This window comes from Anomaloglossus baeobatrachus, chromosome 2, assembly GCF_048569485.1.
Source record: "Anomaloglossus baeobatrachus isolate aAnoBae1 chromosome 2, aAnoBae1.hap1, whole genome shotgun sequence".
NCBI lineage: Eukaryota > Metazoa > Chordata > Amphibia > Anura > Aromobatidae > Anomaloglossus > Anomaloglossus baeobatrachus.
The window spans coordinates 286,365,548-286,418,703 of NC_134354.1; the positions used below are offsets into that span (position 1 = coordinate 286,365,548).

Sequence of the window (53,156 nt, forward strand, 5' to 3'; positions counted from 1 at the left end):
ATTTCTCCCTGCAGGAGCTCACTATGTTGCAGGCTCCAGTGCCTCCTGTCGGTGTTATTTCTCCCTGCAGGTGCTCACTATGTTGCAGGCTCCAGTGCGCACTGTCGGTGTTATTTCTCCCTGCAGGTGCTCACTATGTTGCAGGCTCCAGTGCCTCCTGTCGGTGTTATTTCTCCCTGCAGGTGCTTACTATGTTGCAGGCTCCAGTGCCTCCTGTCGGTGTTATTTCTCCCTGTAGGTGCTCACTATGTTGCAGGCTCCAGTGCCCCCTGTCGGTGTTATTTCTCCCTGCAGGTGCTCACTATGTTGCAGGCTCCAGTGCCTCCTGTCGGTGTTATTTCTCCCTGCAGGTGCTCACTATGTTGCAGGCTCCAGTGCCTCCTGTCGGTGTTATTTCTCCCTGTAGGTGCTCACTATGTTGCAGGCTCCAGTGCCTCCTGTCGGTGTTATTTCTCCCTGCAGGAGCTCACTATGTTACAGGCTCCAGTGCCTCCTGTCGGTGTTATTTCTCCCTGCAGGTGCTCACTATGTTGCAGGCTCCAGTGCCTCCTGTCGGTGTTATTCTTCTCCCTGTAGGTGCTCACTATGTTGCAGGCTCCAGTGCCTCCTGTCGGTGTTATTTCTCCCTGCAGGAGCTCACTATGTTACAGGCTCCAGTGCCTCCTGTCGGTGTTATTTCTCCCTGCAGGTGCTCACTATGTTGCAGGCTCCAGTGCCTCCTGTCGGTGTTATTTCTCCCTGTAGGTGCTCACTATGTTGCAGGCTCCAGTGCCCCCTGTCGGTGTTATTTCTCCCTGCAGGTGCTCACTATGTTGCAGGCTCCAGTGCCTCCTGTCGGTGTTATTTCTTCCTGCAGGAGCTCACTATGTTGCAGGCTCCAGTGCCTGCTGTCAGTGTTATTTCTCCCTGCAGGTGCTCACTATGTTACAGGCTCCAGTGCCTCCTGTCGGTGTTATTTCTCCCTGCAGGTGCTCACTATGTTGCAGGCTCCAGTGCCCCCTGTCGGTGTTATTTCTCCTGCAGGTGCTCACTATGTTGCAGGCTCCAGTGCCTCCTGTCGGTGTTATTTCTCCCTGCAGGAGCTCACTATGTTGCAGGCTCCAGTGCCCCCTGTCGGTGTTATTTCTTCCTGCAGGAGCTCACTATGTTGCAGGCTCCAGTGCCTCCTGTCGGTGTTATTTCTCCCTGCAGGTGCTCACTATGTTACAGGCTCCAGTGCCCCCTGTCGGTGTTATTTCTCCCTGCAGGAGCTCACTATGTTGCAGGCTCCAGTGCCCCCTGTCGGTGTTATTTCTCCCTGTAGGTGCTCACTATGTTACAGGCTCCAGTGCCCCCTGTCGGTGTTATTTCTCCCTGCAGGAGCTCACTATGTTGCAGGCTCCAGTGCCCCCTGTCGGTGTTATTTCTTCCTGTAGGTGCTCACTATGTTGCAGGCTCCAGTGCCTCCTGTCGGTGTTATTTCTCCCTGCAGGTGCTCACTATGTTACAGGCTCCAGTGCCCCCTGTCGGTGTTATTTCTCCCTGCAGGAGCTCACTATGTTGCAGGCTCCAGTGCCCCCTGTCGGTGTTATTTCTCCCTGTAGGTGCTCACTATGTTGCAGGCTCCAGTGCCTCCTGTCGGTGTTATTTCTCCCTGCAGGAGCTCACTATGTTGCAGGCTCCAGTGTCCCCTGTCGGTGTTATTTCTTCCTGCAGGAGCTCACTATGTTGCAGGCTCCAGTGCCCCCTGTCGGTGTTATTTCTCCCTACAGGTGCTCACTATGTTGCAGGCTCCAGTGCCTCCTGTCGGTGTTATTTCTCCCTGCAGGTGCTCACTATGTTGCAGGCTCCAGTGTCCCCTGTCGGTGTTATTTCTTCCTGCAGGAGCTCACTATGTTGCAGGCTCCAGTGCCCCCTGTCGGTGTTATTTCTCCCTACAGGTGCTCACTATGTTGCAGGCTCCAGTGCCTCCTGTCGGTGTTATTTCTCCCTGCAGGTGCTCACTATGTTACAGGCTCCAGTGCCCCTGTCGGTGTTATTTCTCCCTGCAGGAGCTCACTATCGGTTGCAGGCTCCAGTGCCTCCTGTCGGTGTTATTTCTCCCTGCAGGTGCTCACTATGTTGCAGGCTCCAGTGCCTCCTGTCGGTGTTATTTCTCCCTGCAGGAGCTCACTATGTTGCAGGCTCCAGTGTCCCCTGTCGGTGTTATTTCTTCCTGCAGGAGCTCACTATGTTGCAGGCTCCAGTGCCCCCTGTCGGTGTTATTTCTCCCTGCAGGAGCTCACTATGTTGCAGGCTCCAGTGCCCCCTGTCGGTGTTATTTCTTCCTGCAGGAGCTCACTATGTTGCAGGCTCCAGTGCCCCCTGTCGGTGTTATTTCTCCCTACAGGTGCTCACTATGTTGCAGGCTCCAGTGCCTCCTGTCGGTGTTATTTCTCCCTGCAGGTGCTCACTATGTTGCAGGCTCCAGTGTCCCCTGTCGGTGTTATTTCTTCCTGCAGGAGCTCACTATGTTGCAGGCTCCAGTGCCCCCTGTCGGTGTTATTTCTCCCTACAGGTGCTCACTATGTTGCAGGCTCCAGTGCCTCCTGTCGGTGTTATTTCTCCCTGCAGGTGCTCACTATGTTTGCAGGCTCCAGTGCCTCCTGTCGGTGTTATTTCTCCCTGTAGGTGCTCACTATGTTGCAGGCTCCAGTGCCCCCCTGTCGGTGTTATTTCTCCCTGCAGGTGCTCACTATGTTGCAGGCTCCAGTGCCTCCTGTCGGTGTTATTTCTCCCTGCAGGAGCTCACTATGTTGCAGGCTCCAGTTCCTCCTGTCGGTGTTATTTCTCCCTGCAGGAGCTCACTATGTTGCAGGCTCCAGTGCCCCCTGTCGGTGTTATTTCTTCCTGCAGGAGCTCACTATGTTGCAGGCTCCAGTGCCTCCTGTCGGTGTTATTTCTCCCTGCAGGTGCTCACTATGTTACAGGCTCCAGTGCCTCCTGTCGGTGTTATTTCTCCCTGCAGGTGCTCACTATGTTGCAGGCTCCAGTGCCTCCTGTCGGTGTTATTTCTCCCTGTAGGTGCTCACTATGTTGCAGGCTCCAGTGCCTCCTGTCGGTGTTATTTCTCCCTGCAGGAGCTCACTATGTTACAGGCTCCAGTGCCTCCTGTCGGTGTTATTTCTCCCTGCAGGTGCTCACTATGTTGCAGGCTCCAGTGCCCCCTGTCGGTGTTATTTCTCCCTGCAGGTGCTCACTATGTTGCAGGCTCCAGTGCCTCCTGTCGGTGTTATTTCTCCCTGTAGGTGCTCACTATGTTGCAGGCTCCAGTGCCCCCCTGTCGGTGTTATTTCTCCCTGCAGGTGCTCACTATGTTGCAGGCTCCAGTGCCTCCTGTCGGTGTTATTTCTCCCTGCAGGTGCTCACTATGTTGCAGGCTCCAGTGCCCCCTGTCGGTGTATTTCTCCCTGCAGGTGCTCACTATGTTGCAGGCTCCAGTGCCTCCTGTCGGTGTTATTTCTCCCTGCAGGTGCTCACTATGTTGCAGGCTCCAGTGCCCCCTGTCGGTGTTATTTCTCCCTGCAGGTGCTCACTATGTTGCAGGCTCCAGTGCCTCCTGTCGGTGTTATTTCTCCCTGCAGGTGCTCACTATGTTGCAGGCTCCAGTGCCTCCTGTCGGTGTTATTTCTCCCTGTAGGTGCTCACTATGTTGCAGGCTCCAGTGCCCCTGTCGGTGTTATTTCTCCCTGCAGGTGCTCACTATGTTGCAGGCTCCAGTGCCTCCTGTCGGTGTTATTTCTCCCTGCAGGTGCTCACTATGTTGCAGGCTCCAGTGCCTCCTGTCGGTGTTATTTCTCCCTGTAGGTGCTCACTATGTTGCAGGCTCCAGTGCCTCCTGCCGGTGTTATTTCTCCCTGCAGGAGCTCACTATGTTGCAGGCTCCAGTGCCTCCTGTCGGTGTTATTTCTCCCTGCAGGTGCTCACTATGTTGCAGGCTCCAGTGCGCACTGTTGGTGTTATTTCTCCCTGCAGGTGCTCACTATGTTGCAGGCTCCAGTGCCTCCTGTCGGTGTTATTTCTCCCTGCAGGTGCTCACTATGTTGCAGGCTCCAGTGCCTCCTGTCGGTGTTATTTCTCCCTGTAGGTGCTCACTATGTTGCAGGCTCCAGTGCCTCCTGTCGGTGTTATTTCTCCCTGCAGGAGCTCACTATGTTACAGGCTCCAGTGCCTCCTGTCGGTGTTATTTCTCCCTGCAGGTGCTCACTATGTTGCAGGCTCCAGTGCCCCCTGTCGGTGTTATTTCTCCCTGCAGGTGCTCACTATGTTGCAGGCTCCAGTGCCTCCTGTCGGTGTTATTTCTCCCTGTAGGTGCTCACTATGTTGCAGGCTCCAGTGCCCCCTGTCGGTGTTATTTCTCCTGCAGGTGCTCACTATGTTGCAGGCTCCAGTGCCTCCTGTCGGTGTTATTTCTCCCTGCAGGTGCTCACTATGTTGCAGGCTCCAGTGCCCCCTGTCGGTGTTATTTCTCCCTGCAGGTGCTCACTATGTTGCAGGCTCCAGTGCCTCCTGTCGGTGTTATTTCTCCCTGCAGGTGCTCACTATGTTGCAGGCTCCAGTGGCCCTGTCGGTGTTATTTCTCCCTGCAGGTGCTCACTATGTTGCAGGCTCCAGTGCCTCCTGTCGGTGTTATTTCTCCCTGCAGGTGCTCACTATGTTGCAGGCTCCAGTGCCTCCTGTCGGTGTTATTTCTCCCTGTAGGTGCTCACTATGTTGCAGGCTCCAGTGCCCCCTGTCGGTGTTATTTCTCCCTGCAGGTGCTCACTATGTTGCAGGCTCCAGTGCCTCCTGTCGGTGTTATTTCTCCCTGCAGGTGCTCACTATGTTGCAGGCTCCAGTGCCTCCTGTCGGTGTTATTTCTCCCTGTAGGTGCTCACTATGTTGCAGGCTCCAGTGCCTCCTGCCGGTGTTATTTCTCCCTGCAGGAGCTCACTATGTTGCAGGCTCCAGTGCCTCCTGTCGGTGTTATTTCTCCCTGCAGGTGCTCACTATGTTGCAGGCTCCAGTGCGCACTGTTGGTGTTATTTCTCCCTGCAGGTGCTCACTATGTTGCAGGCTCCAGTGCCTCCTGTCGGTGTTATTTCTCCCTGCAGGTGCTCACTATGTTGCAGGCTCCAGTGCCTCCTGTCGGTGTTATTTCTCCCTGTAGGTGCTCACTATGTTGCAGGCTCCAGTGCCCCCTGTCGGTGTTATTTCTCCCTGCAGGTGCTCACTATGTTGCAGGCTCCAGTGCCTCCTGTCGGTGTTATTTCTCCCTGCAGGTGCTCACTATGTTGCAGGCTCCAGTGCCTCCTGTCGGTGTTATTTCTCCCTGCAGGTGCTCACTATGTTGCAGGCTCCAGTGCCTCCTGTCGGTGTTATTTCTCCCTGCAGGTGCTCACTATGTTGCAGGCTCCAGTGCCTCCTGTCGGTGTTATTTCTCCCTGTAGGTGCTCACTATGTTGCAGGCTCCAGTGCCTCCTGTCGGTGTTATTTCTCCCTGCAGGAGCTCACTATGTTACAGGCTCCAGTGCCTCCTGTCGGTGTTATTTCTCCCTGCAGGTGCTCACTATGTTGCAGGCTCCAGTGCCTCCTGTCGGTGTTATTTCTCCCTGCAGGTGCTCACTATGTTGCAGGCTCCAGTGCCTCCTGTCGGTGTTATTTCTCCCTGTAGGTGCTCACTATGTTGCAGGCTCCAGTGCCTCCTGTCGGTGTTATTTCTCCCTGCAGGAGCTCACTATGTTACAGGCTCCAGTGCCTCCTGTCGGTGTTATTTCTCCCTGCAGGTGCTCACTATGTTGCAGGCTCCAGTGCCTCCTGTCGGTGTTATTTCTCCCTGTAGGTGCTCACTATGTTGCAGGCTCCAGTGCCTCCTGTCGGTGTTATTTCTCCCTGCAGGAGCTCACTATGTTACAGGCTCCAGTGCCTCCTGTCGGTGTTATTTCTCCCTGCAGGTGCTCACTATGTTGCAGGCTCCAGTGCCCCCTGTCGGTGTTATTTCTCCCTGCAGGTGCTCACTATGTTGCAGGCTCCAGTGCCTCCTGTCGGTGTTATTTCTCCCTGTAGGTGCTCACTATGTTGCAGGCTCCAGTGCCCCCTGTCGGTGTTATTTCTCCCTGCAGGTGCTCACTATGTTGCAGGCTCCAGTGCCTCCTGTCGGTGTTATTTCTCCCTGCAGGTGCTCACTATGTTGCAGGCTCCAGTGCCCCCTGTCGGTGTTATTTCTCCCTGCAGGTGCTCACTATGTTGCAGGCTCCAGTGCCTCCTGTCGGTGTTATTTCTCCCTGCAGGTGCTCACTATGTTGCAGGCTCCAGTGCCCCCTGTCGGTGTTATTTCTCCCTGCAGGTGCTCACTATGTTGCAGGCTCCAGTGCCTCCTGTCGGTGTTATTTCTCCCTGCAGGTGCTCACTATGTTGCAGGCTCCAGTGCCTCCTGTCGGTGTTATTTCTCCCTGTAGGTGCTCACTATGTTGCAGGCTCCAGTGCCCCCTGTCGGTGTTATTTCTCCCTGCAGGTGCTCACTATGTTGCAGGCTCCAGTGCCTCCTGTCGGTGTTATTTCTCCCTGCAGGTGCTCACTATGTTGCAGGCTCCAGTGCCTCCTGTCGGTGTTATTTCTCCCTGTAGGTGCTCACTATGTTGCAGGCTCCAGTGCCTCCTGCCGGTGTTATTTCTCCCTGCAGGAGCTCACTATGTTGCAGGCTCCAGTGCCTCCTGTCGGTGTTATTTCTCCCTGCAGGTGCTCACTATGTTGCAGGCTCCAGTGCGCACTGTTGGTGTTATTTCTCCCTGCAGGTGCTCACTATGTTGCAGGCTCCAGTGCCTCCTGTCGGTGTTATTTCTCCCTGCAGGTGCTCACTATGTTGCAGGCTCCAGTGCCTCCTGTCGGTGTTATTTCTCCCTGTAGGTGCTCACTATGTTGCAGGCTCCAGTGCCTCCTGTCGGTGTTATTTCTCCCTGTAGGTGCTCACTATGTTGCAGGCTCCAGTGCCTCCTGTCGGTGTTATTTCTCCCTGCAGGTGCTCACTATGTTGCAGGCTCCAGTGCCTCCTGTCGGTGTTATTTCTCCCTGCAGGTGCTCACTATGTTGCAGGCTCCAGTGCCTCCTGTCGGTGTTATTTCTCCCTGCAGGTGCTCACTATGTTACAGGCTCCAGTGCCTCCTGTCGGTGTTATTTCTCCCTGCAGGTGCTCACTATGTTGCAGGCTCCAGTGCCCCCTGTCGGTGTTATTTCTCCCTGCAGGTGCTCACTATGTTGCAGGCTCCAGTGCCTCCTGTCGGTGTTATTTCTCCCTGCAGGAGCTCACTATGTTGCAGGCTCCAGTGCCCCCTGTCGGTGTTATTTCTTCCTGCAGGAGCTCACTATGTTGCAGGCTCCAGTGCCTCCTGTCGGTGTTATTTCTCCCTGCAGGTGCTCACTATGTTACAGGCTCCAGTGCCCCCTGTCGGTGTTATTTCTCCCTGCAGGAGCTCACTATGTTGCAGGCTCCAGTGCCCCCTGTCGGTGTTATTTCTCCCTGTAGGTGCTCACTATGTTACAGGCTCCAGTGCCCCCTGTCGGTGTTATTTCTCCCTGCAGGAGCTCACTATGTTGCAGGCTCCAGTGCCCCCTGTCGGTGTTATTTCTTCCTGTAGGTGCTCACTATGTTGCAGGCTCCAGTGCCTCCTGTCGGTGTTATTTCTCCCTGCAGGTGCTCACTATGTTACAGGCTCCAGTGCCCCCTGTCGGTGTTATTTCTCCCTGCAGGAGCTCACTATGTTGCAGGCTCCAGTGCCCCCTGTCGGTGTTATTTCTCCCTGCAGGTGCTCACTATGTTGCAGGCTCCAGTGCCTCCTGTCGGTGTTATTTCTCCCTGCAGGAGCTCACTATGTTGCAGGCTCCAGTGTCCCCTGTCGGTGTTATTTCTTCCTGCAGGAGCTCACTATGTTGCAGGCTCCAGTGCCCCCTGTCGGTGTTATTTCTCCCTACAGGTGCTCACTATGTTGCAGGCTCCAGTGCCTCCTGTCGGTGTTATTTCTCCCTGCAGGTGCTCACTATGTTGCAGGCTCCAGTGCCTCCTGTCGGTGTTATTTCTCCCTGCAGGAGCTCACTATGTTGCAGGCTCCAGTGCCCCCTGTCGGTGTTATTTCTCCCTGCAGGAGCTCACTATGTTGCAGGCTCCAGTTCCTCCTGTCGGTGTTATTTCTCCCTGCAGGAGCTCACTATGTTGCAGGCTCCAGTTCCTCCTGTCGGTGTTATTTCTCCCTGCAGGAGCTCACTATGTTGCAGGCTCCAGTGCCCCCTGTCGGTGTTATTTCTTCCTGCAGGAGCTCACTATGTTGCAGGCTCCAGTGCCCCCTGTCGGTGTTATTTCTTCCTGCAGGAGCTCACTATGTTGCAGGCTCCAGTGCCCCCTGTCGGTGTTATTTCTCCCTGCAGGAGCTCACTATGTTGCAGGCTCCAGTGCCCCCTGTCGGTGTTATTTCTCCCTGCAGGTGCTCACTATGTTGCAGGCTCCAGTGCCTCCTGTCGGTGTTATTTCTCCCTGCAGGTGCTCACTATGTTGCAGGCTCCAGTGCCTCCTGTCGGTGTTATTTCTCCCTGTAGGTGCTCACTATGTTGCAGGCTCCAGTGCCCCCTGTCGGTGTTATTTCTCCCTGCAGGTGCTCACTATGTTGCAGGCTCCAGTGCCTCCTGTCGGTGTTATTTCTCCCTGCAGGTGCTCACTATGTTGCAGGCTCCAGTGCCTCCTGTCGGTGTTATTTCTCCCTGTAGGTGCTCACTATGTTGCAGGCTCCAGTGCCTCCTGTCGGTGTTATTTCTCCCTGCAGGAGCTCACTATGTTGCAGGCTCCAGTGCCTCCTGTCGGTGTTATTTCTCCCTGCAGGTGCTCACTATGTTGCAGGCTCCAGTGCGCACTGTCGGTGTTATTTCTCCCTGCAGGTGCTCACTATGTTGCAGGCTCCAGTGCCTCCTGTCGGTGTTATTTCTCCCTGCAGGTGCTCACTATGTTGCAGGCTCCAGTGCCTCCTGTCGGTGTTATTTCTCCCTGTAGGTGCTCACTATGTTGCAGGCTCCAGTGCCCCCTGTCGGTGTTATTTCTCCCTGCAGGTGCTCACTATGTTGCAGGCTCCAGTGCCTCCTGTCGGTGTTATTTCTCCCTGCAGGTACTCACTATGTTGCAGGCTCCAGTGCCTCCTGTCGGTGTTATTTCTCCCTGTAGGTGCTCACTATGTTGCAGGCTCCAGTGCCTCCTGTCGGTGTTATTTCTCCCTGCAGGAGCTCACTATGTTACAGGCTCCAGTGCCTCCTGTCGGTGTTATTTCTCCCTGCAGGTGCTCACTATGTTGCAGGCTCCAGTGCCTCCTGTCGGTGTTATTTCTCCCTGTAGGTGCTCACTATGTTGCAGGCTCCAGTGCCTCCTGTCGGTGTTATTTCTCCCTGCAGGAGCTCACTATGTTACAGGCTCCAGTGCCCCCTATCGGTGTTATTTCTCCCTGCAGGTGCTCACTATGTTGCAGGCTCCAGTGCCCCCTGTCGGTGTTATTTCTCCCTGCAGGTGCTCACTATGTTGCAGGCTCCAGTGCCCCCTGTCGGTGTTATTTCTCCCTGCAGGAGCTCACTATGTTGCAGGCTCCAGTGCCCCCTGTCGGTGTTATTTCTCCCTGCAGGAGCTCACTATGTTGCAGGCTCCAGTGCCCCCTGTCGGTGTTATTTCTCCCTGCAGGTGCTCACTATGTTGGAGGCTCCAGTGCCTCCTGTCGGTGTTATTTCTCCCTGCAGGAGCTCACTATGTTGCAGGCTCCAGTTCCTCCTGTCGGTGTTATTTCTCCCTGCAGGAGCTCACTATGTTGCAGGCTCCAGTGCCCCCTGTCGGTGTTATTTCTTCCTGCAGGAGCTCACTATGTTGCAGGCTCCAGTGCCTCCTGTCGGTGTTATTTCTTCCTGCAGGAGCTCACTATGTTGCAGGCTCCAGTGCCCCCTGTCGGTGTTATTTCTTCCTGCAGGAGCTCACTATGTTGCAGGCTCCAGTGCCCCCTGTCGGTGTTATTTCTCCCTGCAGGAGCTCACTATGTTGCAGGCTCCAGTGTCTCCTGTCGGTGTTATTTCTCCCTGCAGGTGCTCACTATGTTGCAGGCTCCAGTGCGCACTGTCGGTGTTATTTCTCCCTGCAGGTGCTCACTATGTTGCAGGCTCCAGTGCCTCCTGTCGGTGTTATTTCTCCCTGCAGGTGCTCACTATGTTGCAGGCTCCAGTGCCTCCTGTCGGTGTTATTTCTCCCTGTAGGTGCTCACTATGTTGCAGGCTCCAGTGCCCCCTGTCGGTGTTATTTCTCCCTGCAGGTGCTCACTATGTTGCAGGCTCCAGTGCCTCCTGTCGGTGTTATTTCTCCCTGCAGGTCCTCACTATGTTGCAGGCTCCAGTGCCTCCTGTCGGTGTTATTTCTCCCTGTAGGTGCTCACTATGTTGCAGGCTCCAGTGCCTCCTGTCGGTGTTATTTCTCCCTGCAGGAGCTCACTATGTTGCAGGCTCCAGTGCCTCCTGTCGGTGTTATTTCTCCCTGCAGGTGCTCACTATGTTGCAGGCTCCAGTGCGCACTGTCGGTGTTATTTCTCCCTGCAGGTGCTCACTATGTTGCAGGCTCCAGTGCCTCCTGTCGGTGTTATTTCTCCCTGCAGGTGCTTACTATGTTGCAGGCTCCAGTGCCTCCTGTCGGTGTTATTTCTCCCTGTAGGTGCTCACTATGTTGCAGGCTCCAGTGCCCCCTGTCGGTGTTATTTCTCCCTGCAGGTGCTCACTATGTTGCAGGCTCCAGTGCCTCCTGTCGGTGTTATTTCTCCCTGCAGGTGCTCACTATGTTGCAGGCTCCAGTGCCTCCTGTCGGTGTTATTTCTCCCTGTAGGTGCTCACTATGTTGCAGGCTCCAGTGCCTCCTGTCGGTGTTATTTCTCCCTGCAGGAGCTCACTATGTTACAGGCTCCAGTGCCTCCTGTCGGTGTTATTTCTCCCTGCAGGTGCTCACTATGTTGCAGGCTCCAGTGCCTCCTGTCGGTGTTATTTCTCCCTGTAGGTGCTCACTATGTTGCAGGCTCCAGTGCCTCCTGTCGGTGTTATTTCTCCCTGCAGGAGCTCACTATGTTACAGGCTCCAGTGCCTCCTGTCGGTGTTATTTCTCCCTGCAGGTGCTCACTATGTTGCAGGCTCCAGTGCCTCCTGTCGGTGTTATTTCTCCCTGTAGGTGCTCACTATGTTGCAGGCTCCAGTGCCCCCTGTCGGTGTTATTTCTCCCTGCAGGTGCTCACTATGTTGCAGGCTCCAGTGCCTCCTGTCGGTGTTATTTCTTCCTGCAGGAGCTCACTATGTTGCAGGCTCCAGTGCCTGCTGTCAGTGTTATTTCTCCCTGCAGGTGCTCACTATGTTACAGGCTCCAGTGCCTCCTGTCGGTGTTATTTCTCCCTGCAGGTGCTCACTATGTTGCAGGCTCCAGTGCCCCCTGTCGGTGTTATTTCTCCCTGCAGGTGCTCACTATGTTGCAGGCTCCAGTGCCTCCTGTCGGTGTTATTTCTTCCTGCAGGAGCTCACAATGTTGCAGGCTCCAGTGCCCCCTGTCGGTGTTATTTCTTCCTGCAGGAGCTCACTATGTTGCAGGCTCCAGTGCCCCCTGTCGGTGTTATTTCTCCCTGCAGGAGCTCACTATGTTGCAGGCTCCAGTGTCTCCTGTCGGTGTTATTTCTCCCTGCAGGTGCTCACTATGTTGCAGGCTCCAGTGCGCACTGTCGGTGTTATTTCTCCCTGCAGGTGCTCACTATGTTGCAGGCTCCAGTGCCTCCTGTCGGTGTTATTTCTCCCTGCAGGTGCTCACTATGTTGCAGGCTCCAGTGCCTCCTGTCGGTGTTATTTCTCCCTGTAGGTGCTCACTATGTTGCAGGCTCCAGTGCCCCCTGTCGGTGTTATTTCTCCCTGCAGGTGCTCACTATGTTGCAGGCTCCAGTGCCTCCTGTCGGTGTTATTTCTCCCTGCAGGTGCTCACTATGTTGCAGGCTCCAGTGCCTCCTGTCGGTGTTATTTCTCCCTGTAGGTGCTCACTATGTTGCAGGCTCCAGTGCCTCCTGTCGGTGTTATTTCTCCCTGCAGGAGCTCACTATGTTGCAGGCTCCAGTGCCTCCTGTCGGTGTTATTTCTCCCTGCAGGTGCTCACTATGTTGCAGGCTCCAGTGCGCACTGTCGGTGTTATTTCTCCCTGCAGGTGCTCACTATGTTGCAGGCTCCAGTGCCTCCTGTCGGTGTTATTTCTCCCTGCAGGTGCTCACTATGTTGCAGGCTCCAGTGCCTCCTGTCGGTGTTATTTCTCCCTGTAGGTGCTCACTATGTTGCAGGCTCCAGTGCCCCCTGTCGGTGTTATTTCTCCCTGCAGGTGCTCACTATGTTGCAGGCTCCAGTGCCTCCTGTCGGTGTTATTTCTCCCTGCAGGTGCTCACTATGTTGCAGGCTCCAGTGCCTCCTGTCGGTGTTATTTCTCCCTGTAGGTGCTCACTATGTTGCAGGCTCCAGTGCCTCCTGTCGGTGTTATTTCTCCCTGCAGGAGCTCACTATGTTACAGGCTCCAGTGCCTCCTGTCGGTGTTATTTCTCCCTGCAGGTGCTCACTATGTTGCAGGCTCCAGTGCCTCCTGTCGGTGTTATTTCTCCCTGTAGGTGCTCACTATGTTGCAGGCTCCAGTGCCTCCTGTCGGTGTTATTTCTCCCTGCAGGAGCTCACTATGTTACAGGCTCCAGTGCCCCCTATCGGTGTTATTTCTCCCTGCAGGTGCTCACTATGTTGCAGGCTCCAGTGCCCCCTGTCGGTGTTATTTCTCCCTGCAGGAGCTCACTATGTTGCAGGCTCCAGTGCCCCCTGTCGGTGTTATTTCTCCCTGCAGGAGCTCACTATGTTGCAGGCTCCAGTGCCCCCTGTCGGTGTTATTTCTCCCTGCAGGTGCTCACTATGTTGGAGGCTCCAGTGCCTCCTGTCGGTGTTATTTCTCCCTGCAGGAGCTCACTATGTTGCAGGCTCCAGTTCCTCCTGTCGGTGTTATTTCTCCCTGCAGGAGCTCACTATGTTGCAGGCTCCAGTGCCCCCTGTCGGTGTTATTTCTTCCTGCAGGAGCTCACTATGTTGCAGGCTCCAGTGCCTCCTGTCGGTGTTATTTCTTCCTGCAGGAGCTCACTATGTTGCAGGCTCCAGTGCCCCCTGTCGGTGTTATTTCTTCCTGCAGGAGCTCACTATGTTGCAGGCTCCAGTGCCCCCTGTCGGTGTTATTTCTCCCTGCAGGAGCTCACTATGTTGCAGGCTCCAGTGTCTCCTGTCGGTGTTATTTCTCCCTGCAGGTGCTCACTATGTTGCAGGCTCCAGTGCGCACTGTCGGTGTTATTTCTCCCTGCAGGTGCTCACTATGTTGCAGGCTCCAGTGCCTCCTGTCGGTGTTATTTCTCCCTGCAGGTGCTCACTATGTTGCAGGCTCCAGTGCCTCCTGTCGGTGTTATTTCTCCCTGTAGGTGCTCACTATGTTGCAGGCTCCAGTGCCCCCTGTCGGTGTTATTTCTCCCTGCAGGTGCTCACTATGTTGCAGGCTCCAGTGCCTCCTGTCGGTGTTATTTCTCCCTGCAGGTGCTCACTATGTTGCAGGCTCCAGTGCCTCCTGTCGGTGTTATTTCTCCCTGTAGGTGCTCACTATGTTGCAGGCTCCAGTGCCTCCTGTCGGTGTTATTTCTCCCTGCAGGAGCTCACTATGTTGCAGGCTCCAGTGCCTCCTGTCGGTGTTATTTCTCCCTGCAGGTGCTCACTATGTTGCAGGCTCCAGTGCGCACTGTCGGTGTTATTTCTCCCTGCAGGTGCTCACTATGTTGCAGGCTCCAGTGCCTCCTGTCGGTGTTATTTCTCCCTGCAGGTGCTTACTATGTTGCAGGCTCCAGTGCCTCCTGTCGGTGTTATTTCTCCCTGTAGGTGCTCACTATGTTGCAGGCTCCAGTGCCCCCTGTCGGTGTTATTTCTCCCTGCAGGTGCTCACTATGTTGCAGGCTCCAGTGCCTCCTGTCGGTGTTATTTCTCCCTGCAGGTGCTCACTATGTTGCAGGCTCCAGTGCCTCCTGTCGGTGTTATTTCTCCCTGTAGGTGCTCACTATGTTGCAGGCTCCAGTGCCTCCTGTCGGTGTTATTTCTCCCTGCAGGAGCTCACTATGTTACAGGCTCCAGTGCCTCCTGTCGGTGTTATTTCTCCCTGCAGGTGCTCACTATGTTGCAGGCTCCAGTGCCTCCTGTCGGTGTTATTTCTCCCTGTAGGTGCTCACTATGTTGCAGGCTCCAGTGCCTCCTGTCGGTGTTATTTCTCCCTGCAGGAGCTCACTATGTTACAGGCTCCAGTGCCTCCTGTCGGTGTTATTTCTCCCTGCAGGTGCTCACTATGTTGCAGGCTCCAGTGCCTCCTGTCGGTGTTATTTCTCCCTGTAGGTGCTCACTATGTTGCAGGCTCCAGTGCCCCCTGTCGGTGTTATTTCTCCCTGCAGGTGCTCACTATGTTGCAGGCTCCAGTGCCTCCTGTCGGTGTTATTTCTTCCTGCAGGAGCTCACTATGTTGCAGGCTCCAGTGCCTGCTGTCAGTGTTATTTCTCCCTGCAGGTGCTCACTATGTTACAGGCTCCAGTGCCTCCTGTCGGTGTTATTTCTCCCTGCAGGTGCTCACTATGTTGCAGGCTCCAGTGCCCCCTGTCGGTGTTATTTCTCCCTGCAGGTGCTCACTATGTTGCAGGCTCCAGTGCCTCCTGTCGGTGTTATTTCTCCCTGCAGGAGCTCACTATGTTGCAGGCTCCAGTGCCCCCTGTCGGTGTTATTTCTTCCTGCAGGAGCTCACTATGTTGCAGGCTCCAGTGCCTCCTGTCGGTGTTATTTCTCCCTGCAGGTGCTCACTATGTTACAGGCTCCTGTGCCCCCTGTCGGTGTTATTTCTCCCTGCAGGAGCTCACTATGTTGCAGGCTCCAGTGCCCCCTGTCGGTGTTATTTCTCCCTGTAGGTGCTCACTATGTTACAGGCTCCAGTGCCCCCTGTCGGTGTTATTTCTCCCTGCAGGAGCTCACTATGTTGCAGGCTCCAGTGCCCCCTGTCGGTGTTATTTCTTCCTGTAGGTGCTCACTATGTTGCAGGCTCCAGTGCCTCCTGTCGGTGTTATTTCTCCCTGCAGGTGCTCACTATGTTACAGGCTCCAGTGCCCCCTGTCGGTGTTATTTCTCCCTGCAGGAGCTCACTATGTTGCAGGCTCCAGTGCCCCCTGTCGGTGTTATTTCTCCCTGTAGGTGCTCACTATGTTGCAGGCTCCAGTGCCTCCTGTCGGTGTTATTTCTCCCTGCAGGAGCTCACTATGTTGCAGGCTCCAGTGTCCCCTGTCGGTGTTATTTCTTCCTGCAGGAGCTCACTATGTTGCAGGCTCCAGTGCCCCCTGTCGGTGTTATTTCTCCCTACAGGTGCTCACTATGTTGCAGGCTCCAGTGCCTCCTGTCGGTGTTATTTCTCCCTGCAGGTGCTCACTATGTTGCAGGCTCCAGTGTCCCCTGTCGGTGTTATTTCTTCCTGCAGGAGCTCACTATGTTGCAGGCTCCAGTGCCCCCTGTCGGTGTTATTTCTCCCTGCAGGAGCTCACTATGTTGCAGGCTCCAGTGCCCCCTGTCGGTGTTATTTCTTCCTGCAGGAGCTCACTATGTTGCAGGCTCCAGTGCCCCCTGTCGGTGTTATTTCTCCCTACAGGTGCTCACTATGTTGCAGGCTCCAGTGCCTCCTGTCGGTGTTATTTCTCCCTGCAGGTGCTCACTATGTTGCAGGCTCCAGTGTCCCCTGTCGGTGTTATTTCTTCCTGCAGGAGCTCACTATGTTGCAGGCTCCAGTGCCCCCTGTCGGTGTTATTTCTCCCTACAGGTGCTCACTATGTTGCAGGCTCCAGTGCCTCCTGTCGGTGTTATTTCTCCCTGCAGGTGCTCACTATGTTGCAGGCTCCAGTGCCTCCTGTCGGTGTTATTTCTCCCTGTAGGTGCTCACTATGTTGCAGGCTCCAGTGCCCCCTGTCGGTGTTATTTCTCCCTGCAGGTGCTCACTATGTTGCAGGCTCCAGTGCCTCCTGTCGGTGTTATTTCTCCCTGCAGGTGCTCACTATGTTGCAGGCTCCAGTGCCTCCTGTCGGTGTTATTTCTCCCTGTAGGTGCTCACTATGTTGCAGGCTCCAGTGCCTCCTGTCGGTGTTATTTCTCCCTGCAGGAGCTCACTATGTTGCAGGCTCCAGTGCCTCCTGTCGGTGTTATTTCTCCCTGCAGGTGCTCACTATGTTGCAGGCTCCAGTGCGCACTGTCGGTGTTATTTCTCCCTGCAGGTGCTCACTATGTTGCAGGCTCCAGTGCCTCCTGTCGGTGTTATTTCTCCCTGCAGGTGCTCACTATGTTGCAGGCTCCAGTGCCTCCTGTCGGTGTTATTTCTCCCTGTAGGTGCTCACTATGTTGCAGGCTCCAGTGCCCCCTGTCGGTGTTATTTCTCCCTGCAGGTGCTCACTATGTTGCAGGCTCCAGTGCCTCCTGTCGGTGTTATTTCTCCCTGCAGGTGCTCACTATGTTGCAGGCTCCAGTGCCTCCTGTCGGTGTTATTTCTCCCTGTAGGTGCTCACTATGTTGCAGGCTCCAGTGCCTCCTGTCGGTGTTATTTCTCCCTGCAGGAGCTCACTATGTTACAGGCTCCAGTGCCTCCTGTCGGTGTTATTTCTCCCTGCAGGTGCTCACTATGTTGCAGGCTCCAGTGCCTCCTGTCGGTGTTATTTCTCCCTGTAGGTGCTCACTATGTTGCAGGCTCCAGTGCCTCCTGTCGGTGTTATTTCTCCCTGCAGGAGCTCACTATGTTACAGGCTCCAGTGCCCCCTATCGGTGTTATTTCTCCCTGCAGGTGCTCACTATGTTGCAGGCTCCAGTGCCCCCTGTCGGTGTTATTTCTCCCTGCAGGTGCTCACTATGTTGCAGGCTCCAGTGCCCCCTGTCGGTGTTATTTCTCCCTGCAGGAGCTCACTATGTTGCAGGCTCCAGTGCCCCCTGTCGGTGTTATTTCTCCCTGCAGGAGCTCACTATGTTGCAGGCTCCAGTGCCCCCTGTCGGTGTTATTTCTCCCTGCAGGTGCTCACTATGTTGGAGGCTCCAGTGCCTCCTGTCGGTGTTATTTCTCCCTGCAGGAGCTCACTATGTTGCAGGCTCCAGTTCCTCCTGTCGGTGTTATTTCTCCCTGCAGGAGCTCACTATGTTGCAGGCTCCAGTGCCCCCTGTCGGTGTTATTTCTTCCTGCAGGAGCTCACTATGTTGCAGGCTCCAGTGCCTCCTGTCGGTGTTATTTCTTCCTGCAGGAGCTCACTATGTTGCAGGCTCCAGTGCCCCCTGTCGGTGTTATTTCTTCCTGCAGGAGCTCACTATGTTGCAGGCTCCAGTGCCCCCTGTCGGTGTTATTTCTCCCTGCAGGAGCTCACTATGTTGCAGGCTCCAGTGTCTCCTGTCGGTGTTATTTCTCCCTGCAGGTGCTCACTATGTTGCAGGCTCCAGTGCGCACTGTCGGTGTTATTTCTCCCTGCAGGTGCTCACTATGTTGCAGGCTCCAGTGCCTCCTGTCGGTGTTATTTCTCCCTGCAGGTGCTCACTATGTTGCAGGCTCCAGTGCCTCCTGTCGGTGTTATTTCTCCCTGTAGGTGCTCACTATGTTGCAGGCTCCAGTGCCCCCTGTCGGTGTTATTTCTCCCTGCAGGTGCTCACTATGTTGCAGGCTCCAGTGCCTCCTGTCGGTGTTATTTCTCCCTGCAGGTGCTCACTATGTTGCAGGCTCCAGTGCCTCCTGTCGGTGTTATTTCTCCCTGTAGGTGCTCACTATGTTGCAGGCTCCAGTGCCTCCTGTCGGTGTTATTTCTCCCTGCAGGAGCTCACTATGTTGCAGGCTCCAGTGCCTCCTGTCGGTGTTATTTCTCCCTGCAGGTGCTCACTATGTTGCAGGCTCCAGTGCGCACTGTCGGTGTTATTTCTCCCTGCAGGTGCTCACTATGTTGCAGGCTCCAGTGCCTCCTGTCGGTGTTATTTCTCCCTGCAGGTGCTTACTATGTTGCAGGCTCCAGTGCCTCCTGTCGGTGTTATTTCTCCCTGTAGGTGCTCACTATGTTGCAGGCTCCAGTGCCCCCTGTCGGTGTTATTTCTCCCTGCAGGTGCTCACTATGTTGCAGGCTCCAGTGCCTCCTGTCGGTGTTATTTCTCCCTGCAGGTGCTCACTATGTTGCAGGCTCCAGTGCCTCCTGTCGGTGTTATTTCTCCCTGTAGGTGCTCACTATGTTGCAGGCTCCAGTGCCTCCTGTCGGTGTTATTTCTCCCTGCAGGAGCTCACTATGTTACAGGCTCCAGTGCCTCCTGTCGGTGTTATTTCTCCCTGCAGGTGCTCACTATGTTGCAGGCTCCAGTGCCTCCTGTCGGTGTTATTTCTCCCTGTAGGTGCTCACTATGTTGCAGGCTCCAGTGCCTCCTGTCGGTGTTATTTCTCCCTGCAGGAGCTCACTATGTTGCAGGCTCCAGTGCCTCCTGTCGGTGTTATTTCTCCCTGCAGGTGCTCACTATGTTGCAGGCTCCAGTGCCTCCTGTCGGTGTTATTTCTCCCTGTAGGTGCTCACTATGTTGCAGGCTCCAGTGCCCCCTGTCGGTGTTATTTCTCCCTGCAGGTGCTCACTATGTTGCAGGCTCCAGTGCCTCCTGTCGGTGTTATTTCTTCCTGCAGGAGCTCACTATGTTGCAGGCTCCAGTGCCTGCTGTCAGTGTTATTTCTCCCTGCAGGTGCTCACTATGTTACAGGCTCCAGTGCCTCCTGTCGGTGTTATTTCTCCCTGCAGGTGCTCACTATGTTGCAGGCTCCAGTGCCCCCTGTCGGTGTTATTTCTCCCTGCAGGTGCTCACTATGTTGCAGGCTCCAGTGCCTCCTGTCGGTGTTATTTCTCCCTGCAGGAGCTCACTATGTTGCAGGCTCCAGTGCCCCCTGTCGGTGTTATTTCTTCCTGCAGGAGCTCACTATGTTGCAGGCTCCAGTGCCTCCTGTCGGTGTTATTTCTCCCTGCAGGTGCTCACTATGTTACAGGCTCCAGTGCCCCCTGTCGGTGTTATTTCTCCCTGCAGGAGCTCACTATGTTGCAGGCTCCAGTGCCCCCTGTCGGTGTTATTTCTCCCTGTAGGTGCTCACTATGTTACAGGCTCCAGTGCCCCCTGTCGGTGTTATTTCTCCCTGCAGGAGCTCACTATGTTGCAGGCTCCAGTGCCCCCTGTCGGTGTTATTTCTTCCTGTAGGTGCTCACTATGTTGCAGGCTCCAGTGCCTCCTGTCGGTGTTATTTCTCCCTGCAGGTGCTCACTATGTTACAGGCTCCAGTGCCCCCTGTCGGTGTTATTTCTCCCTGCAGGAGCTCACTATGTTGCAGGCTCCAGTGCCCCCTGTCGGTGTTATTTCTCCCTGTAGGTGCTCACTATGTTGCAGGCTCCAGTGCCTCCTGTCGGTGTTATTTCTCCCTGCAGGAGCTCACTATGTTGCAGGCTCCAGTGTCCCCTGTCGGTGTTATTTCTTCCTGCAGGAGCTCACTATGTTGCAGGCTCCAGTGCCCCCTGTCGGTGTTATTTCTCCCTACAGGTGCTCACTATGTTGCAGGCTCCAGTGCCTCCTGTCGGTGTTATTTCTCCCTGCAGGTGCTCACTATGTTGCAGGCTCCAGTGTCCCCTGTCGGTGTTATTTCTTCCTGCAGGAGCTCACTATGTTGCAGGCTCCAGTGCCCCCTGTCGGTGTTATTTCTCCCTACAGGTGCTCACTATGTTGCAGGCTCCAGTGCCTCCTGTCGGTGTTATTTCTCCCTGCAGGTGCTCACTATGTTACAGGCTCCAGTGCCCCCTGTCGGTGTTATTTCTCCCTGCAGGAGCTCACTATGTTGCAGGCTCCAGTGCCTCCTGTCGGTGTTATTTCTCCCTGCAGGTGCTCACTATGTTGCAGGCTCCAGTGCCTCCTGTCGGTGTTATTTCTCCCTGCAGGAGCTCACTATGTTGCAGGCTCCAGTGTCCCCTGTCGGTGTTATTTCTCCCTGCAGGTGCTCACTATGTTGCAGGCTCCAGTGTCCCCTGTCGGTGTTATTTCTTCCTGCAGGAGCTCACTATGTTGCAGGCTCCAGTGCCCCCTGTCGGTGTTATTTCTCCCTACAGGTGCTCACTATGTTGCAGGCTCCAGTTCCTCCTGTCGGTGTTATTTCTCCCTACAGGTGCTCACTATGTTACAGGCTCCAGTGCCTCCTGTCGGTGTTATTTCTCCCTGCAGGTGCTCACTATGTTACAGGCTCCAGTGCCCCCTGTCGGTGTTATTTCTCCCTGCAGGAGCTCACTATGTTGCAGGCTCCAGTGCCTCCTGTCGGTGTTATTTCTCCCTGCAGGTGCTCACTATGTTGCAGGCTCCAGTGCCTCCTGTCGGTGTTATTTCTCCCTGCAGGAGCTCACTATGTTGCAGGCTCCAGTGCCTCCTGTCGGTGTTATTTCTCCCTGCAGGTGCTCACTATGTTGCAGGCTCCAGTGTCCCCTGTCGGTGTTATTTCTTCCTGCAGGAGCTCACTATGTTGCAGGCTCCAGTGCCTCCTGTCGGTGTTATTTCTTCCTGCAGGAGCTCACTATGTTGCAGGCTCCAGTGCCCCCTGTCGGTGTTATTTCTTCCTGCAGGAGCTCACTATGTTGCAGGCTCCAGTGCCCCCTGTCGGTGTTATTTCTCCCTGCAGGTGCTCACTATGTTGCAGGCTCCAGTGTCCCCTGTCGGTGTTATTTCTCCCTGCAGGTGCTCACTATGTTGCAGGCTCCAGTGTCCCCTGTCGGTGTTATTTCTTCCTGCAGGAGCTCACTATGTTGCAGGCTCCAGTGCCCCCTGTCGGTGTTATTTCTCCCTGCAGGTGCTCACTATGTTGCAGGCTCCAGTGTCCCCTGTCGGTGTTATTTCTTCCTGCAGGAGCTCACTATGTTGCAGGCTCCAGTGCCCCCTGTCGGTGTAATAGCTCACTATGTTGCAGTCTGTGGTCCTAACAGAATAATGAATGTAATAGGAATACTGCAGGCTGAAAAACGTATCCATTTTATGGCCCAGTGCAGGAGGTGCCCGCCGTGTCACGTGCGCCCCGGAGGTCCTGTGCTGGGCTTCCGGGACGTCAGTGTGGGCGGGGCTCCCGGACTGTCGGTGTCATTATGGCGTTAGCAGCGCTGGGCACAGTGGGCAGACCTCGCTCCGTGCTGCTGCGTCTATGGGAGCATGGAGCGGCCATCCTGCAGCCCGGAGTCAGCGTGCCCCGTGCAGGTGAGAGTGCGCCCTCCAGCGGCCGCCATCAGCAGCGCTGCCCGTACTGCCATTACTACACGTCCTGGATGAGTGCGCCGGGCTGGGGACTATCCGTACACGCAGGGGTGTCACTGGCCGTGTGTGCGGCGCTCAGTCACCGGTCACACTCCGTCCTGAGCGTCATTTCTGGGCTGAGGAGCTGCGTTATTACATTTGTCTCCAGGGTTTGTGTATGTGACTCCAGGCCCCTGCAGCTTGTGTGCGCAGTGCTACAATCCAGTGCAAAATGTATTTACTATTATATATTTCAAATTGTAATAACCAGAAGGGGTCCTAATTCCCTGGTGTGACTACATATAAAGGAGGGCACCGAAGGGAAAAGGGTTAAATGGTGTTATGTCCCTGATCCAACAGCAGACACAGTTATGCACGCCAGCCTGGCCCTGGGCAGAAGAGCTGACATCAGTGTGGGCAGACCGCTTATACTCTTAGATGTGAATAACTAGTGTTCTTAAAGGGTTAAATGACTTTGGGCCCCTGATCTCCCACCAATATGGCTGCCCATGTACATTTCTGTGCGCCTGGGTGTGATCCAGGTAACTCCTTAAGGCTACTTTACACACTGCGATATCGGTCCCGATATCGCTAGTGTGCGTACCCGCCCCCATCTGTTGCGCGACACAGGCATATCGCTGCCCGTGGCGCACAACATCGCCCAGAGCCGTCACACATACCTACCTGTCCGGCGACGTCGCTGTGACCGGCGAACCGCCTCCTTTCTAAGGGGGCGGTCCGTGCGGCGTCACAGCGACGTCACTGAACCCCCGCCCAATCGCAGCGGAGGGGCGGAGATGAGCGGGACGTAACATCCCGCCCACCTCCTTCCTTCCGCATAGCGGCCGGGAGGCAGGTAGGGAGACGTTCCTCGCTCCTGCGGCGTCACACGGAGCGATGTGTGCTGCCGCAGGAACGACGAACAACCTCGTTACTGCTGAAATAACGATAATTGGGAATGGACCCCCGTGTCGCCGATTAGCGATTTTTCACTGTTTTGCAACGATGCAAAATCGCTAATCGATGTCACACGCAACGGCATCACTAATGCGGCCGGATGTGCGTCACGAATTCCGTGACCCCAACGACTCCGCATTAGCGATGTCGTAGCGTGTAAAGCCCGCTTTACAGTGGTGTGAGGTCAGCAACCCAAAGTCGTTTAACCCTGCCCTACCCTCACCTACTGTATCCTCAGCTATCCCTTGTAGACTGTGAGCCCTCGCGGGCAGGGACCTCTCTCCTCCTGTACCAGTCTGAGTCTTGTATTGTTAATGATTATTGTACTTGTCCCTATTATGTATACCCCTTTCACATGTAAAGCGCCATGGAATTGATGGCGCTATAATAATTAATAATAATAACCCTTTAACAACACGCGCTATTCAAATCTAAAAAAAAGAATGTCTGCCTACGCTGATGTACATGGTGATGCCAGGGCCTGTCTGGGTCAGGCTGGCGAGACGAGAATGTTATGCAGGGCATCACTGTGTGAGATCAGTGGCCCAAAGTCCTTTAACCTTTTTCATAAAACCCTTCGGTGTCCATATTTTATGTCCATTACATATTTTTGGTACCTGCCTTTTAAATAAGTTGTCTGCTACTTTTACATAAGTCTATCCTTAGGATAGGCCATTAATGACACCCCGCCCCCCACCTATCAGCTGTTACCGGTGGCAGCAGTGGTTCCAGAACTGCTCCTTCCACTGATGGCGGCTGCAGCCGGGTAACGCACATACACCATCTATTCATCTGAATAGGAGGCCGATGTGCAGAATACGGGCAGCTTCAAAAGTGAGCATTTCTGGCTACCTGTCGCTGGCACCGTGAACAGCTGATCGGTGGGTGTGCTGGTGTCCGACCGCGGCTAGTCAGACATTGATATCCTAGCCTAAGGAAAGGCCATCAGTGTTAAAATAGTGGCCAACCTCTTTTAAGTGTATGGCTATGTTCACACAGTGCATCTTAAGATGCAGCGTTTTTGGCACCAAAAAACGCACCCGCAGCAATAAGCATAAAAAGCATGCGTTTTGCCCAATGCGTTATTTAAGTCAAATCCCTTGACTGGAGGGCTCAAAAAAGGCTGGAAAAACGCAAAAAGAACTGACATGCTGCATCTTCAAAAACGCAGCCAAAAAAATGCACTGTGCGGACAGCAAAATAGAAATCTCATAGACTTTGCTGGGAGAAGGAAATACATGTGCAGCACCCTGGGGTATGCTACCCAGTGATCTGCAGGATCCTAAGGCTTTCTGGAACACCCTCTGCTGACAACCCACACCTCACACACAGGTAGGGGCACATTCCCTGAGAACTGGGTGCAGCATGTAGAGGGTTAACAGTGGGAAGATGTGAGAACCGATCCCTTAGCTGTTAGCCTGGGGAAGGGGCGTGGCTAGTGGGAAGCGACAGGGGTTGCTAGGCAGAGTTGGCAGAGAGGAAAAACGACAGTTGCATTTGACAGTTGAAAGGAGTCTGTGAGTGAGAGGGGTGTAAGGATTGTGAGGAGACCCCAAAGGGTGACTAGGAGGTAGTAGCCTGACGGTAGACAGAAGATCCCAGGTACTACGCACGACGGGGTACTGGACCCCAGAGTAGACGACAGCTCCAGGCGGTCTGCTGATCCAGCCGTGTGTGGTGACTTCCAGGGTACCACACCACCCACAGGTTCAGAGACACAGCCTCCTATATAGGACTCGGGAGAGAGCACAGAGAACTAGCCGACCCCACAAGGGACCGTGAGGTCTGTCATACTGTGCCTGGAAAGAAAAGGAGCGGAGCGCCACAGGTCACCGACAGCTTCAGGCAAGAGGACCATTAGCTCTGCATGTGCACGGAGGACTCAACTGGGTCTCAAGTCAGCACCGGGACAAAGGAAAGTCGGTTGACCAGCTGTACCAAACTGCACTTGCAACATCCAGTGAGTAAATACCGGTTAATCTGCAAGAACTGTGTCATGTCTATTACTAGCGCAGTACACCTACGTGGGACTTTAGCCCCTACTGGCGGAGGGCTCAAACACACTTGCTGCTATACCATCTGTCCCTAAAACCACAGCAGCGGCGGGACATCTTATTACCACAACCCGCCAGTGGTTAGAGCCATAACTTTATTTTTCCGTCAATATTGCCATATGATAACTTGTTTTTTTTTTACAGGACAAGTTGTATTTTTAGAACGGCACAATTCATTTTATCATACAGTGCTGGCCAAAAGTATTGGCACCCCTGCAATTCTGTCAGATAATACTCAGTTTCTTCCTGAAAATGATTGCAATCACAAATTCTTTAGTATTATTATCTTCATTTAATTTGTCTTCAATGAAAAAAAAAAAATTGTCATAAAGCCAAATTGGATATAATTCCACACCAAACATAAAAAGGGGTGGACAAAAATATTGGCACTGTTTGAAAAATCATGTGATGCTTCTCTAATTTGTGTAATTAACAGCACCTGTAACTTACCTGCGGCACCTAACAGGTGTTGGCAAGAACTAAATCACACTTGCAGCCAGTTGACATGGATTAAAGTTGACTCAACCTCTGTCCTATGTCCTTGTGTGTACCACATTGAGCATGGAGAAAAGAAAGAAGACCAAAGAACTGTCTGAGGACTTGAGAATCCAAATTGTGAGGAAGCATGAGCAATCTCAAGGCTACAAGTCCATCTCCAAAGACCTGAGAGTTCCTGTGTCTACGGTGCGCAGTGTCATCAAGAAGTTTAAAGCCCATGGCGCTGTGGCTAACCTCCCTAGATGTGGAAGGAAAAGAAAAATTGACAAGAGATTTCAACGCAAGATTGTGCAGATGGTGGATAAAGAACCTCGACTAACATCCAAACAAGTTTAAGCTGCCCTGCAGTCCGAGGGTACAACAGTGTCAACCCGTACTATCCGTCGGCGTCTGAATGAAAAGGGACTGTATGGTAGGATACCCAGGAAGACCCCACTTCTTACCCCGAGACATAAAAAAGCCAGGCTGGAGTTTACCAAAACTTACCTGAGAAAGCCTAAAACGTTTTGCAAGAATGTTCTCTGGTCAGATGAGACAAAAGTACAGCTTTTTGGGAAAAGCCATCAACATAGAGTTTACAGGAAAAAAAAGAGGCATTCAAAGAAAAGAACATGGTCCCTACAGTCAAACATGGCGGAGGTTCCCTGATGTTTTGGGGTTGCTTTCCTGCCTCTGGGACTGGACCGCTTGACCGTGTGCATGGCATTATGAAGTCTGAAGACTACCAACAAATTTAGCAGCATAATGTAAGGCCCAGTGTGAGAAAGCTGGGTCTTCCTCAGAGGTCATGGGTCTTCCAGCAGGATAATGACCCAAAACACACTTCAAAAAGCACTAGAAAATGGTTTGATAGGAAGCACTGGAGACTACTGAAGTGGCCAGCAATGAGTCCAGACCTGAATCCCATAGAACACCTGTGGAGAGATCTCAAAATGGCAGTTTGGAGAAGGCACCCTTCAAATCTCAGGGACCTGGAGCAGTTTGCCAAAGAAGAATGGTCTAAAATTCCAGCAGAGCATTGTAAGAAACTCATTGATGGTTACCGGAAGCGGTTGTTCGCAGTTATTTTGGCTAAAGGTTGTGCAACCAAGGCTAAGGGTGCCAAAACTTTTGTCTGGCCCATTTTTGGAGTTTTTTGTGAAATGATAAATGATTTGATTTTTGTTTCATTCTCTTGTGTTTTTTTCATTGCAAGCAAAATAAATGAAGATGATAATACCAAAGAATTTGTGATTGCAATCAATTTCAAGAAGAAACTGAGTATTATCTGACAGAATTGCAGGGGTGCCAATACTTTTGGCCAGCACTGTACTGGAAAATGGGAAAAAAATCCAACTGCAGTGAAATTGCAAAAAAAAGCTGATGGGAGCAGGGGTATCTCGCTCCCCACCAGTGTGCATTAAACCCTACTGTCAGAGATTGACAGTGGGATTCAATTGTTTAGCCATGAGCAGCTTTCTGATACACCCACAGCTATTAGAGGCACATGTCAGCTAATCAGATCACCCGACATGTGCAGGGAAAGATGCGATCTCCGCATGTGAGCCCACATTAAGGCAAGGCAGATAACTTTGAAAGTAAATGTGCATCATAGGTCGTGACAAATCAGACCTATGATATGACAAATCTGCTTCTTTCTCTGCCAGAATTGATGTCATTATCAAAATTCTCACTTCTGAGGCCAAATCTGTATTCAGTGAAGACTTTCCATTAGGCCTCTTTCACACGTCCATGAAAATCACGCACGTTTTTCACGTACGTGTCAAAGGTGCGTATTGCCCTCCATGTGCCGTCTTTATGGCACACGTGTGTTCTCTGTTTGCTATCAGTGATAAGACGGAGAGCTGGAACTTTCTGCTCACCTGTCCCTGGCGTTGCTGATCTACGGTCTCCGGTCCTGCTGACTCCCCGCTGCTGCTTCCGGCCTGCAGTGGAGTGAATATGCAATGAGCATAATGAGCGGGGGTCGGAAGCAAGTGACAGCGCGGCAGAGACAGCAGCGCTGCAGGTGGTGAGTACAGAAATTCCTTTTAATTCAGACACGTGTATTTTCTTCGGTGCGTATCACACGGATCACATCCATGCAGTTTATGTGCAGGCCGTGTGACACCCGTGATGCTGGAGAAAAACGGACATGTCTACGTGTGGAGCACACGTATGCGCCACACGGTCCATGGCAAAACACGGACATGAGCGCAGACCCATTGATTTTAATAGGTCTACGTGTGCCCATGTTTCCGGCACATGAGGAAACGGACCAAACACGTACCGGAGACACGGACATGTGAAGGACGCCTTAGGCTAAGTTCACACTTCCGTTGTTTTGCATCAGTCACATGCGTTGCTTGACGCATGTGACTGATGCGTTGTACAACGGATGACAACGGTGACAAAGAAAAGAATTTCTTTGTCGGACTCCGTTGTGTGCGGGGGGGCGGAGTTCGGCAGGCGGAGCTGAGGACGTCAGTGCCGCGGTCTGCATGGCTGGGAACGTGTGTGTGTGTGTGTGTGTGTCTACATGCGTGTGTACATGCGGAGTACGGGAGGGGGCAGAGCGCGAGGGGGCGGGGCTGTGGAGCTGAGGACGTCAGTGCCGCGGGGACTGCAGGGCTGGGAACAAGTGAGTGTGTGTGTGTGTGTGTGTGTGTGTGTGTGTGTGTGTGTACACATGCGGAGTGCGGGAGGGGGCGGAGCCGAGCGGTGAAGTGTCGGCCTCCTTGCACACTGTATCCAGGGTAAATATCGGGTAACTAAAAGTAAAGCACTTTTTGCTTGGTTACCCGATATTTATCTTTGCTCCCTGCACCCGTAACCACTGTAAATATCGGGTAACTAACCAAAGCGCATTGCTTGGTTACCCGATGTTTATCCTGGTTACGGGGGCGGGGAGCCAGAGAGCGCATGCGCAGAGAAATCCTACGGATCGCGCTGCTCAAAAAACGTTAGAGGCTGCGTTGCTCCCGCCCGGCGGTCAGTTAAAAAACGACTGACCGCGACGCAGCGGATGCAACGCAGCATAATCAGTCACAATCCGTCACTAATAGAAGCCTATGGGGAAAAACAGGATTCCTGCAAAATATTTTGCAGGATACCGTAATTCCTCAAGGCGACGGATTGTGACTGATGCAAAACAACGGAAGTGTGAACGTAGCCTTACTGAGAGTAGATGAGTTGTAACGACTGAAATTCTATGTAGATAGAAGAGGGATGAGGGGGAGGAGCTCTGCCTGTAGCTCCCCCCTCCTCTCGTCAGAATCTCCTCAGTAAGAACTGCCATCCCCTACCTCAGTAATGGGAAAGTCTTCACTGAATACAAATACCTGAATACCTTTTTGCCCTATTGGAAAAAAAATATATATATACACATATTTGGTATTGCCACATTGAGAAATGCCCGATCTATCAAAATATAAAAGCTATTAATCTGATCGTTATAGAGCGTTGCAAGAAAAAAACAAAATCAAAACTGCAGAATTACAATTTTTTTTTTTTTTTTGTCGCTGTAACGTTACATTAAAATGCAATAACTGGCAATCAAAACATTGCATCTACCCATAAATGGTAGAATTAAAAACGCCAGCTCAGGACACACAAAAATAAGCCATCACTGAGCCCCAGATCCCGAAAAATGAGAATGTTACAGGTCTCAGAAAATGGCGACAAATTTTTGTATTTTTTTTTTACAAATCTTTGAATTTTATTTGTTTTCACCACCTGGATGTAAAACTATGAAAAGTAAACCTATACATGCATATTTATCAGATCATACACATATCTACAAACTCGTACTGACCTGAGGCATCATATGGGCACATCCATTTTACCATATAGTGAACATGGTTAACAAAACAACAATCGTGCAATTGCACTTTTTTTTTTTTTTTTTGCGATGTCACTGTACTTGGAAATTGCTTTCCAGTACAATGTCGGGCAGAATGAATGGTTCCGTTAAAAAGTACAACTCCTCTCACAAAAATCAAACCCTCATGTGGCTGTTTTAACTGAAAAATAAAAAAGTTATGGCTCTTGGAAGGAGGGGAGGAAAAAAACGAAAAATAGTGAAGGGGTTAAGGTATCAAATGGGTTGGATATGACGCTTGATAGTATTTGATGCTGCTTCTGTGGATCAGCAAAGTCCAGAAGTTTCCTTAGGTCTCATTCACAAGAAGTTGCCACCTTGCTTGCTTTTAGAAGTGATGATTCAGTGATTCCTATTCTTCCATAGGTTGTAGTATCACAATAATTTGGATGTATAAACCTCATAGATCACCCACTTCTCATCTTACGTTTGTCACATGGGCGTACCCAGCGACGAGCAGGGGGGGCAGCTCCTCCGCTAGAAGCAGGGGCACGCACCTATTATGACCGGTCTCTGTCAGGTAGCGGGTGGTGAGAAGAGGACAGGGCAGCATATTGCATCGGCACCCGCCACCCACTAGTACCGCAGGGCAGGCTGAACGCTGCTCCCGCAGCCGCTCCTAGTAGGAGCTGTAAAATCTCGTCCTCTGGGCCTGCCGGCCACTCTGCACTGCAAATCAGCACAGCGGGGACTGGAGTGATGACATTGACATCATCACTCTGCGCCCCGTTGTGTCGAGTCTTGCAGTGCAGAGCGCCCGGCACAGTCACAAGTGGGGAGACTGCTGGGAGGCTGAGCTGCTGCCACAAGTAACAAAAAATGTAAATATTAAATCAGACAGTCTGGGGGTCTGGGGAGCTGTTGTATATGATGGGGGGGCTGAATATGGGAGCCCTATGGGGGGGCCTCATATGAGATAAAGCCCCCCCCATAGGGCTCCTATTGTGAGCCCTATGGAGGGGCTGTATATGATATGGGAGTCCTATGAGGGGCTGTATATGAGAGACAGCTACTGTTGAACGATCTTTTAGTACCCTTCGAAGGGTAAAGGTACCGTCACACTAAGCGACGCTCCAGCGATCCCACCAGCAACCTGATTTGGCAGGGATCGCTGGAGCGTCACTACACTGGTTGCTGGTGAGCTGTCACACAGGCAGATCTCACCAGTGACCAGCCCCCAGCCAGCAGCGACGCATGGAAGCGATGCTGCGCTTGGTAAATATCGGGTAACCAACCCGATATTTACCTTGGTTACCAGCGCACACCGCTTAGCGCTGGCTCTCTGCACACCTAGCCAGAGTACACATCGGGTTAATTACCCGATGTGTAGTCTGGCTATGTGTGCAGGGAGCCGGCACTGACAGCGTGAGAGCGGCGAATGCTGGTAACGAAGGTAAATATCGGGTAACCAAGGAAAGGGCTTCTTGGTTACCCAATATTTACATTGGTTACCAGCGTCCGCAGAAGCCGGCTCCTGCTGCCTGCACATTCAGTTGTTGCTCTCTCGCTGTCACACACAGCGATGTGTGCTTCACAGCGGGAGAAAAACAACTAAAAAATGGTCCAGGACATTCAGCAACAACCAACGACCTCACAGCAGGGGCCGGGTTGTTGGTGGATGTCACACACAGCAACATCGCTAGCAACGTCACAAAAGTTGTTCCTCAGCAGCGATGTTGCTAGCGATGTTGCTTAGTGAGACGTGGCCTTAAAGACCTGGCTTAGAAGTACAATGGGAGAGGACAGACTGACTGGGTTGTGCTTGACGAGCGTCCATCGGAAATTCTTCAAGGAAAATCGGGACTGGATTGAAACAAAAGTTTTGAACAAGTTTTCTTCAAACCTAAGAAAAATTATATTAGTATAAGACATGTAATCAGAATAAAAATCTAAATTTATTTGCAAGCAAATTGTAATATCTAATAAAGCACTGCTATAATTACATTTAATTCTCTTAACATTTTCGTTTCATTCACCTTTTCCGTCTAATATTTTACAACCTGAACGACCATGGCTTGCCCCCCCCCAGTTCTGATCCTGGGTACGCCCATGGTTTGTCATTACTTAAAATACTGCTGTTTTTTTATCTGCCTAGCAATCTGTGACAAAGCGTTAGGCTATGTGCCCACGGGGACATTGTCCTGCGGATATATCCGCCAGACATTCGGCAGGTGCTACCAGAAATCCGCAACAGAACTTTCTCTGTTTCAATGCTGCGGATGCACAGCGGAATGTCGTGCGGATATGCTGCGGGCATTCTGCATTGAGGATACAGTACCATGGCTTCGGCACTGCATCCTCAATGCAGAACAAGTGCTGCCGTGATCGGGGAAGTTTATACTTACCTCCATCATGCAGCATCTCGCTTTCTGGCGGCCGGGTCACTGTCAGCGTCTGGTCTGGTGCACTGTGCTGGAGGTGGGCGGGCCTGAACTAGCTCCGGCTGTCACATGACCGGAGCTCGTGCAGGCCCCGCCCACCTCTTCCTTCCTGTACCTGGCTGGATCCACCGCGCTGCTGCCGCTGCCGCTACACCGGACGGAGAAGTGACTCAGGTCTCTATCAAGGCAGGTAAGTATATGGGACCCTGCGGAGAAATCCGCAACAATAATTGACATGCTGCAGATTTTTCCACACGATTTCCGCTGCGGAAAAATCCTCAGCGTGGGCACAGCATTTCCCAAATGCCATAGAAATGGCTGGGGAGTAGCTGTGCTGCAGATTTCTGGAAAATCCGCGGCAAAATCCGCGCATTTTCCGCAGCGTGGGCACATAGCCTTATTGTGCCTGTGGCCACACTGTGTCCCAGTTCTTATATTCCTGACTCACACAGCAAAGTAAATGTAGCGTTATATAATAATGTAAACATTCCCATGTGATAAAAGGGATACGTTCTGAAAGCTTGGCAGAATCACTCCTATCATGGTCATCAGCCAGAAATAGTAAAGCATTGAGTGGACGAATCCACCGCCTGGTAAAGTATAAAATGATCATTCATTATAAAAATCATTGTACTTGTTGTAGTTGTAAAAAAAAAAAAATACATTCTAAACCAGTCATAAAAAATAATCCAAAGTGAAGATGACTTTTCCAGTCAATGTAACATTAGTGCTTGGCCAATCTTTATGGCTCCAACCAATCCTCAGAATGATGGAGCAGACATGTGCAGTAGATATAAAGTCTACACACACCTTTTTAAAATGCCAGGCTTTAGTACTGATAACAAATAGTAAAAATAATTTCAATGATTTTTTTCCACCCCTTAATGTGACCCAAAATCTGTACGATTCAATTGTAAAACAAACTGATTTTTTTTTTTTTTTTTGTGTGCAAAAAAGAAAAATGACTAAAGTGGTTGCATAAATATGTACACATAAAGGGATCCTGTCACCAGGTTTTTCCCCTTTTGAGCTGCATCCACCATCAGTGAGCCCTTATATACAGCATTATAGAATGCTGTATATAACAGCCAGGGCTGCTCTGTATAACTTTACAGAACACCTTTATATTACTCATCTATGGAGCGGTCCGGTCCATTGGCAGTCGCTGCTCTTGGTACGGCACCTCCTCCATCTCGTCCGCTCGCTGTCCTCCTGCCCAGCCCAGTGTGATTGACACGTCCTGTGTCATTCACAAAGAAGCGACCATTGCACTCCTGCACACTTTGATCTGCCCTGCTGAGGGCAGAGCAAAGTACTGTATTGAGTAGGCATGAGGAAAGATCAAAGATCGCCTGTGCATGCGCGCTACAGTACTTTGATGTGTCCTCAACTGGACAGATCATAGTGCGAATGTGCAGGAGCGCAATGGATACCTCTCTGGTATATATTACTTTTTTTTTTTTTTTTCCCATATTTTAAATACTTTTTACTTTATTTAGTAGTCCCCTTGAGGGATTTCAACCTGCAATAGTCTGATCACTTGTTCTATATACAGCAATGCCACAGACTCCTGGCTGTCATGACCACTCATCAGTGTCCCGTGGTCGCAGCAGTGCCGTTGAGGGCTTAGAACTGCGTACCCCCCATGTCGACATACGTTAAATACCACTGTCAGAGATTGACAGTGGCATTTAACGGGTTAACCGCTGTGGGCAAAGCACCAATCTATCCCAGCCGTTTGAGGCACATCGGCTGACTAAACCAGCCAACATGTGCAGGGACAGATGAGGGCTCGGCATGCGAGCCCCTATCAAAGGCAGGGAGACAAAGGATGTCTGACATGGTAAGTAATTCGTCATTAAGGGGTTAATCAGAATCACGTCAAATGATGGGAGCTGTGTACTGACTACTATTTGACACGAGGTTACATGTGATTTGGCTAATGCTGAACACATCCACATCCACAAATATAAGGGGGTGTTCAAAGATATGCAACCACATTGTTTTATTTTTATTTTGTTACTTTAAAATTATTTGTTTTGTTTCTCAGTGGATTTGTACAGATTAATGGTGGATTATGATCTGAAATTATTCCTCTTGGTATGAGGTTTTGGGTTTTTTCCCCCCACATGACAAAAACCTGTTATCTTAATAGGGGTGTGTATACTTTTTATATCCACTATATCTCCATTATTTGTGAGCATAATAATCTTTTTCATTCGCACCATGGAACATTATGGCTTATTGCTGATGTATGAATGTGAATGAGAATGTGTCTTAGATTGGTGGACAGTGTGTGGATTGGAGCATTGCTGTACGGTAAGACCGTGCGTGAGCTGCAGCCCCTAACTACAGCTGCCCCTGTATTCTGACGATCATGGTGGTCTCGACTTCCTGACCAGTGGTGGTCCAAATGCCATTACACATGTATTCGATTGATATGCCATCAGTTCTGACAGAAATAAGTCTTCTTGTACACATTTTTCAGCACCATTATCTCTTAATTCCTTTCGGTTTCTCTCCAGCTTGCAGGTCTAAATCATCTGTTCAGTACTTGGCACGTAAAGATTTGCCAAAGTTGGCTTACCAGAAGCTGAAAGGCAAAAGTCCTGGGGTCATTTTCTTGCCTGGTTTTGCCTCCGACATGAATGCTCAGAAAGCTGTGGCTCTTGAAGACTTTTGCAAATCTCTTGGACACTCATTTATACGGTAACACTCATAAAAAGCATGTAAAACAGTTTGTTTTTTGTTTTTTTTACTTGATTAAACTGGTAAAGCAAAGTCAATTAAAACTTCTAAATTTACGTCTATGGGCGCACTTTGCCCCTAAATTATTTTTTTTTTTATTTTCTTCCTAGATGTTGCCTACTAAATATCACTTATTAAACATTTTATACCGTACTAATGTTTCGAACTGTGTGGAAAGCGGGCTTTACACGCTACAACAAATCTAACGATGTGTCGGCGGGGTCACGTCGTAAGTGACGCACATCCGGCATCCTTAGTGTTGTTGTAGCGTGTGACAGCTATGTGCGATTGAACGTAAAACCGTTCATCGCATGCACGTCGTTCATTTCCTTAAAATTGCATGTCGGGTTGTTCAATGTTCCCGAGGTACCACACATCGCAGTGTGTGACATCCCGGGAACGATGAACAGATCTTACCTGCGTCCCACGGCTCCCGCCGGCAATGCGGAAGGAAGGAGGTGGGCGGGATGTTTACGTCCCGCTCATCTCTGCCCCTTCACTTCTATTAACCGGCTGCCGCCTGACGTCGCTGTGACGCCGAACGTCCCTCCCACTCCAGGAAGTTGATGTTCGCCGCCCACATCGAGGTCGTATGGAAGGGTAAGTACGTGTGACGGCAAATAATCGTTTGTGCGACACGGTCAACAAATTGAACGTGCCGCACATACGATGGGGGCGGTTACGATCGCATATGATATCAAATGTGATATCGTAAGGTGTAAGGCTTTGTGCGCACTGGAAAATGGAATTTTCTCAAGAAAATTCATCAGGCATTGAAAGATTACCGCATCCGCGGTAAAAAACCGTGGCAAACCGCACCTGAAAACCGCATGCGGTTTGCTGCGGTTTTACTGCGGTATTGTTCGCGGTATTGCCGCGGTTTTGCCGTGTGCGGGTTGGTACATGTGCTTTATTGCATTCAATGCAATAAAGCACATTGAAAAAAAAGTCATTTCATTCTGAGATAGAGAAATAGACAGAAGAATAGATAGAAGAATAGACAGACAGAGGGATAGATAGAATAGATAGAAGAATAGACAGACAGAGGGATAGATAGACAGAGTGCCTGTGAGCACACGCTGCATTTCTCACGGTCGGTAGTGAGTTCACATTACCGGCCGTGGGAAATGCCCTGTGGTTACCTCTGCTGTCTCGCTGTGAGGCTGCATTCAGCTGTGTCAGTCGCGGCTGGATGTAAGCATCGCAGGACGTGGATTACGTCGGAGCTTTGTTTCGGGGGGGTTAATAAACGGGTGAACAAGGCTTATTTGTGTTTTTATTTAAAATAAATATTGAAATGGTCTCTGCAGGGAGGAAGGAGACAAACTCTAGCGCCACCTATTGGAAGTAGCAATCCTAAAAGTCAAAAGTGGCTTTTTAACAAGCCTTTTCATATGACGTAGGATTTATGCCAGGTCATATGAAAAGGCTTGTTAGAGGGCCACTTTTGACTTTTAGGATTGCTACTTCCAATAGGTGGCGCTAGAGTTTGTCTCCTTCCTCCCTGGAGAGACCATTTGAATGATTAATGTTCAATGCTGAAAGCAGTATTTTTATAAAAGGTAACCACTAACATCTTTTTTTATGTTAAAGCTGTCCATAGTCTCTAATCATACTTTTAGTCATCAGAACAGCTTTATGGTTATCAGAAACTTCAAAATATAAGTTTGTACCAAGTTTTTCTGATATTTTCGACTTTTGGACGGCACATGTATTTGGGTGCAGTAGCGCGAGCAGGGCCCCAATAGATCACTAGTAGGGAGAAAGTGATTTGATAGCTTTGTCACAATAATTCTAAGTTTCCTGGTAAATCACAAAAAGAAAAAACTATGCGGAGCTGGTTTAGTGAGAAGAACTACAGCTCACCTTCTTTTGAGGATGGCCCTTATATCAATATAATTGATGCTTATCTCTATAAGTTCAGGTGTACTTGAAGGAACAATGACTGATCTTCCACCAGGATATACTGGACTTTGCACGCTGCCTCCAAGGACTGTATGAGAACATGATTACTTTTACAAGAGAGTCCAATCTACAGTATAATTGTAAATATAGAAAAATCAATAAATTAGTTTTGAATCACTTTATTATAAACCTTCGTATGTTGTTTTCATGACTTCATGGAATAATAAATGCAAATTCACTTTTCCTCGTTAATTATAGTCTTGGTACTCATGGTACATTTCCAAAAAACTGAAACCAGTAGAGGAGTGCAGGAGACTAAATAAAAAAAAGACATGGTGGTCCTCATCTGAGGAAGTTGTGTGAGACACAATTGTATAACATGGCTGCTGCAGACCCTTGGAGATAAATAAAATTAGGAGTGTGGAAAATGTCAATACTGCGCTGCCAAGAAGACATCAAAATCCTTCAAGGCGATGTATTAATATTAAATCCTACGTGTTTCAAAGTCGGCCAGCTGCTTCCTCAGGGATAGATCACATACCATGTACACTGACAGAAGACATACAGTTAGGTCCAGAAATATTTGGACAGTGACACAATTTTCGCGAGTTGGGCTCTGCATGCCACCACATTGGATTTGAAATGAAATCTCTACAACAGAATTCAAGTGCAGATTGTAACATTTAATTTGAAGGTTTGAACAAAAATATCTGATAGAAATTGTAGGAATTGTACACATTTCTTTACAAACACTCCACATTTTAGGAGGTCAAAAGTAATTGGACAAATAAACCAAACCCAAACAAAATATTTTTATTTTCAATATTTTGTTGCGAATCCTTTGGAGGCAATGACTGCCTTAAGTCTGGAACCCATGGACATCACCAAACGCTGGGTTTCCTCCTTCTTAATGCTTTGCCAGGCCTTTACAGCCGCAGCCTTCAGGTCTTGCTTGTTTGTGGGTCTTTCCGTCTTAAGTCTGGATTTGAGCAAGTGAAATGCATGCTCAATTGGGTTAAGATCTGGTGATTGACTTGGCCATTGCAGAATGTTCCACTTTTTTACACTCATGAACTCCTGGGTAGCTTTGGCTGTATGCTTGGGGTCATTGTCCATTTGTACTATGAAGCGCCGTCCGATCAACTTTGCGGCATTTGGCTGAATCTGGGCTGAAAGTATATCCCGGTACACTTCAGAATTCATCCGGCTACTCTTGTCTGCTGTTATGTCATCAATAAACACAAGTGACCCAGTGCCATTGAAAGCCATGCATGCCCATGCCATCACGTTGCCTCCACCATGTTTTACAGAGGATGTGGTGTGCCTTGGATCATGTGCCGTTCCTTTTCTTCTCCAAACTTTTTTCTTCCCATCATTCTGGTACAGGTTGATCTTGGTCTCATCTGTCCATAGAATACTTTTCCAGAACTGAGCTGGCTTCATGAGGTGTTTTTCAGCAAATTTAACTCTGGCCTGTCTATTTTTGGAATTGATGAATGGTTTGCATCTAGATGTGAACCCTTTTGTATTTACTTTCATGGAGTCTTCTCTTTACTGTTGACTTAGAGACAGATACACCTACTTCACTGAGAGTGTTCTGGACTTCAGTTGATGTTGTGAACGGGTTCTTCTTCACCAAAGAAAGTATGCGGCGATCATCCACCACTGTTGTCATCCATGGACGCCCAGGCCTTTTTGAGTTCCCAAGCTCACCAGTCAATTCCTTTTATCTCAGAATGTACCCGACTGATTTTGCTACTCCAAGCATGTCTGCTATCTCTGATGGATTTTTTTCTTTTTTTTCAGCCTCAGGATGTTCTGCTTCACCTCAATTGAGAGTTCCTTAGACCGCATGTTGTCTGGTCACAGCAACAGCTTCCAAATGCAAAACCACACACCTGTAATCAACCCCAGACCTTTTAACTACTTCATTGATTACAGGTTAACGAGGGAGACGCCTTCAGAGTTAATTGCAGCCCTTAGAGTCCCTTGTCCAATTACTTTTGGTCCCTTGAAAAAGAGGAGGCTATGCATTACAGAGCTATGATTCCTAAACCCTTTCTCCGATTTGGATGTGAAAACTCTCATATTGCAGCTGGGAGTGTGCACTTTCAGCCCATATTATATATATATATATAATTGTATTTCTGAACATGTTTTTGTAAACAGCTAAAATAACAAAACTTGTGTCACTGTCCAAATATTTCTGGACCTAACTGTATATGTAGAGTTCTTGCTCTAGAGAAATATAGGATGATTCATCAGAGATCCGTAACACCTGAAACTTTAGAAAGGCATGAACATTAAATACATCACATTGCGATGAAAAAATATGTTAATACGTAAAATACTAAAATGAATAGAATATACATTGTGTCCACCCCACGGCCGTACTGGGACTAAAATTCAGCCCTGGCGTTTGAGGGTACACAGGCTTATTTTTTTACATGGTGAATGTGTCATATCTGTGTGCACTTGTAGGTTGTGTAATACGACCATATAACATGTAGTCACGGCTGCGTCCAGTATTACAGCTCAGTCCTATTTATTGCTCTTAGTAGCAGGACCTAGTGAAGCCGCTATTTTCCCTACAGAGCTGGGTCTCGCAGATAATGAAGAGGATGCTGCTCTCCATATAATGCTGCGGTCTCGTCACATGGCTGATGGGCAGGGATACAAAATCAGATCCCCCTGAACTAATATTGATGACCTATTCTACAGATAGGTGATCAGGAAAGCTGTTGTTTTCACTGGTGATAATTTTGGACACATACCACTTAGGGAATGTGCAATGAAATTTTTGGAGGGCAGATCCCACCATGGAAATTACTATGAAAAATCCTCGAATGACCATATGCATCTCCTCGCTGTACACAGGTTCAGGCTTGGTTTTTAAAACCACCAAGTGATATAAAGAAGTGACCGGTCCATTCTTATGGTGTTTTTCCACTCGGAAAACGTTCTGTATTTTACATTGCAAATCAATGGGAAGGCTTGGAAGATGCCCTGAATCTACAACTCCCAGCTTGTCCTTACCATTGTTATCAGACTGCGGACCATACAGGAACCACAATAATGATAAGACGCAGTCAATATCACAAATAATCATTTGCATCCAGGTATCTTTTATAGGTGACATCTTCTGAGTCGATCCCATCCCTTTTGTCTCCACGCAGTACAGACACCATGATGAGGTTTCGTGGCCACTGCTAGTCTCTGAAGCCCTTCCTCTTTATTGTTCAGCAGCACTTCTCCACACAGCATCTTTAAAAATAAAAGTATCATTATACTGCCCCATAAATTTAAATATCTCCCATGCTATGCCCCTGAATAAATAATGGCTGTTTCCTTCACATAATATCCCCCCACACTGCCCTTATCCAAAATACCTCCCACACTGCCTCTCTCCTTAATATACCCCCACACTGCCTCTTTCCATAATGTCCTCATACTTCTCTTAATAATGTCCCCTCCACACTGCTCTTTGTAATATACCTCCACACTGCCTCTCTCCATAATATCCCCCCATATTGCCCCTCTCCAAAATATTCTTTTGTAACTACCGCACACACGCACAATACAATGCACCCCCATCACCCCCTCCACACACACACACACAATACACCCCCCATTACCCCCGCCCCACACACAATACAATGCACCCCCATCACCCGTCCCCCACACACACACTGTACAATGCACCCCCTACACAAACACACACAATACAATCCACCCCCCATATGCACACAATACACCCCCGTGCCACACACACACACAACAATGCAATTACCCCCATCACACCCTCCACACACAATACAATGCACCCACAATCACCACACATACAATACACACACACTATAATGCACCCCCTATCACCACACACACACACACACACACACACACACACACACACACACACAATACAATGCACCCCCAATCACCACACACACACACACATACATACAATGCACCCCCCCATTAGCACACACACCCGAACCCCCCCCCCCTTCGGAATACAGTACTCCCCCTCTGCCTGTCGCAAAGCTGTGTTCCTTCACAAATGTTCCCCCATTATGTACCCTCAGCTTCTCCCCATTCATCCCCATTAATTAAACCTGTCATCTTTGGCTCCTCCATGGAGCGCTTACCGCTGGCTGATGTGTCTGTGTCTACTGCAACACTGTGATGACGTCAGGAAAGTGCTGATCTCATCATGTTGCTGCACGTAGGGAGTGGGCCACAGTCATGGCACTACACACTGTTCAAATGTAGTTACATCTGAGAGACACAAATACATTTGCATAGGAAGGAGAAAGCTTCAGTCACAGGTACCGCCACCACTGCGCTCCTCTGCAGTGTGTGCATGCCGAGCACACTATCACACAGCAGGGCTGGCACAGCACAGCGCAACGCCTCCTGGTCTTGCAGAAGCTAGTGTGTGCCTGGAAAATAATGCTGCCCGGCTTGCACACTGCTGAGAAGAGTGGCGGTGACTGCAGATGCACCGGCCCACTACAGGCACCGGCCCACTACATGCACCGGCCCATCTGGCATTTGCGAGAATTGCCCTGTGGCCACTCCGGGCCTGGTACACCCAGATCCTGTGCACCGCCATTAACTTGAGAATGGCGGCAGCTGTCGGCATAGAAGTGGTGTCTAGGTATAGTAAAGTAGCCATGCGCTATGCAATGAAACCACCTATAGCGCCACCTGGTGGAAAACAACGGAGTTAGCATTTTTATCTCAAACGGAACGAGATGGAGGAAAAAAAGTGAATTACAAAGTTGTAGGGCATCATCAATTCAATACGAATCGATACCTTGCATACATGAATGCTATGATTAGAACGTGTAAAACTCACAAGGCTGCGGACGTGAAGCGATACCTCATGGAGACCTTCCTACAAGTCATTGGGTATGGTGGCTGTGTGCACTGGCCTCCATGCTCGCCTGACCTGACCCCATTGGACTTTTCTGTGAGGTCACATCAAACATCAGGTGTATGCGACCCCTCCACCAACATTGCATGACCTACGACGACGTATCACAGATGCTTGTGCAAACGTGTCACCTACCATATTGCACAATGTGCAGCTAGATACAGTATGCTGTCCATAGTCCAGATGTGCATTGCAGCTGACGGTGGCCACTTTGAGCATCAAAGATAAATGAGCGCCATATGCGTGACCAGCATTCAATGTTTTGTGGGGGGGTTTTTTGGGGGGGGGGGGTCATGGGTTTCATATCATAGCATTTCGGTATGCAAGGTGTCGATTCGTATTGAATTTATGATGCCCTACAGTTTTTTTATTCACTTTTTTTTCTCTCTCGTTTTGTTTTCAAGATAAAAATGCTAACTCCGTTGTTTTCCACCAGGTGGCGCCATAGGTGGTTTCATTGCGTAGCACATGGCTACTTTACTATACGTTAGACACCACTTTTATGCCTATAGCTGCCGCTGTTTTCAAGTTACGGTCAGTGGACAAGATATGAGTAGACACACTGTATAATATAGATGAAAAACGCACCAAATAGAAAATGAAAAATAATAAATACAGTGCCTACAAGTAGTATTCAACCCCCTGCAGATTTAGCAGGTTTACACATTCGGAATTAACTTGGCATTGTGACATTTGGACTGTAGATCAGCCTGGAAGTGTGAAATGCACTGCAGCAAAAAAGAATGTTATTTCTTTTTTTATTTTTTTTTTAAATTGTGAAAAGTTTATTCAGAGGGTCATTTATTATTCAACCCCTCAAACACCAGAATTCTGTTTGGTTCCCCTAAAGTATTAAGAAGTATTTCAGGCACAAAGAACAATGAGCTTCACATGTTTGGATTAATTATCTCTTCTTCCAGCCTTTTCTGACTAATTAAGACCCTCCCCAAGCTTGTGAACAGCACTCATACTTGGTCAACATGGGAAAGACAAAGGAGCATTCCAAGGCCATCAGAGACAAGATCGTGGAGGGTCACAAGGCTGGCAAGGGGTACAAAACCCTTTCCAAGGAGTTGCGCCTACCTGTCTCCACTGTTGGGAGCATCATCCGGAAGTGGAAGGCTTATGGAACTACTGTTAGCCTTCCACGGCCTGGACAGCCTTTGAAAGTTTCCACCCGTGCCGAGGCCAGGCTTGTCCAAAGAGTCAAGGCTAACCCAAGGACAACAAGGAAGGAGCTCCGGGAAGATCTCATGGCAGTGGGGACATTGGTTTCAGTCAATACCATAAGTAACGTACTCCACCGCAATGGTCTCCGTTCCAGACGAGCCCGTAAGGTACCTTTACTTTCAAAGCGTCATGTCAAGGCTCGTCTAGTTTGCTCATGATCACTTGGAGGACTCTGAGACAGACAGGTTCAAGGTTCTCTGGTCTGATGAGACCAAGATCGAGATCTTTGGTGCCAACCACACACGTTACGTTTGGAGACTGGATGGCACTGCATACGACCCCAAGAATACCATCCCTACAGTCAAGCATGGTGGTGGCAGCATCATGCTGTAGGGCTGTTTCTCAGCCAAGGGGCCTGGCCATCTGGTCCGCATCCATGGGAAGATGGATAGCACGGCCTACCTGGAGATATTGGCCAAGAACCTCCGCTCCTCCATCAAGGATCTTAAGATGGGTCGTCATTTCATCTTCCAACAAGACAACGACCCAAAGCACACAGCCAAGAAAAGCAAGGCCTGGTTCAAGAGGGAAAAAATCAAGGTGTTGCAGTGGCCTAGTCAGTCTCCTGACCTTAACCCAATTGAAAACTTGTGGAAGAAGCTCAAGATTAAAGTCCACATGAGACACCCAAAGAACCTTGATAACTTGGAGAAGATCTGCATGGAGGAGTGGGCCAAGATAACTCCAGAGACCTGTGCTGGCCTGATCAGGTCTTATAAAAGACGATTATTAGCTGTAATTGCAAACAAGGGTTATTCCACAAAATATTAAACCTAGGGGTTGAATAATAATTGACCCACACTTTTATGTTGAAAATGTATTAAAATTTAACTGAGCAACATAACTTGTTGGTTTGTAAGATTTATGCATCTGTTAATAAATCCTGCTCTTGTTTGAAGTTTGCAGGCTCTAACTTATTTGCATCTTATCAAACCTGCTAAATCTGCAGGGGGTTGAATACGACTTGTAGGCACTGTACATAAAATATGGATGAATTAGTAATAGGTGATTAAAGAATCTAACCTATAAATGAGATCATTGGTTCGTGTATATACATGTATATAGCCTTGGAGCTATGTGATGAAATGGGATTTGAGGAGAAAAAAGTACAAATATTTAAGCTGGGAAAAACAATGATGAGAATAATTGCTAAATTACATAGATAATGAATAAAGTAGTAATATGTGAAAAATGAATAGTATTAAAGAAACAATTGTGTATATAAATATACTCTCAATATTTAGCTCTAAAATATTTCTAGAGGATTAAATAAGTAACCATATATTATTGCTAAAAAGAGAATTATGGCTTGTGTGCTACTTTTGCTTTTTCACTTTATTTATAGTTTAGCAAAGGATATATACATTTCCAAAATGTCACATTCCTTGGCACATAAGAAAAGCTTATGCACATTAATGGTCATTTTCCGTGCTTTTGCAGCATAAAAGCAAGGGGATTACCACTCCCAACACCCCCCCCCCCCCCCCAAAAGACAAAAAAAAAAGAAAAGCTGTTACCGACTTTTTTTTTTTTTTTTGTTTATAGGTTTGATTACACTGGATGTGGAAGCTCTGAGGGAGACATGAAGGAGTGCACTGTTGGAAAATGGAAGAAGGATGTACTTTCAATTTTGGATGATGTGTCTGAGGGGCCACAGGTCAGTTTGCCATGACTTGTGTTTTCTTCTTGAGAGAGAGAGAAAAATGTATATATATATTTTTTTAAAATATTATTGGTCCAGTTCATCAATGTTCTCGCTTTCTGACATTAATGCTATGAAAAGTCACAAAATTTAGGCTCTAATCCCACTTTGGTTGTTGGAGGGTGAGCTTGTGTGTATTGTGCTGATTATATGGCCTATTATCTATATGTACCATTGCACCTTATACAATTTCTTTCGATTGTCAGGCTTCTTAATAATGTTCGCACCTTAATTTCCCATCTTCTTTTCCATTTAATGCTTATATTTACTGGGTGACTAGCTACATACTTGTTCATTTCATGGGTGCACTTTCATTACCTTGTATTTACCATTGTTTCACAAGGAGGCGCTTGCCACTCATGAGATGCTCCAGATTTATGAAAACATGCACGTCTTCATAAAATCAGGAGCATCTGACTCCATCAAGCCCCCTCATTAAGACTGGAGTGAACTAAGTCAGTCTTGATGAATTGGGCCGTGTGTGTGTGTGTGTGTGTGTGTGTGTGTGTGTGTGTGTGTGTATTCTTACCCATGAATTTACGCCACCACTCAAAATTAAAAGTTATTTTTTTTTTTCCAGTTGAAAGTGTACAACACTGGGTTTTTGACGCAGCGTCAAAGCTCCCCTAAAAACCTATTGTGGTCACACAGCTTTAACATTGAACTGCTTGAACTGTACAACCCTTTAGGAAAGACTTTGCATAAGCAATAGATGCTAACTTATATGACTGCTGGTCTAATTTACATAGGATTTTTAGGATGTAGTATAGGTAGTAGACCAACATAGTCATGTCCGAAAGTGTTGGCACCCTTGAAAGTATTCCACAAAATGAAGTATTTCTCCCAGAAAATAATTTCAATTATTCAATTACACATGTTATTGTTTTACACATTTATTTCCTTGTGTATTGAAACAATACACAAAAAAAAACCAGAAGGAAAAAGGCAAAGTCGACATAATTTCATACTTTTCAATTTTAACAATGGGCCAGACAAAATTGGTGCCATACTAAGCATGGAGAATAGAAACAGAAGAGATCTCTGAGGACTTAATTGTTGCAAAATATCAAAAATCGCAAGGTTACACGTCCATCTCCAAAGATCTTGATGTTCCTTTGTCAATGATGCACAACATAATCATGAAGTTTACAACCCATGGCACTGTATTTAATCTCCCTGGACATGTACAGAAGAGAAAAGTTTGATGAAAGGTTGCAACAAAGGATAATCTAGATGGTGGATAAGCAGCCCCACTCAAGCTCCAAAGAAGTTTGGTTGTTTGCAGCCTCTGGTACTGGGTGCCTTGACCGTGTGTAAGTCACCATGAAAGCTGAAGATTACCAAAGCATTTTGGGTCGCAATGTTATGCCCAGTGTCAGAAGTTTGGGTTTGCATCCTAAATCATAGGTCTTCCAGGGGACAATGACCCCAAACATAATGCAGAAAGCACCAGCTATGGATGGAAACCAAACGCTGAAGAGTTTTCAATTGGCCAGCAATGAGTCTGGATCTAAATCCCATTGAACACCTGTGTAGAGATCTTAAATTTGTTGTTGGGAAAAGACACCCTTCAAATATTAGAGACCTGGAACAGTTTGCAAAAGAGTGGTCCAAAATTCCGGTTGAGATATGCAAGAAGCTTGGTGATGGTTATAGAAAATGATTGATTGCAGTTGGTTATTTCAAAGGGTGTGCAACCAAATATTGAGGCTGTCAACAATTTTTGCCTTGCCCGTATTTGGAGTTTTGTGTGAAATTGTCCAATTTGCCTTTTTTTGGTGTGTATTGTTCCAATACACACAAAGAAAATAAACATATGTAATTGCAATAGTTTTCTGGGAGAAATAATTCATTTTCTGGAACCATTTCAAGGGTGCCAACACTTTTTTGGCCATGTTTGCGTCTCTCCTTCATAGAAACTTAGAACAGTTGAGGAAATCCAAAGTTATGACTGTTTGCATCTGAAGTTTGCTTTGTTTTCTAGTGACTTCCTATTCTTAATAGTTTTATCTTCCTCTCTCAGATATTAGTTGGATCCAGCATGGGAGGATGGCTTATGTTACTTGCTGCACTTGCCCGGCCCGAGAAGATTGCAGCTCTTGTTGGCGTTGCCCCTGCTGCAGACCATTTTGTTACTGTATTTAACCAACTTCCATTAGAGGTATATCGTCTGGCTACGTCATATTTATACAAACTTTTTTTGTGAACATTTTGTTTAATTGTAAGTTTTGCAGTAATACAGATATACATTTCAAATATTACCACATTGTAATGTCATTTTTATTTTTTTTTAATTATAACTGGTAGCCCATATTATTAGGACTTATGAACACAATTATGACACCAGGTTACCAACGCAGAAGAAAGTCTAGGAACAGATTAACTGTTTGTACTGCAAGTATGATCAATTGAATTGAAATGATCTTTTCACTTTCCAGGAAAAGAAAGCCGCTGAAGATATGGGTGAATGGAAGCTTGCCTCAAAATACAGTGAAGAGGGCTTTTATACCGTACCTTACTCTTTTGTTAAAGAGGCTGAAAATCACTGTTTGTTAAATAGCCCTATTCCCATAACTTCTCCTGTCCGACTCATTCATGGCATGAAAGATGAGGATGTTCCATGGCATGTGTCTATGCAGATTGCAGACCGTGTGCTCAGTACTGATGTAGATGTCATTCTCCGCAAACATGGCCTACATCGGATGAGTGAGAAAGATGACATCAAGCTTCTAGTGTACACAATTGATGATTTAATTGATAAACTTACTACTTTAGGGTAACTATCCGTAATCTGCACAGTAATGAACAGCTTTACTTATGTGTGATGCTCCTTCTGAGCATTACATAATAGATGTTTGCACAAATATTACCGGCTAAAACTGTTTACCTGGAAAACCAACCTTTTTATACTATTTCACGTCAGTATTTCCTATGTTATTTTATACTACCCAAATATGGCCTTTTCTACTTCCCGTTGTAAATGTGAATAACGTCCTCAAAATGAACTGAAAGAAATCGCTCTATTAGTGAGAACACTATGGCATGTAATGTTTACAGATAAATAAAGATATATATAAACCGTGCCTTCTGCCTGTAGAATGTCGTACATCAATGTCACCTGCACCTCCATATGGAACAGTGATCCATGCAGAAGTAAGGGGAGTTACTGTATATCTATAGCTCTTAACCACGTCAATGTACTTATGTGGTTGGATGCACATAGGTGGTGGTTTGTTTGTTTTTTTTAATTTTAATAATAATGTTATTGCTGAATTTCACACTTTAAACTATGTACTGGTGATATTGCATGTCTCGAAAAAGATTTTGTGTGAAAACTCCTTTCAAAGGGATCTTTCATTTGTCTTGGGTATTCTTCATTGTTTGAGTTTTTTTTGTTATTTTTTTTCTCTGACACGTGAGTTTTCTCCAGTGCGTGTCACACGGGATCGCATCCACACTACATCTGTGTGGTCCGTATGCGGGCCGTGTGACACCCGTGATGCCGGATAAAACGTGGACATGTCTACGTGTGGAACACATGGACACGCATATGCTCCACACGTTCCATGGCAAAACACGCACGTGTGCGCAGACCCATTGATTTTAATGGGTCTACGTGTGCCCGTGTCTCCGGTACGTGCAGGAGCGGACCTAATACGTACCGGAGACAAGGTGCGTGTGAAGGGGGCCTTAGACAAATTTGTGAGTAATATTTGAGAAAAAAAGGCCTTAGATCATTAAGCTTATGAAAAATGGAGGCAAAAACAAAAGTGTTGTGTTTATACTAGAGAAGTGTCTAATACATATATGAAAGATGGCACAGAAAATTATAGTATTCGAAAACAAGTTTTGGCTTTTTTTTTTAACCTTTTACCGACACTGGACACAAGTTGCGGTCGCAGTTGGAGGTTCACTCGGTCCTCCACCTGTGACTGCAGGTAACCTGACCTCAGAAAACCTCAGGAGACCTCATTAAAGTCAGTGAACTCACCTACATCTCCTGGAAAAAAACACGCAGTTTTTTGCCAAGAGATGCAGATTTGGTGCTGAAATTTTTATACCATATTCCTGCACCCATTCCACACCACCTGGCAAAAAATTGCATCACTACAGCATCCTACCTCATGCAGTTTTGATGCGTTTTCTTGCCAGGAGGTGTAGATTGGGTGCATGAAAATAGTGTAAAAATTGAATCATCAAATTTGCATCTCTTGGCCCAAAAAATGCAAAAAAAACCCAGGTTTTTTTTTTTTCCTGCCAGGAGGTGCAAATTTGGTGCTGAAATGTGGTGCAGACATTCCAGCACCAAATTTGCACCTTCTGCCAAAAAATTGCATCAAACTTCATACATCTCCGGGGTCAGCCCTACCTGCTGAGGGCCTACCACCACAGCTGCCATTACCACCAGCCCTAGAGATAATCAAATCAGCAGCAGTGGTTTCACCATTTTAACCGCAACCCGCAGATGGCGTCACACATATGACTTTAATCTCCCCTGTAAATATTCCCCATTAAAAAAGCACCCAGGGCATGGGACCAGGCAACGGCCACCAAAGTAACATTCCCCAGTGATACACTGCCCGGGACAGAGTACCCCATTCCCTGGGCGACACAGAAACTTAGCTGGCTGCAATCCCCGGACTACAACAACACAACTAGAAGTAGTGGTGGAGCGTTACTAACCAACCTAGACACCTCGTCACCGCTGGAGAACTAGCTTACCTTAAAAATGAAATGAGGAATCCTGACTTGCCTCGGAAGAGCCCCAAAGGAAAGTAAAAGGCCCACAACATATAACAACGGTGATGTAAGAAAAAACAACACACAGATGGAAAGCACCAGGTTAAGCAAAGGGAGGCCCACCTAGCTAGATACAAAAGGATAGGATAGATTAGTGCTTGCAGCCAGCAAAAACCCTGAAAAAATACCAATGCCTGATAATAAAATAAAAATATTCCCTTGAAAATCACACGATCTTCCACTTGCTATATCAGGAACTTTTGTGCAAATACATTTGAATAGAAAATGCAAACGTAATAGAAAAGATCATAACTACAAAAAACACATGAGATAGAAAGAAAAATACAAATCCTGATCAGACAGGGAGTAACATTTCCCTTTCTTGCTGAGAATAAATCGCTCTCCAAAAATGGTGCAGAAAAAGCACTTATTCACCAGCAAGAAACAACAGATAATCTCAAAGAGGTTCAGGAAAAGGCATAAATCAAGCAGGAAAGCCCTTCAGTGCAAATTAAGCCCCAGCCAAGCCCAGACCTAGAGAGCAAAATACTTATCAGGCATTGCTGCAGACTCAGGATGACATGGGAACAGAACCGATACAAAGGAATGAAAAAACGCTGTTGAAAGCATTCCTGGAGAACCCAAAAAAGGCTCAAAGGGTAAAAAAAAAACCTAAAGAGGCAGGCAAAAGCCCAAAGGCTGGAGGACAAGGACATCTTCCCATGAGGCAAAAACAATTATCACTGCCAAAGGCTAGACACAGACAGCTTTCCTTCATACCCCCAGGCTAGACTCAATAGGTTAGCTGAAACAGCAATCATCTTCTACACCTGTCTGAGCGACAGATGCAGAATCAGACTCACTACCAGCACTAGCCACCAGAGGGAGTCCAGAAACACTCCCAGGGACAGCACCATCTCTGATGGAATTCACAACAGGATACATATTCAATAGCAATTTACAGTGATTGTTGATGAACAACACAACTAATGACCCTCTGAAAACTTGAAGTGAGGGCCGCAGAATGACATGGAGGAGGAGGGGGAGGGTAAAGACCAATGCTACAATGGGCGCATTGTAAACTATGGAATATGTATTTCACTATCTGAGTTTCAATGGGGAAGAGACCGCCCAAGTGTATAAGTAACAGCAGTCCCTACAAAACGTATGTTACAGGACCACTTGAGGCCCCTCAGGTCAAAGATCAACAAACCAATGGGCACGTTCTAGCTGGCCTTGTAAAGTACTGGGGAATAGCTAACTAGAAATTATGCATGACAGAGGGACCTACAAAATGTATAAGTCAGGGCCCTCCCAGTTGTAAAAGTAAAAAAAAAAGTCAAAACACTGCGTGAGAACAAACGCTAAAAGGGATATATTTTTTTTCTTCAGTTTATTTAGCCTTATATACAACTGATTATACAGGAAAAACTGTTTCTTAACCTTTTTGGCCTCAAATGCAATTTAGGTTAGGTTTGGTAGGTGTGCTTGTGAATCTGTAACAGTGCCATAATACTGTGACATCTTTATTCCCAGAAACTTATGCAGACATATTCTCCAGGCTCTCCCCATTCAGATTCATCCTTTTCCCATCCATTTCAGCCTTTTTGCTCAGGCCCTCAGACCTCTTTGTTGGGTCCAGCAAAAAATTACTCACATTTCCCATTGACTTGCATTGTACTCGCTATTTGGTACAAATACACGAGTATTACAAAGTACTCGTTACGAGTATAGCGAATACAGATATTGTGGTACTCGCTCATCTCTACAAATGATACATGGTTTTCTAAGTATTTTAAAAATATAATCTGAAAATTGTGACATGCATTTAAATGTAGCCCCCCTGAGCCCAGAGTCAACACTACCTTTGTCTGCAATTACTTTTGCATGTCTTTTGGGGTATGTCTCTACTTTGTTCTCATTTGACCAGAGCACCATCTTCCACATGCCACATAGGGTACACAACTAAGCATGTGGAAGAAGGTGCTGTGGTCACAGGAGTTTAAAGTAAAACTTATTGGGTTAAATGGAAAAACATTACGCGTCTGCAGAAAACACCATCCCATCCATTAAAATGGTGGTGGCAGCATCATGCCGTGGGGAAGCTTTTCTTGAGTTTTTCTTTTCGTGCCATAAACGATGATTCTTGTGGTGCAGTACATGTACGGCAAATGTCGAGAAGTGGTTAAAGGGAATCTGTCAGTAGATTTTTACTACAGTATGTGATCTGAAGACAGTTTGCTGTAGGGGTTGAAACTAATTTCAGCAATGCCTCTCTTATGAAGGTCCCTGCTGTTGTTTACCTGCAATGTTTGTTTTAGCTTAAGGAGATTATCACTACCAGACTAGGTCAGCTACAGCTATGTGTGAGCCCTAGTCTGACACCCCTTCTATGATTAGCAGTTCACTGTCTATAGAAAATGTACATACAGAGCCTAGCGTGGACAAGTTAACTTTCTCAGCTCTGCTGTATCTGAAAACTCTGTGTCAGATTTGGCTGCACCCAGTAAACTAAGTGACACATCACTGGATTCCGAATCTTTGCATACGTCATGCTGCTCTCAGATGAGGTAGCAAAAACCTGCTGACAGCTGCCCTTTAGTGACTGTAGTTTGGTGTAATTAGTTTAGTCATTCCCCTGACTTCTATATCTAGGAGTCTTGCTGCTGTTTGGCAGCAGAGAGTGCTTACACCAAACACTGATGTGATTGTAGATTTTTCTTCTGTTTTTTCACTTTTGTATTTTAATTGATAAAAAATAAACTAGAAAACCCTCCTATTTTTTAAATTATTACTACAATGCTGCATTTTGCCACATCTGCTTAAAACTTTTACACAATACTGTATATGTGACGGCCAGGACTAGTCAGGTCGTCAGTCACGGTTCTGCACAATCTTTCTCTCTTCGTGCAGGACTCAACCCCCCCATGGTTCTGGGTCCCTATCTTGCGGTACTGCCTCCATCAGCATCCACAAATCCTAATTACACCTCGCACCACACCCTGTCAGGCACACCAGTGGGCTGCTTAAGCTGGAATAGGGCCGCCCACCTAGGGGTAAGGCAGGGAGGTGGGAGGTGGCAAGTGAGTTGAGTTGAGTGGTAGCCCTCGAGCAGTGAAGAGCTCAAGGAAGCTGGGAGTTGGAGCTCCCAGGGGAAAAGAAGACTAGGTCGCAGACGGTGGTCTGGACCAGGAGGATTCGGAGACCTGGTCGCGGGAGATTGGGACTGGGTGCTTGGCTAGTCTTGGAGGATAGCCAGCAGCCATAGTTCAATAGCCAGGCTGGGACCGAAGGCACGTCAGGGTACATGGACCCTAGGTTGGGGAGCAGCTTCAAGCAACCCGGCAATTAATTTGCGGAGGACAGGGCCTATATGGACTGTTCCCACGAAGCTCAGAGATCGGGAGCACTAGCACAACGAGGGGGATAGGGCTTTACAAGCAAAGCAGCCCACTGAAATCCCAAGTGTGAGCTCCTGAGAGCAAGCTCCTCTGCTACTCCTAACGGAGCGGGGCCCAGAAAGCTCCAAGCTGACGGGTCAACTGAACACTATAAAATACAGAATACAGTGCCAGGAGGCAGGCCACGGACCACCAGACAGTACAGCAGGGGACGGGACCCGGACAAGCTCCCTAAGAGGGCAGCGGCACCCAGAGAGTTGGTTTACTACGTTGTCAGCGTCTGCTTTCTTGATGAGTGAGTACCTGATTAACCCCCTGCTCTCAACCAGCCCTGTGCGTGCTCCCCCTACACAGTCGCCAACCATCCAGAGTCCCGGGGCCTTTCCCTACCCGTGGAGGGTAATGTCATCTGGCTGCCCCGCTCCATCCCCCCTGGTACTCCCAACGGCAGCGGCGGTACTCCCTTTTACCGCACACCACGGGTGGCATCACAAACTATATCTCCCCTGTAAATACCCCCCTTCTTCATTTGAGTGTGGCCCCTAGCCCCCGGGTCCAAAGACCCTCGAGCCACGAGTAATCACCCCCGGATCTGAGCGGTTCGACCACTACAGGGGTGGCACATATACATGTCAAAACCACACTTTTTTAACCCCTTCACGACTTGCGCAGTACATGTACGGTTCAAGTTGAAAGCGGTTGTTTGAAGAGTGCTCATGGGGTGTCCTTGCCCCATACATAGCAGGTAATGGCTGCATGTTACAGCCAGGATCTGCCTCTAACAAATGCGGGTAGTGATTTGCTGCTCATGATTGTTAACCTGTTAAATACTGCTGTCAAACTCTGACATCGGCATTTTACGAGCGCTAGCATGGGGGTGTGCCATTGTATGTGCCTATTATGCGCCCACAACATGATTAAAGGGCACTGATGGATTACTATGACAACCGGCGTTCTAATGAAGACCTCCATACTTGCCATTACAGAGCTCCCTTGGAAATCTGCCTGTGTCCGAGCTTAAAACAGTGATTTTCCCCATATACAGCAATATTGTGGTTTTGCTGTATATAGCACAAGTGATCAGATGATCACAGGTTATAGCCCAGTCAGTGGAGTAAAACAAGTACAGTGAAAAGTAAGTAAAAATGTTTTGTTTTTGTTTTTTAAAAAATCATATTTCCCCTTTTCCCACATTAAAGATAATAAAAAAAAAATGTGGTATTTACGCATTCAGAAAAATCTCTATCAAAAAATAAAAATGGAAAAAGTTCAAGAATGCCAAAATAGTTTTTTCTGGTTACTGCAATACAACAACAAATGCTGTCATAAACATCGAAATATCATATTTA

The 53,156-nt window shown here is 48.6% G+C and overlaps 1 protein-coding gene across 1 annotated transcript; it reads left to right on the forward strand.

Moving 5' to 3' along the window:
- Window positions 1–21,213: 21,213 nt before the first annotated feature.
- ABHD10 (abhydrolase domain containing 10, depalmitoylase) lies at window positions 21,214–46,768 on the forward strand. Its single transcript, XM_075333823.1, has 5 exons — window positions 21,214–21,357; window positions 33,668–33,851; window positions 43,510–43,621; window positions 45,690–45,827; window positions 46,105–46,768. Exons 1-5 carry the CDS (start codon window positions 21,249–21,251, stop codon window positions 46,444–46,446), a joined length of 885 nt encoding a protein of 294 aa, XP_075189938.1. The 5' UTR covers window positions 21,214–21,248; the 3' UTR covers window positions 46,447–46,768.
- The last annotated feature ends 6,388 nt before the right edge of the window (window positions 46,769–53,156 follow it).

Bases quoted from the DNA above. Each gene is read 5' to 3' on its own strand.
- ABHD10 (XM_075333823.1), top strand. From the start codon at position 21,249: ATGGCGTTAGCAGCGCTGGGCACAGTGGGCAGACCTCGCTCCGTGCTG. The intron at 43,622-45,689 runs GTCAGTTTGCCA...TTCCTCTCTCAG, and splicing joins ATGTGTCTGAGGGGCCACAG to ATATTAGTTGGATCCAGCAT. The intron at 45,828-46,104 runs GTATATCGTCTG...TTCACTTTCCAG, and splicing joins TTAACCAACTTCCATTAGAG to GAAAAGAAAGCCGCTGAAGA.